Below are 62,455 nucleotides of genomic sequence, written 5' to 3'. Positions count from 1 at the left end.
AGTGTCAGTTAGTAGCATGTAGTGCTTGTTGCCATTTTAATCATATTGTCTTCTATAAGTAAAAGGGTTGTTCTGCTTCCTCCCAAGTATGTTGTTCTGCCTCCTCCCAAGTATGGAGGGTTCAGTGGATATTAAAATCTGACTAGCCTCTAATGCTACTGTTCCAATGTGAATTTTTGTAAATCGAAGTTATTTATGTATGTTTTTCTTGGCCTTAAGAGCATTGATTTTCTTCGTTCAGACGGTAGTTTTCTGGTATCTTGATTCTTTTTAGGCAAAACCTCCAGGCTTGTTTGGTCCTTGTTTAGAAATTTGTCGTATGAGCTACATTTTTTTTTCTACATATATGTGTCAGTCTAATTTTGTTGTGGAATAGTATGCTGCTATGGGGGGTAGGGACCATTTTATGGTTTGGCTGATCATAGTTTGTTTCATTTCTAAATACCATGATTACTAGCATCCACTTATGATTTCTATGATACGTGTTGTAGATAAAGTTAATGGTTTGGTTGTGTCTTTCCTACTCATTGTCTTGCTGGATGTGATGAAAAAAAACTGATTTATTTCTATATGTAGATGGACAGTCCTCTCGTCCCGTTCTTGCTGGTGGGCTATATTTATTTGTTTGTTTGATTTGGAGCAGCAGGCGCCCTACTCAATGGACGACCACCGGGACCCCATGCCCAAGCTGACAAAGAGGATATCATCTAGTCCGACCTGGACGGCGCGCACAAAGAGTCTCTGTAGAAGGTCGATCCCTACCTTACCAACAAGACCTTACTTTTACTGTTGTTTTGCTGTGGTTCAAAATTCTCCTTCTCTGATCTTCATTCTGCGTCTGATAATTCTTTCAAGTAGGATGGTTGGGTGACATCTCTCTAATTCCTGTTGAGATTCTGTATTAAGCTGGTTGAATTTTGGTTTTGATTCATATCATATTTGGTCCCGCATGATGCATGTGTGGTTGATGGTCACTGAATGGTAGTACTTTAGTTTGCACCTTATCTAGCTCACTATTACTACCATAATCATTTAGATGCAGCGTTCCTGTAGTGCTGAGAAGAAATTCTAAAAGATATCATTTTGGCATTCAACATTATAATTCATCGGAACCTGCTGCTTTCTCTTTGATGTACGCAAATGATGTGACTAATGAATAGCAAGCAGCCATATTAGTACATATTTTCCTGTTAAATTGGTGTATTTATGTTCTTTTTACTGGACATATGTTTTTATTATTTTATTATGAAGTTCATTTTTGAAAGATGGACTATTTATCTGTTAAGATATGCAAGTATTATGCTTGTAGAGCATGCCGTTTACTTAATAGTTTCTACAAGTAGAACATGCCCGGCCTTGTCGGCAGCTCCACCGGACGGCCCAGCCTCGTCATTGCCCCCCTTCTTGTACAACTTGAGCCGCCGATGCTCCTCGGCGACGAGTTCAGTATGCATCCGGCAGGGCTCGGCAATATTTAGAGATGGCTATCTTTTAGACGAACTGTATTCTCAGTTTGCTTGTAAATACATGAAGGTGTTAGTGCTGAACCACCATTTTATGTCATGTCCTATTTGCTGCTTGAACCGTTAAGTTGCGTATAGAGCTGTTGTAGGATACATTGTTGTGCTCCTATACTTTCTCTGTATGCAGCCACTTGACCCTGTGTTGGCAAAAAACTATTTGCTGCAGTAATCAGTGATCAACCATGCCAAGCCGTCCAAGTAAGCAATCCATGGATGGAGTCCAGCAGTTCGTCCATCCATCCATCCATCTCTAAAAGGAATAAACAGAAGTATCAAAGAAGATGGTGATCCTCATGGGTTCGTCGGAGGAGAAGGGAGGACTTCTTTTCATCAATACGAAGAGCAACCACAGACTCACCACTCAAGCACAGGTACCCCCTGATTCATCCCCACCAAATCTTAATATTAATAGTATATGGTAGTGTTACCGTGGGACTGCGAGGGGGAGGGGTGCATACATATATCATTTGTAATTAGGATGACCATGCATCTGATGATACGATCAATGCTCTACCTTGTCATGTCTAGCAGTATGCTGGTCAGATGAAGTGGCAATGAGATATGCAGGTAGCGTCAGAAGTAAATTTGTCCTCCCTCTGGTTTGGTGTCATTCATTTGCTTTGGTTTGTCGATTGGCTTGATACTGTCAATCTCTAGCACTATAGTGACAACATATTAACTTATTTGGTCTTGGTCTCTTTTGTTTGGTTCGTGTGAGCTATCCAGAATCTAATGATGATGATTTTTAGCTTGTTTGAGCAATATTGTACTCCCTCCGTTCCAAAATAAGTGTCTCTAGCTTAATACAACTTTGTACTAGAGCTAGTATAAAGTTGAGACATTTATTTTTGGAACGGATGGAGTATGTTGTTTAGTCAAGGATAATGTGTGTTTTGGTCGAACCTTACCCTGTCTCTCACGTTATGAATTTTGTCTCAATTTCGAAATGCATGTGTGTCTGGTCTCAATTTCCTCAACAAGGTTACAGATTGTCAAATTTGAACATATCGCTAGTTATTCTACTATACCGATCACCATTGTAGATAGTACTAGACACTATACCCTACACACATATTGCATATTGTCTGGATCTGTTGCCTTGGTGTCTTTCTTCATCAACAAGGCAAAGATGCATATTGTTATATTTCAGTATATTCTTTGTTATTCTAAGGGTTTCTATATTACTGAGGCGAAGAAGTTTGTGCCTCTACATGTACTTTTCTTGCAATTCAGGCTGCGGGTGGGACTGTAGGTGGGAGTCCCACCACAATCCACCTGGTCCCCATACGGTTTGATGTTAAAAAAGTGGGCATCCCAACAAAACTAACCTAGATTAAGTCGGAATAAGTGGGATTCCCACTTAACGAAGTAGAGTAGTTAACTGAGCAGCAGTACGCTAGTACCGAGCAACATGGTAACACTAACATCCCAAAACACATTCAGAGCACCATGCGTTCACCTCCAGCGCGACGATCCAGCATCGGCTCTCCGGGCCGCCACCCGCCGTTGTCGATGAAGTAGTCGTGTTGATTTACCCCGAACATAGCTTTTATTTTGTCTGTATTTTATTGTGTTCTTTAGAGAGAGAGAGAGAGAGAGAGAGAGGGAGAGAGAGCTGACGAGGCTGTTTCTTTGAATATGACAGGAGCTAAAGGGGGGAAACAACCCCGGAAGTCTCAGACAGAGGGAGTGAGGTTGATATAAGCCATGTGTAGTCGGTTGTCAAGCTAATCCAGATAATGTGTCGGTTCTGGTGAGTCCCTAGCCTCCCTTCTCTCTCCATGCGCCTTTAGTATGGTATGGCCATTGAGCCAATGATTTAGGGTGGGGGTTATGTGGTCATGCGACATTTGGTGGTGGTCCTCTGGTCACCACAATCTTGTGAACGTGATGATTTTGCTGTTGAAGTTAGGCCATTGCGCTAATGCGAGGATCCTCCCCTGATATGATATTTGTAATGCCATTGTATGCGTAGTGATCTGATAAAAATTCCCTTTCTACCGCAAGACCTGTAAAGCTCGTGTGCCACATTCCATAAATTTCTATTTGCTGGGTTGCCTGTAACTGTAGTATATACTCTGTTTGGAGAATTGACGTATTAATGGAAGAAATTTTGCAATCTTCGTTAGGAACCGAAATATGCTGACATTCTATACTATTTTCCTTAATTGTTTGCATTGATGGATAACTATACTCTGTTAGCTCCTTCCTGCCATGAATCTGTAGTTGATCTGCTACAAATCTTCTGGTGGTAACTAGCAGCAGCACCTTAATACATATACCTTTCTTGGTCTATGGTGGTGATTTTTTTTTTTAGAGAAGGAGGTTAAACCCCCGGCCTCTGCATCAATCGATGCATGCAGCCATCTTATTAATTATTCCACAAAGGTCTAACAAGAGTATACATCAATCCATCCAAAGCCACCACTCACACCTACAAACTCGATAATGTGGAGTGCTCTCACTCCACATATCTAAGACCGATGTTGTTTCCAATCCATCCACATAACGTATCGGGAATAACACTCGGTGCAGCACACCTAAAACGCACACCTCACGCACACGTTTTACCAGCCGCCATCATCCTCGAACCACTGAACCATCTTCAGGAAAGAGATCCGCATCATCCTTGCCAGTCCAATCATCCGTTGACGCCACCACGGCGCCCAACGGCGCCACCGTCCTGCGCTCATCCGTCCAGATGCGAAGACTCCGGGAGATTTGTCGTGCGTAGCACCTGCCAACCAGGCATGACTCAGCGTAGCACCTGTCGGCCAGGCATGACTTGACAGCTCCACCGAAATTCCGTGCCAGACGAAGTCGCTCCACCTCCTGCCTCAGTCTGCCAGCGCTGCTTCACAAACGATGCTCCCAATAGAGAAACGGCACCGCAGTACCGCTATCGTCTGATCTGGAAGACCAGATCCTAGGGTTTCCCCCGAAGCAGTGCCCACCACCAGCAACCGCTCAAGACCCACACAGTGCCCACCACCACTCAGCCCTCAAGGCGACGCCTTCAGGAAGGTCACGACGTCAAGGACGCCGCCGCCGCCCACCGGAGTTAGGGTTTTCACCGGAGTTAGGGTTTATGGCGGTGATACATCGAGTATATCCATCTAATCACTTGATAAGCTGTAAACTTCACTTGTGCAGACTACATGGATACTATATCTGTTGTTTGCACACTACATGGATGGTATGCCTGACTTGTTCATGATCTTGTTGTGCAGCAGGTGGCCGGGGTTTCAGCATGGCTGACCGATGTTGCTGGAGCACCCCATGCTCCTGTTGCTATGCACATGAAGTTGTTTGTGCTTGTACGGCTGCTCCGTTGATGTACAAAATCGTAAAATATGTACAAGGAGACAATGAGCAGCAGGTTAAACTTGTACAAGGAGATGCTCAATTTGTACAAGGAGACAATGAGCAGCAGGTTAAACTTGTTTTTGCTGCACCGTGGATGTCCTACTTGTTGGGAGGAAATGAAAGATGCCCAATGATGTACTGCTTGTTTTTATTTTTGTGCGGAAGAATGATGTCCTACTTGTTGGGAGGAAATGAAAGATGTACGCCGTAGGGCCTGGCTGGGGTGGATGCCTTTCCATTTGCCGTAGATATTTGATGTTCTTGGATAAGTTGCCTTGTGGAGCTGGCTCAGCTGATGAAGAGGAATGGTCCCTATTAATGGCCTTGCATTTGTGAAAGCCCAGAGGATGTATGGATGGATGGATGCTGGGAGGGTTTCAAATTGATTTTCTTCAGAAGATGCTGAGCAAAATGAGAATCTATTTGCAGCAGTGCTCTGTAAACGTGTAGTTAGTTCCCTTGTTGCTCTAAGCATGGCTTGTAATGTGGTGATCTTGTAATCGCAGGCTTTTATTATTTGTGCACTGAACCTTTGGTCTTTTCATAGACCGGGCATCAATCGATGAAAATATGCCATTTATGTAAAGAAGGAAAACTGGTATTGAAGCCGACGATGTTTAGAGGTGTGGAATTTGCAGTCCCAAGTTGGATTTACCATGTAGGAGCATGTCTGTTGAACTAGCGGAAGGATGCTTGCTTCATGTCTTGCTGTTAAAGTGTGCAAAATATAGTCTGGTGAAAAGCTGTTTCACTGGAATCTATTCCTATTCTATTGAAAAATACTGGTATCTGTGAAAGTTTGGTTAGTTTTAATTAGCTGATGATGTGCATGCCACCATCTATTCTAGTCAGAAACAGAATCTTGATTCGTAATCGAGTGAAAGAAGTGGTAAAATAATATGATGGAATGAATTTATTTTAGTCAAAACAAAGTTTGCGTGTTTTTAATTAGCTGCATGCCACCGCCTAGTCAAATCGAATCTGCTGGAGTATGAAAGAAAGGATCAAATCAAAGCTGCTGGAGTATGAAAGAAAGAATCAAATCAGATCTGCTGGAGTATGAAAGAAAGAAGGAAACTTGAGTCGGAACGATCCTAATTAAACGAAACAAACATGTTCATCTACTAACACAAGTATTGTTCAAGAAAAAGTAACCTGATGCAAATCCCTCAAAAAAAAGAAAATGTAAATTGATACGTACAATACAAGCATCAGGTGTTCAACTGGTCCGGGGCATCGATCATGTGTATAACATGATAATACGTACCACCCCCCTTGGAATATGAATCGTCGGCCTGCCATTACTTGAGTCAATCGGACGAGAATTAAGGAAGTAGTGTGTATTTAGTCAACCCAAATCAATCTTGTTCCATCCACAATTCTCTCGTCCCGAAACAACCTATTAGCAGGCTTCCTCCTTGTTTCCAGGCACTCCCAAAACCAATGCACCTTTTAATTGCCCCATCTCATCCACGAGCGATCCATTCGGCTTCGGCCGTCCCTTCTCTCACGCGGATCCCTCTCCCATCCAACGACTTCCCGCATCCCCAGCTCATCACTCTGCCTCTATTTATGGCTTTGCGCACCCACCTTGCTCCTCCTTTCTCCACAACCACCTCAGATCATCTCTAACAAGTACGTCAGCAGCTAGAATTCTGGTGATGGAGTGCATGGCTAGCACGGCACCATGAGATGATCCGACGCCGCACGGATCGGCCAGCCGGGCGCGCATCAAGATGGCTAGTATCCCTTGCCTGTAAGGGCCTTCTTTCTTGATCTAACCTTCTCCTAACCAAATCTTGTGGCATGAGTAGTTTCACTACTTCCAGTTAAATCTCATCTTGCTTCCAACAGAAGAAGATGGCAACAACTTTGGTTCCCGATTTGCGAGCAGCCTTCAGAGGTACGTATTTCAGGTCTGGTTTCATTTCGCCCATGCAAATTCTTCAATTCCAGAAACTTACAAAACCAAATAAGAACAACTACTTACAGCCAAACACGTTGCTTTTCTTATGCCTCTTTTTTCAAGTATTAAGAATTTACTCAGGACTCTGTAAATATGTATGTACAGGAGTTCAGACGACGACACTGTCATAATATCAATTGAGTGTTACTATTCTTTGATGTAGAAAGCTTCGTATAAATAAAAGCAGAGGCGGAGAGATTGCATGGCAGTCAAGCCAGCCTATTTCAGCCAATACATTTAATAATGAGTCGAAAAAACAGAATTTCAATGGATCAATGATAATTCCAGCAAATATATAATCAACTGGGATTGTTGTAGAGTGTAGGCGTATCTGAGCTCGAACTGCTATTCAAAATAAACATCCAATGCTCATATTGCCTTTTTCGTATGCGCATGATGCTGCATAATTAAAGACGTTCTGGGTTGACAGTAGGAAGGTCGCAAAAACTTGTACAACAATATAACATAGCTACAAGCAAAAATCTAATCACTTTGATCCTTCATTATGGTTTATTAAAATACCTTTAGTAATTTTACATGTCTACACTGCACTTGTGTACGCAATGCTTTCACCTTCCAGGATTTCTTCAGATTTATTACAATTGCAGTAGCCTTCTGAAACAAGCTTCTTAATGTGTCTTTCTTTCATTTGTCATCTTTTTTTTTTGCGGTCGTATATGCACAAGAATTAATAAGAGACTAGCTTGTCCTATCTTGACGGTATCAAACTACACTCATTTTTTAAGGATCCATCAATTGCACGAGGTACAATGCCAAAAGAGGTAGCTGCCCTCTATTGCACGAGGGAAGACGTTGAGCTTCTATTTCCTTTATGTGTAAATTGACCTCTTCATATGTGCAGAGCAATTCTTGTAATGGCATGCAATGCTTGCCCTAACTTGCGTTCAACGCGTTGGGGAGATTTACAATCTAGTCAACGGATTAAAAACATGAAATGAATATCAGTCAGTTAATCAATTAAAACAACTCTCAACAATAAACTTGTTAGTATAAATATCCACAAACTTACCATTGTGCTTTCACTAATTTGTAGACCTCATCATAACTGATAGAAGACAAGAGTTCACGTTCGTCAAAAGTAACGACATCATTAAACTTGCTAGCAGGAAGAACCATCCTCTTGCCTGGTCTCAGAAGTGGTGTCTTTGCTGATGATGAATTGGGGGATTGTGTGCTCTCTTCCAGGTCAAGATCAGGGTTGTCCTGTGTTCTCTCTTCCAGTTGATGGGCTTGAGGTGTGTTCTCTTCTTGCTCAAGAACGGGGTTGTTATTCTGCGCGGTCTCTTCCTGGTGAGAAATGTCCTGTGCTCTCTCTTCCAGGTGATGGACTTGAGGTGTGCTCTCTTCCTGCTCAAGAACGGGGTTGTTGTCCTGCCTGGTCTCTTTCTCATGAGGAACAGTGTTGTCCTGGTTACTGACAACATCTACAACATCCATGTTCTCACGAGGTTTGTTCTGAGAGACAACATCCATGATCTCTTCTTGGCAACTGACATGAGGTTTGGGGTCTTCCGCATTTTGGTGGTCATAATGAGGTTCGTTCTGAGAGACATGAGGTTTGGGGTCTTCCACATTTTGGTGGTCATTTTTGGGGTTGTCCTGTGTGATCTCTTCCTGGCAAGAAACGGGTTGGTTACTGCCTGTATCTTGACCACCCCCTGTATCTTGACCATCCCCTGCATTTTGCTCTTCCAGGTGATGGGCATGAGGTGTGATTTCTTCCAAGTGAGGAACGGAGTTGTCCTGGTTACTGCCTAGATGAAAATCCATCCTCTCTTCCTGGCCACTGACTTGAGGTTTGACCTGGTTGTTCTCTGTCTCTTCCATCCTCTCTTCCCGTGCATCTTGGACATAAGATTTGTCATGAGATTTGTCCATGCTCGTTTCCTGGTGACTGAGAAAACCCTCCTCATCATCCTCATCATCTTCATCCTCATCATCCTCCTCCTCCTTGGCTGCTCGGCATTGAAGGTTTCTCGTGTTCAAATTGTGACGGAGGAGACTGATAGAAAGCTCCTTGCGGAACTTCAACACCTTTTCCTGCATTTTTTAAGCATAAATCGTTTGTTTCAGATTTTGAATATAACAAAACTTAAAAAAACAAGGCTCAATGTTTACCTTATCGATGTTATATACCGCCATCTGCTCTAGCCTTGGATATATAATAAAACATGAAATCCACAATCACGACTGCAATAATTTAATTGCAATAATCAGCGCTAGAAAAGGTGGTAAACACAGACTACGGTTTGATTCATCCACTTACTTATTCTTTTGAGGTTCAACCTTTGGAAACTCTACAGGATAATCAGAAATGTTGATGTTATGTTTAACGCTTAAATATGATTACAGCTTAGTCAACATATCATGTGCCACGTCTTGATGGCTGCCGTTTCTATTACGGCAAAAAAGAAATATATCCTGGACTCCTGTCCAGGGACACATCAAGACATGACATATGATGTGTTGACTAAGGTGGAATCATATTTAAGCGCTAAACATAACATCAACATTTTTTATTATCCTGTAGAGTTTCCAAAGGTTGAAACTCAAAAGAATAAGTAAGTGGATGACACAAACCGTAGTCTGTGTTTACCACCTTTTGTAGCGCTGATTATTGCAATTAAATTATTGCAGTCGTGATTGTGGATTTTATGTTTTATTATATATCCAAGGCTAGAGCAGATGGCGGTATATAACATCGATAAGGTAAACATTGAGCCTTGTTTTTTTAAGTTTTGTTATATTCAAAATCTGAAACAAATGATTTATGCCTGAAAAATGCAGGAAAAGGTGTTGAAGTTCCGCAAGGATCTTTCTATCAGTCTCCTCCGTCACAATTTGAACACGAGAAACCTTCAATGCCGAGGAGGAGGAGGAGGAGGATGAGGATAATGAGGAGGGTTTTCTCAGTCACCAGGAAACGAGCATGGACGAATCTCATGACGAACCTCATGTCCAAGATGCACGGGAAGAGAGGATGGAAGAGACAGAGAAGAACCAGGTCGAATCTCAGGTCAGTGGCCAGGAAGAGAGGATGAATTTTGATCCAGGCAGTAACCAGGACAACTCCGTTCCTCGTCTGGAAGAGATCACACCTCATGCCCATCACCTGGAAGAATAAAATACAGGGGGCGATCAAGATACAGGCAGTAACCAGCCCGTTCCTTGCCAGGAAGAGATCACACAGGACAACCCCGAAGATGACCACCAAAATGTGGAAGACCCAAACCTCATGTCTGTCAGAACGAACCTCATGATGACCACCAAAATGCGGAAGACCCCAAACCTCATGTCAGTTGACAGGAAGAGATGATGGGTGTTGTCTCTCAGAACGAACCTCATGAAAGCATGAATGTTGTAGATGTTGTCAGTAACCAGGACAACACTGTTCCTCACCTGGAAGAGACTAGGCAGGACAACAACCCCGTTTTTGAGCAGGAAGAGACCAGGCAGGACAACAACCACGTTCTTGAGCAGGAAGAGAGCACACCTCAAGCCCATCACCTGGAAGAGAGAACACAGGACATTCCTCACCAGGAAGAGACCGCGCAGGACAACAACCTCGTTCTTGAGCAGGAAGAGAGCACACCTCAAGCCCATCACCTAGAAGAGAGAACACAGGACAACCCTGATCTTGACCTAGAAGAGAGCACACAATCCCCCAATTTATCATCAGCAAAGACACCCCTTCTGAGACCAGGCAAGAGGATGGTTCTTCCTGCTAGCAAGTTTAATGATGTCGTTACTTTTGACGAACGTGAACTCTTGTCTTCTATCAGTTGTGATGAGGCCTACAAATTAGTCAAAACACAATGGTAAGTTTGTGGATATTTATACTAACAAGTTTATTGTCGAGAGTTGTTTTAATTGATTAATTGACTGATATTCATTTCATGTTTTTAATCCGTGAAACAATGAGATTAAGCTGTTGAATGTGTGTGGGACTAGCATCAAGGGGGTCGAACTTGTAAAGTTCTTTGAGGAAGGTGACAATGGCCTGGGCATTGTCAATGCATTTGTCAAATGCCTCAAGGATGACGATAAGAGTAACGGCTACATAAAACGCAGAATAATTATCCCTCCACAAGACTTGGTAAGTTTTTATGTTGATAAAGTTATCCATGAACAAGTCCTGAGATCTGTTGATAAAGTTATCCATGGTGCAGTCCAGCGATGGAGTTCTCGAAAGTTTTGCGGAAGTGCTTGCTGATCAGGGAATCAGACGTGATGAGGGAATCAGACCGGGAAAACCAAAGCAAATAGAGCAGATTTTCGTAAGTGGTGCAAAATTCTAACGATAATACAATGAACATTCTAATACATGTTAATTTTTGCAGGTATCTTCTCCTACCATTCACCAGCAAGGATGGTTTGTATATTTTGTCGATGTTAGGATGAAAGACCAGATCTCTGTGGTGCACTGCAGCGGATCGAAACATGCTAAAGTGATTGAAAACCTTGCTAAAATATTCGCGGACCAGCTGGGCAAAGCCTTTGTGCAACAAGGCTGTATCTCGCCATTTTCTAAAATCGCCAAAATAAGGGTGTCATTTACTTCTGTCAGTGCCAAGTTAAAATCCAGTTGTTTAGCATCTATGCTTGTCCTTAAGCGGTACAATGGATCTCATCACGCCACGGAGCTGAAGACGCTGGTTAGTGCATTCCCCTCTTTACATCGATGTTATTTTTTTCTTCAACTGTACATTATCCTTCTGGAGTCATAGTTGTTTCATGTGACAATTTGTAGGAGAGGACTAATCGATACAAGGCAGCAAAACTGGTACACCTTCTTCTCCATGAGAGTAATACCGTGGAGCTGCCTGAAGTGATTGACGGCATAGTGCAAAATGATGAAGATGGGAAAAAGAAAAAAAGGAGAAAAACCAAGAAGTAGTTTGGTTGGCTTGCCATAAACTGATGTGCTGTTATAAACTGTTCAAAGTACTCCTTTGGTGATGTGCTTTGGTGATGTGCCGCCTAATGTGGGCATGTTACTTTTATTTTCTGGTTGCACTCTAGAGTAGATCTGTTACTCCTTTCGGGTTGTTACTTTTAAAAGTTGTTACTGCTTTGGTGATGTTCCGCAAAAAAATGGTCTTGTTTGTAAGAAAACAAAAACTTTATGGGGTTGGCTGCAAATTGTTAGGGATTTGGTTGCAAGATTTGTTGTTTGTGGTAATAAAAATAATAATAATAATAGTAATAATAATGAGAGGACCCGCCATGTGTATGCGTAGGTGAGGTGTAGGAGCAAGCAAACATCCCACCCAGTGCCAATGTGGTGAGCTTCCCCTCTCCCCCACCTACCCCATACATTTGAATATCACCTGCAATGTGTACGTTTTGATGGTTCCTTTTGGATGGCCTGACATTTTGATTCATCATCAAGTCTGAAAAAAAACCCGGAGCAAAATGTGTGTTCTGGTTCAGTTTTGGATGATTGAAACGGAAGCAAACTGCGTGCGTATATATGTAAGGTTTTAAGTGAACCTCCAACGTAAGGTGCAGAAGGTTTGGGGTCGCTAGCGATCCACTACGTAAGGTGCAGGAGGTTTGGGGTATGGTAAGCATTGTCCATTACGTGTTTGTGTACTAACCCATGGTCTTTGTGAGAGTTCTATGTGGGGGTTAGGTGTGTTTCCATGGGCTTGCGTCAAAAGGAAGATCTCATACAACCCATGACAGATGACGTCAAGTGGTGATCGTCATCAAGATTGCGGTGTGTAAGTTTAAGTGGATCAGCACGAATATATCATGCTTGAAGCTTGTCGTCCATTGTGGTGGCAATGGACTTGTGCAGATATGCTGAAGAGTGGCTCACCCATAGTGAGTATGGGGGAGCAATCAACTAGTCTTCATCAAGCCAACGCAATCAAGAAAGGTGGTCCATCTTGAGGAAGCCAAGATCATCATCATCTAGCTCAAGAGGGCGAGGTGCAAGGTATAGGTTTGCCCTTGATAGGTTTTCTGTTTTAGGATAGATTGCCATTCTGTCAAGGGGGCTCTCAAGTGAGTAGCTCGATCGTATCGTTCATTCAGAGCTCAAACCATTTCCATCCTTGCATCATACTTCTTGGTTATTATTTGGTGTTTCTCTTTGTGAGTTTTAGAGCTTATGGTCATCTTCATGACAAGCTCGAGTTCATCGAAAACGGAGTCCATAAGCATCTACTATGATGTTTTTGATGTTGGAGTTTTTGCCGGTTCTTCATTCATAGAGTACTCACATCGCTATATCATTGGCATTTTCATATCTGCATGGTCTTAAGATTTCCAACAAGCTTGGGTTTGCTCGATTCGGAGCTCGTATGCGAAAGTTATGGCTGTTTCAGTGGTAGTACCGCTAGAGCTGGCGTTAGTACCACTAGCCCAATGGTAGTACCGCCCCTGGTCAGCGCTAGTACCGCTCCAGGACTTTAGTAGCGTCATCTTTGCGACTGTACTTCGTCGGACTTTTTGCGAAGAGTTTCTTGGCGGTGGTTGGCCCGGTAGTATCTTTGCGCTACCATGGGCTCAGCGGTAGTACCGCTGCAGCCAGCGGTAGAGGGTCGGCGGTAGTACCGCTGTAGCCAACGGTAGTACCGCTAGAGGGTCGGCGGTAGTACCACTGGGCTCGGGCTGTATGTGGGGGTAACAGTCTGATTCCTTCCCCCCACTATACAAAGAGGGTCTTCTTCCCCCTTGTACTTATCTATCCGTTGAGCTCGTGTTCTTCCCCATTGTTGACCTTCTTAGAGCTTGCTAACTCTCAATCCCTCCAATGATTCTTGCTTGTTCTTGAGGGAAAAGAGAGAGGAGATCTAGATCCACATATCCACCAATCACTTTCTCCTCTATGTGAGGGGAACCCCTTGGATCTAGATCTTGGAGTTCTTTGTGAGCTCTTTGTTCTTCCTCTCATATTTCTCCATAGCTTTTGTTGTTGTGGAGGGTTTTGATTGTGAGGGACTTGACCACTTCGTGTGTTCTTGCCATTGCATTAGTTGCATCGGTTTGAGTTCTCCATGGTGATACGTGGAAGTGAGAAGTTGAGAAGCTTATTACCTTTGGTACTTAGTACCCTACATATTGTTCTTCGTGGATGCTTTGGCGTCCTAGAAGCTTGGTGGTGTCACGGAGCTCAATCATTATGATGTAAAGCTCCGGGCAAGCGTCGGGGTCTCCAATTAGGTTGTGGAGATTGCCCCGAGCATTTTGTACGGGTACCGGTGACCGCCCCCAAGGTTTGCCATTTGTACGAGTTCGGTGACCGTCCTTCAAGGGTCCCTTAGTGGAATCACGACATCTTGCATTGTGCGAGGGCGTGAGGAGATTACGGTGGTCTTAGTGGCATCTTGGGAGCATTGTGCCTCCACACCGCTCCAACGGAGATTAGCATCTGCAAGGGTGTGAACTTCGGGATACATCATCGTCTCCGCGTGCCTCGGTTAGCTCTTACCCGAACCCTTTACTTATGCACTTAACTTTGTGATAGCCATATTGTTTATTGTCATATATCTTGCTATCACTTAGTTGTTTATCTTGCTTAGCATAAGTTGTTGGTGCACATAGGTGAGCCTAGTTGTTTTAGGTTTTGTGCTTGAGAAATTAAACGTTAGTTTTATTCTGCATTTGTTCAAGCCTAAACCGTAATTATTTTAAAGCGCCTATTCACCCCCCCTCTAGGCGACATCCACGTCCTTTGAGGAATGGAGATACAACAAAAATCTGGGAACAAAACTGGATTCCTAGAGATGGTATGCTCAAACCAGTTACCTCCTTAATTGCTAACCCACAACAAATTGTGGTTGAACTGATAGACCTGATAGGAGCTGAATGGAGGGAGGAATTGGTACGCCAGGTTTTCCTACCGATTGATGTGGAATCCATACTGAAAATCCCCATCTGTATGCGCCAAGAGGAGGATTTCTGGGCTTGGTCTAAGGACTCGAGGGGGATCTTCTATGTCAGATCAGCTTATAACCTTATATTTCAAATGAAGATGAGCAGGGAGGATTGGATCGAAGGAGCTAATGAACCATCGAGCTCAGTCAATGAGCGTCGGGGATGGGTGTCGGTCTGGAAACTACAGGTTCCTTCTAAACTGAAGATTTTTGCCTGGAGATTGGCTCAACATTCGCTCCCATCAAATGATGTTCTACACCACCGAAATATGTCCCCCACTCATGTATGTGCGGTGCGTGGAGCTGAGGACAGTTGGAGACATGCGCTTCTTGATTGTACGCTGTCACGAAGTGTTTGGGCGCTATCTACTGCTGAACTTGTCCAACACATGTGCATGAACAAAGACGAGGATGACAAGCGCTGGTTGTTTGCTATGAGCGACTTTCTTCCGCTGTAGGAGTTTGCCCTAATGATCAGGACGTTATGGGCAATCTGGCATGCAAGAAGAAAGATTATTCATGATGGAATTCTGCAAACACCATATGCAACTCACTCTTTTATTGGCAGGTTTATTTCGGACCTCTAAGGTCTAGCTAAACCACCTATGAATGCAACCCCATCCTCTACGTCCCGAACGACCGGGTGGATTCCACCAACGGAGAACCACTACAAGATCAATACTGATGCTGAAGTGATGCGAAGGGGAGGCCGGGGGATAGTTGCACGATATGTCGCGACGAGGCAGGCTATTTCCAAGGTGCATCCTCCGTCCTTTTCAGGAATATAGATGATTCTCAGACCCTAGAAGTGCTAGCAATCAGAGAGGCTATGGCTTTAGCAAATGATCTATACATACATAGAATTTCGGTTGCATCGGATTGCAAGAGGGTTGTTGAGGCAATCAAAAGGGGAACCTCGGCGTCATACGGGGCAGTTGTTCTTGAGATCAAGGAGTCATCTAGGTCTTTTATTTCGTGTAATTTTCTTCATGAGTTTAGAACCTCGAATATCGAGGCCCACAAACTAGCAAAGCATGCATTATCACTAGGGACCGTCCGCCATGTCTGGTTCGGCCACCCTGGAGATCTTTTATTCGTCCCGTAAACTATCTGACGGTTGAATAAATGCTTTGAGAGTTTGCCTAAAAAAAGAACACATTTAATTTCTATTGAGAAAGAAAAGAAAGAGGAAAAAGGAGCATTAAGTGTTCTGCCCAAAAATTCAGAGTTCTTCATATGTTCTTCTTCGAGTGACAAAAAAGAGGGAGAGATCAAGAGGAGATAATTGTGAGTGCTAACAGATATGCGTTTTTCCAAGATCATATCTCTTACCAATAATTTTATTTTTTGGTTAAATTTGTTTTTAGAAGTTACTCAAAGACCCCCCCCCTCCCTAGTTCGTGCATATGCATGCATGATTTTTGTTGTGGTCGAGATTGCCTAGTTCACACAATTTTATGACTTGCAACTAAAGATTGTTAAGCATAATGCTGGAATTATCTTAAGACTCTGAACCCATATTGAATTACATGCACCAAATAGTTCACCCAAGCCTAAGCTTATGGAGAAAAATTGGTATGTATTTCAACAATAGGAGACATGTATTGCAAATGGCCGAATACTACTAGTTTATTCGACTCAATTCATTTTTTTCTAGATTTGTTCATTGTTCTCAAAATTTATTTCATCAGTCGTTACAAATTTATTTCAAGAGTAATGACACATAGAACATATCCTAGCTTTTCAAGGAGATGTATCCATTGTTGATCATCCACTCCATACTCCAGTGGTTGTTCACATTCTTGAGAGTCCAATAGGCCCATCCAAACGTTGCCTTCCCGTACACATCCATTTGTGCATTTGCAAACATCTGGAACTCTTGCTTCGCTGCATTGGGCACCTTCCACTCAGCCACCCATTCTCCTACAGAAAACATGTCATCCATGTCACATGAGATATTTTTACTAAAGTCCTGCAGGAATGGGGATAAAAAAAACCATGTTCCAAAACCAAAAGTGATTAGTTACACATACCTACAAAGGTGAGGGGACCATTTTGCCTCGTGACAGTGCTGAGAGCGCTTGAGTAGTTGGTCTTGATGAAATCAATATTCTGCTGCACGGTGAAAGTATCGAACATGTTGTTGAACAACGCATAGTAATGCACGTCGATGACGGATCCGGGTAACCCGCTGGCGAGCTCAAGGAGCTCTGTTGAGTCCGGGGATGATAGTCGGTTGGACATGATCACATAGGCCTTCGATGAGTGCTTCCTTACAGCGTTGTACCCGTCACGATAATATGTTTTCAGGCTCTCCAGGGATACGCCGGGCGCCAACGGCTCGTTCATTAGCTCAACCCCGAGGAGGCTTGGGCTTTTGGCGTACCTAGATGCAAGAAAATCTATCACTTGCACGGTTTGCGCAATGCTAGTGTCAGTGGTGCCCCAGTCTTGCGAGCCGTCCTTGGAGGAGCTGTGCTCAAAGGGATTTTGCGCCCCAGGTGCTGCGTGTAGGTCAATGATGACGTCCAGATTGTACTTTCTGTTCATGCAGACAAATTGAGCATTTATAAAGCCGAATGTTTCAAAAAAAAGGAGGATTAACCCCAAGCCAAAACTTCATTAGATGACAAAAGCTTTAATTTGCTCAAGATGATGCCAAGGTTAGTCCCTTGCCTGAATATTCCAACACTTGAGCCGATCGTTGATTCCATACATTAGCAAAAATTGATTACAAGTTTTTGAAGGTTGCTTACTCTGCCCATTTGAATGCCTTGTCCAAGGTTTTAAGTGAACCTCCAACGTAAGGTGCAGGAGGTCTGGAGTCGTTAGCGATCCACCATCCCACTGGTATTCTCACTGCGGTCAGCCCGCTTTTGGAGATGAACCTAAAGTCATCTTCCACTATATACGCGCTCCAGTGATTCTGCCAAACAATGCAACATTCGATAAAATTGAGGTGCCAAGAATGATACACATTCCTAACTTCTAGAGGCAGAACAATAGTACCTATTTCTAGCTATGTTATAAACCCTGCCAACTGCAAGTATCTACCTTTTGAAGACAAGAAAAACAAACTGCTAAATGTAGTAGTAATAATAATAATAGTAATAGTAATAATGGTAATAATAATGATAATGATGATGATGATGATAATGCTAATGGTAATAATAATAATAACACACAATCAATTAGATAATATTACTATATTGCGAACAACAAAGACTTAGTGTATCTTTTGCCATATGAATTATCCGCGTCACAATGATCGGCACTACTATTTATTCGTTTTCTTGTGCAAGAGTGGACAAAGATATACTCCTAATACACAAGAAAATAAATTTAGGAGGGAAACCACTGAGGACATTGAGTGATCTTCACACCATACATTGCCTGATAAGCATAGTCTACTAGTGTTGCTCCCTTTATATATGGGAAACGTTTCTGGTCGGTGCGCCGGCCGAACCGTTCGACCGGCCGCACGCGATCCGCGCTGAGCGCTGATTAGGCATGCAATTTTTTTCGTCTAAATTTGTTGCAGCCAGCGTTCATATTTGCTACAAGCGTTTTTTATTTGTTACATTTGTTCAGTAAAAAGCTGCATATACGTTTGGTTGCAACTCCAGTTCGTCGGATTTTTTGTTACAATCGGTGTTTTTTACTTTTGCTACAACCGTGTTAATTTTTGCTACAACCAGCATCATTTTGTGCTGCAACCGTTCAACAAAAAAGTTGAATCCACGTTCACGTAGATATTTGCTACAACCTGCATTTAACTTTTACTACCACGCACCATCAACTTCGTTTTTTTGCTACGATCACGTAGATATTTTTTTGCTACAAATTTTTTTTTTGCAACCGTTGACGAAAATTGCTGCACCGCGTCGAAATTTTGCTGCATCAAGAAAAAAATGTTGTATGGAGATCTAACGGTGCGGACGCGCGACAGTTAGCGGATCATGCGGCCCGCAGAGCACTGGCCTTTATATATGTAGTTCTGAATTAGAACAATAGGATCGACAAGTGGAGTGGGCCAGTAATATTGAATGTATTTACCCTGAGAATTGGTGTAGCCTTTGCCGTCCCATAGCCGTTGCAGATTTGGTACTCCCCTTGGAGCCCCGAAACTCTGGTCACCGCAAACACCGACGGGTCGTCGTCGCCCCAGCTTGTGCTTTTGCCATAGTCCGCCGTCAACGAGCTATCTTTGTTTGCCTGCCATCAACAGAATTTAACAAACTAGTCAACATTGGAGACCAAGGAAAAAAATAACACGTTATTTGAAATAGCGCAACCTTTAAAAAAATGCTATGAACGAAATAGCGTGCTAATAGCACGCTATTTTGCAAAATAGCGTGTCACGAAACATTGTTTAGATTTCAGCATATAGCAACACAAATGACAGATTTCAACAGCTAAAACCAAAGCTAAACCATTGTTCATATAGCAAAGCATGGTCCAGATATAAGCATATAGCATTGTTCAGAGTTCAATAGTTCATACATCAAGATTTGGCGAAGCACCGGCGGCTGCCGCTGCCACCGTCGCGCGGTAAGTTTGGTTAGGGATTTAGGGTTCGGTCGGTAGGTCTGGTCGTTGCTATAGGTTTGGTCGCCACTGGTTAGGGTTACTGGGCCGCAAAGGCCAAAAGAATAGTGGGCTGATGAAAAATTCTTTTGAAAAAAATAACGTCGCGTCGAAAGAATAGCGCCGATACGCGATATAGCACGAAATTGTCGTATTTAGCGCGAATAGCGCCGTAGCGAGTGAAATATGCATAACGTAGCATTTAGTTTTCAAATGCGTTATTAGCACGCTAGCGGCGTTTTAGCGTGCTATTTTTTTCCTTGTTGGAGACTCGTGCTGAATAACGGAGTATCGTTTTTGAACGCACATGCAACTTGCTAGCAGACACTTGTTGCCCAGTTGGCAAATATAGTACAGTAGTACGAGTAGTGCAGAGCTGCCCAACATATGCAGTATTTCGTATGAATAATACGGTATTATCTTTATTACCTGCAAGAAGAGCCCGTTGGGCGCCATGATCCGCATCCTGTACTGGTCGCCGGGGCTGCGGACCAACCGGAACGTCTCCGACCGCCCCGGCGTCGCCGCCGTCGCGACAAGCGAGCCGTCGCTCTGGACGCCCACGAACTGGTTGCCGAACACTTTGAAGTTGAATGTCACCTCGTTGATCCGCCACATCTTGAATGTCTCCCAGCCAGACGCCTGAGGCCGGTTCGCCACCAGCGCCGCGCCGCCGCCATTCTCAGCGGCCATGTAGGCGTTCTGCGTCACCGACTTGAACTGCAGCTGCGTGCCGTCCTGTACGTACGTACATCCGCGTGTGCTGATCGGTCAAGAAACTAGAAACAGAGAGCCATGGCGGCATGCATGTGCAAAGCTGCGACTGCGACGTTAGTTACCAGAAGATCGTTGTTGGGGATGCCGTCGAAGAGGGACGGCAGGATCCAGCCCTCCGTCACCAGCCACCCACCGAGGTTCACCGCCCGGACGGGGAGACGGGGAGCAGCCATAGCCGCCGAGCTTCGGGAGAGGAAGCACAGCACGAGGAGAAAGGAACAGTGGAAGAGGCGGCTCCTCATTTCGCAGCTAGTGCTTCTTCCGATCCACTCGGCTCGGTTGCTTGCAAGTTGCAAGGCAATTGCTCGGTGCTGTGCCCTGCCCTGCCGTGCTCTGCTCGCTTATATAGCTCACGGCTGATGATTAGCCATTAAGATATGATGGGCCTCTTGGATGCACGAACACAAGATTGGAACGGGAGGGTTTCCTTCCACTAACGATAACAATCTGGAACCGGGGGTCAAAACTAATGGCTAACACGAACTACGGTGGTTTCGCACTTGGGTAGTATTGCTCCTCCGTCCACGAGCAAGTCCTGCCATTTACCTGCTACCTCCTCTTCTGCATTCAAGGTGGATGGTGCTTCGACTAGCGAAGTTTTGTGGGAGCAGCTGATCTTTAGGGGTGTCCAGCGTGGGTCGAGACGCGGTGTTGTTGTCTGTTAGGGCACACCCTTGTGCTTTGTAGTATTGTATGATTGTTGGTGGTTGTTTCTGGACTTGTATGTGTGTGATGTTTGTGCTATCTTTGTTGTTCGTAACGAGTGTTAGTCTTGTCGTATTTACAATTTTATCTTTTATAAAATGATAAGTATACTTGTATTTTTGAAAGAAAAAAAATATTGCTATGTCCGCTCTACTATTCGAAGTATTAGGTTTGAATTCAGTCAAAACATGTTCCACTTATTAAGAACAGTAAAACTGGGCATCATCCGAGCCTTCTCAGGCCATTAGGGGTTTTGGGCGTCGGATCTCAGTTTCTGGTCGTTTTTAGCCGTCTGATGTCTTGTGTAAACACGTAATTAATCGCGTGGGCTAGCTGTCCGTGGGAGGCTACTCCGGTGCAAAAATCGGAGATCTCTGGTTGATTGGGCCAGGCGGCCCTTGTTGCAGTGGTTGGGGAAGCACGGCCCATCGAGAAATCACAGAAGATGTGCGACGTCTGCTCTTCCTCGTCATTGTTTCTCCTCCTCCCCCAAGCCACTTCTGCGTGTGGCGGCTAGGGTTAGCGATGTGTATGAGAGACCGTCTGATGCGCAGTGGGGCGGGTCCGACGGATGGATGCGGGACGGAGGCAGCTGATGCGGCAGGGAGATGGGATTGCAAGCGACTATTGAGTGACGACAGAAGATGGCCCGCCGGTGTTGAAGCATTAGTTCGTGGTAGCCATTCATGGCACCAATGTGCGCCACATGCCTCAAGCTCAAGGGCGACATGTTAGTACGAGAGGCCAACCCTCGGCAAGAACGAGGATATGCTCCGCTTTGCTCTACTATCACCGATTTAAGCCTCCGTCCCCGTTTCCCCTACCTCAATCTCTTCCTCCTCGTCTAGCAGGTCATTGCGCTCCATCGACATGGACCTCGAACGGCAGCACACCCCCGACCTCAACCTCGAACAGCGGAGCCCACCATGACTAGTCATATCGTTCGTCGGCGCCACCGCCGAACTCAGTATCTCCATGTGCGCTGCGGTCCAACATTGTTGTCGCCCTGCTGCACTTGCTCGACGCTGGCTACATGTACAACTCGTGTTTCCCCCTTACCCAATATATATACTTCAGGCCAAAACACAAAAATCCCACAAGACATGGCTGCATGACATAATCACTTGTACGTTAGGAACTAGAATATCTCTGCTACGTGAGAGCTTTGAGATATAGAACTCCCCGGCACTGATCATAGATACAATCGACTCAATCATGTGAGTTCCATAGTATGTGTACAATTTTTTTCCTACTTGTCATAGGAATTCCAAATAAACTTGCATGTCTCTTATTTTTTATGTGTGATGGAATTGTATGTTGGTGATAAATTTTTAATCGATTATTTCTCTTTTACAAAATTGAGCAGAAAGTCAATAACAGAAATTTTGGTTTAGTTTAACAGAGAGGTTGGAACATGGAATACATCAATGCGGTCAAAGGAATGGATGCCAAGTGTTCTGTGCGTTTACCTATGTGGGAAACCACATCAAGAAAATTCAAGAATCAGTTGTGTAACAATGTGTTTACAAAACATCTAAGTGTTTCTCGTATTTTTTATGTATTCATTGCCCATTTTTGTTTTCTCTCTTCATCTCTTGAAATTAGTACAAAAACCAAACATATTTCATGATTGTTCTGCAGAAATTACATTCAAAGCTGGCATGGACAACGAAGGATAGTTATATTCTTTAAGAAGTCATGCAATACCATATTAATTCCTCAAGAATAAGTTGTCAAACAATGTTGACTAAACACCGATGCATTTATCTTATTTATTTTATTTATTAATTTCTCATTTTAATTTCTATTTTCATCTCTTGAAATTTGTACCAAAATCAAACATCTTTTCAAACTGTATTGCATAAACTATATTCGAGCTGGCATGCACGGTAATTTACTTCTTTAAGTCATCCAACTCACATTAATTCCTTTCTTGACAGCTTCTGATATAAGACGAATTCACTATTTCAGAAGGATGTGAGCCTCCTTATGTTTACCTAGATTCTTCACCAGGGAATCTACAAAATCATCTGCATTTTTTCTTTCTTTTCCCGCGAGTTATTTGGTCTTAGTTTACATGCGGATTGCACAACTTAATGTTCTTAGTGATTGGGCGGGCAACTAAATATTATTATTTAGTTTGAGATAGAAATTGAATCGTGCTCAGGTTTTGTCTTCCTTGCAGATGCATACCAAAATAAGCTTGCCATTTTAAAGGATGGAGTTCGAGCAATTTTTGACCATCTTGTTCAGAATTTTACTACAAACCTTGCTCTGTTTTTAGAAAAGGCAAGCACACTGACTTGAAATAGGTAAGCGAGGGGGAAGGTTTTACATATCGCAAAACCTGAACATGGTATTGTCTTCTGAAATTGCTATCTTTGCTTGAATTGTTTATCTTGTATGATACAATTCTCTACTTTGCAAAATTGAACAGAAAGAAAGAACATAGCTTTTGGTTCAAGCCTTTTACTTGATTTTCTTCACTCTTCATCCATAGATTATGTTCACACTGCAGTTTAGAATGTACTTTGGACAACATGCTGACATTTTCCTTTTGGCTCTTTGTTTAACCATTGTTATGTTTTGATGAAGTGCTATATAGAGTAACCTTATATCAAGCTTTTCATCGCGTATACCCATGCTATAAGAAGGTATATTCTCGTAAGTTGCAATTGGCTATCAATTATTATGATTTACATTCTACATTTTTTATTATATTTATTCATCCATGTGACTCCTTAAGCAATCTTTGAGTCTGCCAAGCCAATATCTAGAAAATAGTGACAAGATGCATTGTTTAGTAGTTGGGTCATGATATTGTCTTTTTGGTTGCTAACAAAGGAGTACAATATCAGTTTATGAAGATAATACTTTTTATTACGATTTTTTAATGCACAAATGATGATGTGTTGAATTGGTACAGCTGGAAGATAATTCTCCATATGCATCAATGTTCGTGGAGAAAATAACGAAATCTTGGGAGTTGGAGGGAATTATTGTCATATAATTTGACATACTCCAATTGAAGTGGTACGTCTAGAATACACCATATATTTTCTACAATTTTGTGATAGTTGCTTCATCTTGGAAGGCATAATGCCCAACTGCAACATGGTTTAGCGTGTATTGAATCTCAGTGTTGTTTGGCACAAATGTTTGTGAAACAACACCTCGGTCGTAAAAAGCTGAGCTGGTGATCTCAAGCAAGAAATTCAACATTGCTGAATTACAACTTTTTTACAGCCTATTAGCCTTTTCTTCTAGAAGAAGACCTGAATAACCACCACTTATACTCATGTATTATGATATAACAGTCTCCGATGTACTCCTACTTTGTGTTCTTGTATAATTAATTACCATATCATCACGAAAACTATATTATATATGCTCTATATATCTGCAGGGACATATCTCCTCGCAGCTGAATTGTCCAAAGTTATGGCAATGCATGTTTACGCTCGCCCACTTTTATTATGTGTATGCTTTGTGCCTTCAAACATGGAACTTCTTACAATATTAGGGGAAATCGTCTATGATGCTGCCACGATTATGAACAATTACAAAACAAAAAGAATATCCAGCAAAGTTTCAAATTCTTGATTCAAACCGCTCACGTGTGAGACCTAAAGATGAAGCAAATTTAAGTTACGAGTTAAAAAAAGGGGTCTCTCCTACCAGTTCCCTACTTGTTCATTTCTATTGCAGCCATATATATATATATATATATATATATATATATATATATATATATATATATATATATATATATATATATATATATATATCTATATCTATATATATAGGCAGTTTATACAAATCTAATTTCAATGCTTCGCTGGCACTATGTTTCCTACAACATTTTTTATCACTATTTATAAAAATCCAACCATTCAATTACAAAAATAGACGGGTGCGGCAACGCGCGCCATCAAAGTTCTAGTATATTAATGTGGCCCAAACCGTTTCCTGTCTAGCCCTTTTCCTGTTCGAAAACTCACGGGCCACTAATCTGGCCTGCCATCTCATGTTGGTAAATAAAAAAATGGAACTTCCAAGTATTTGGAAGATAGTGTTTGGGAAAAGGTTCAGAGGTGGCTTGAAAAGATGTTCTCAGTAGGAGGTAAAGAGTTGTTGATTAGCTCTGTTGTTCAAGCTATTTCAGTGTACTCAATGACATGCTTTAAACTTTCAAGAGGCCTTTGTGAACATATTAAATCCATCATTCGCATGTTCTGATGGGGGAGCAAGGATGGAAGTCGCAAGGTCGCTTGGGTATCTTGGGATGTTATGTCCCGACCAAGGCACATGGGGGACTTGGTTTTCGTGATATGGAACTATTCGACCTAGCACTGTTAGCAAGACAAGCCTGGAGGGTGCTTCAGGAACCCCTTTTGCTGAGCATCAGAATTTTGAAAAGTGTTTACATCCCTCAAACAACGATTCTGGAATGTTCTTTGGGGAGTCATCCATCACAAATATGGGATCATTACTCGAAGGGGAGATGTGCTCGCCCAAGGCCTTATACCCAGGATTGGCAATGGTGCTAGCACTGAGATTTGACGTCACAATTGGCTACCAAGAGAGACAACTATGAGGCCCATCACTTCACCACCGACCTAGGGACCTATTCTTGTTATTGAACTTATTGATGAGACATCATCACGATGGAGGGAAGAGCTAGTCCAACACCTATTCCTGCGTGTGGATGCTGCAACCATCTTCAAAATACCTCTGTGTACGCGCCAGGTCCCAGTTTTCTGGTCGTGGAGCAAGAAAAAAACGGTACATTCAACGTCAACTCTGCATACAGAATATTTGTTCACACAAAATTTACTAGGGGCAGCTGGCTGGAGGAAACAACAGGTTCCTCAACGAACGGACATATGGCAAAGGATTGGACAACTCTCTCGGGAACTCAAGTGCCGGTCTATGGAGGCTAGCCCTTCACTCGTTGGCAACTAATTAACGGTGTGAGGGCCCGGCGTAATATGGCTGAAAATACAAGATGTAGTTTGTGTGGAATGGAAGACTCTTGGAAGCATGCTCTGATAGAATGTTCGGCGTCACGATGTGTGTGGGCTTTGGCAGACTTGGATATTGATGGGGTTATAGTCCTAGGATAGGGTCATAGGCCTGCCCTGTAGGTCCTACCCAAGGACTATCCCTCACAAAGGACTAGGCCCTTAGTCAGCTCCGACTGGATTAAGGAGTCCCTGTCATCCAGTCGGTAACGTATCCTCGATCATCCAGTCGGAGACTAGCATTCGGAGGATATCAAGCTAACCGACTGGATACCACTCGGTACATCGTAACCCCCTGGAGGAAAACGGTCGTACGTTTCCAGGTGCATTCATTAGCATTTAGGGCGTACGTTACCTGTAACGTACACATTCAATCGCCACTACTCCACCTCTGTACCGGAACCGTTGTGGAGGGCAGCGCACTCTATATAAGCCACCCTCCCCCGCTGGTAAAGGGGTTAGCAACTCATTGTATTCCCTATTCCACTCGACAACAAGCTCCCTGAGCACTGAAACGTAGGGCTATTACCTCCACTGCAGAGGGGCCTGAACTCATACAACCTCATCGTAACTAGGAGTCTGCCCATCCTTTTCGTACCCTACACATCTACTGTCAGGCTTATACCCACGACAGTTGGCGCCCACCGTGGGGCAGGCGTCTAAGCGACTTCCGGCGAGTTTGCGACTACTTCCTTTCGTCATGTCGTCCGGTGGAGGTTCGAGCATGGGTCACCAGATCTTCTTCGGCGCTCTCTCCTTCATCGTCGACGATTCGGCGTGGCTTCGAGATGCTCCTCTCGAAGTCGAGGCGCTTCCCCGTCGTGGGGCTACGCACTTCCGTGCCGGCGCCCACGACGTTCTTCTTCTCCAACAGTCGGCTCCGGTGTCGACCTGCGCCGCCACCACACGCCGCAACAAGCAGTCTCGCCGTCCGCGGCTCCAGCGTTGGGTGCAACACGCCCAGGCGCGCCAGAACGCGTCTTCACAAGTGGCGGTTCTAGAGTCCGTTGTGGTTGCCCCGCTGTCCCAGCACTCGGACTCGGTTCCGACTGAGTTTCCTTCCGAGTATGCGGGTCGCGGGCCCGCAGCAGAAGTACACATGGCCAACTCCCATGAAGATCCCCGTCAGGCTGGCCGAAGCGAGCGCGAGGTCGGCGAAACGTCCGGCGCGCGCCGTCCACCTCGCCGTTCTGCCAGTCGGCACACTCGACGGAGCAACTTAGAGTTGTTCCGCACACCTCTCCTCAACTTGGCTGCGGCGGCCAAGATAGTCGATTCCCTCCAGCCGACTGATTCGGAGGCTGGTAGAGAGATCAAGAGGAGATAATTGTGAGTGCTAACAGATATGCGTTTTTCCAAGATCATATCTCTTACCAATAATTTTATTTTTTGGTTAAATTTGTTTTTAGAAGTTACTCAAAGACCCCCCTCCCTAGTTCGTGCATATGCATGCATGATTTTTGTTGTGGTCGAGATTGCCTAGTTCACACAATTTTATGACTTGCAACTAAAGATTGTTAAGCATAATGCTGGAATTATCTTAAGACTCTGAACCCATATTGAATTACATGCACCAAATAGTTCACCCAAGCCTAAGCTTATGGAGAAAAATTGGTATGTATTTCAACAATAGGAGACATGTATTGCAAATGGCCGAATACTACTAGTTTATTCGACTCAAATCATTTTTTTTCTAGATTTGTTCATTGTTCTCAAAATTTATTTCATCAGTCGTTACAAATTTATTTCAAGAGTAATGACACATAGAACATATCCTAGCTTTTCAAGGAGATGTATCCATTATTGATCATCCACTCCATACTCCAGTGGTTGTTCACATTCTTGAGAGTCCAATAGGCCCATCCAAACGTTGCCTTCCCGTACACATCCATTTGTGCATTTGCAAACATCTGGAACTCTTGCTTCGCTGCATTGGGCACCTTCCACTCAGCCACCCATTCTCCTACAGAAAACATGTCATCCATGTCACATGAGATATTTTTACTAAAGTCCTGCAGGAATGGGGATAAAAAAAACCATGTTCCAAAACCAAAAGTGATTAGTTACACATACCTACAAAGGTGAGGGGACCATTTTGCCTCGTGACAGTGCTGAGAGCGCTTGAGTAGTTGGTCTTGATGAAATCAATATTCTGCTGCACGGTGAAAGTATCGAACATGTTGTTGAACAACGCATAGTAATGCACGTCGATGACGGATCCGGGTAACCCGCTGGCGAGCTCAAGGAGCTCTGTTGAGTCCGGGGATGATAGTCGGTTGGACATGATCACATAGGCCTTCGATGAGTGCTTCCTTACAGCGTTGTACCCGTCACGATAATATGTTTTCAGGCTCTCCAGGGATACGCCGGGCGCCAACGGCTCGTTCATTAGCTCAACCCCGAGGAGGCTTGGGCTTTTGGCGTACCTAGATGCAAGAAAATCTATCACTTGCACGGTTTGCGCAATGCTAGTGTCAGTGGTGCCCCAGTCTTGCGAGCCGTCCTTGGAGGAGCTGTGCTCAAAGGGATTTTGCGCCCCAGGTGCTGCGTGTAGGTCAATGATGACGTCCAGATTGTACTTTCTGTTCATGCAGACAAATTGAGCATTTATAAAGCCGAATGTTTCAAAAAAAAGGAGGATTAACCCCAAGCCAAAACTTCATTAGATGACAAAAGCTTTAATTTGCTCAAGATGATGCCAAGGTTAGTCCCTTGCCTGAATATTCCAACACTTGAGCCGATCGTTGATTCCATACATTAGCAAAAATTGATTACAAGTTTTTGAAGGTTGCTTACTCTGCCCATTTGAATGCCTTGTCCAAGGTTTTAAGTGAACCTCCAACGTAAGGTGCAGGAGGTCTGGAGTCGTTAGCGATCCACCATCCCACTGGTATTCTCACTGCGGTCAGCCCGCTTTTGGAGATGAACCTAAAGTCATCTTCCACTATATACGCGCTCCAGTGATTCTGCCAAACAATGCAACATTCGATAAAATTGAGGTGCCAAGAATGATACACATTCCTAACTTCTAGAGGCAGAACAATAGTACCTATTTCTAGCTATGTTATAAACCCTGCCAACTGCAAGTATCTACCTTTTGAAGACAAGAAAAACAAACTGCTAAATGTAGTAGTAATAATAATAATAGTAATAGTAATAATGGTAATAATAATGATAATGATGATGATGATGATAATGCTAATGGTAATAATAATAATAACACACAATCAATTAGATAATATTACTATATTGCGAACAACAAAGACTTAGTGTATCTTTTGCCATATGAATTATCCGCGTCACAATGATCGGCACTACTATTTATTCGTTTTCTTGTGCAAGAGTGGACAAAGATATACTCCTAATACACAAGAAAATAAATTTAGGAGGGAAACCACTGAGGACATTGAGTGATCTTCACACCATACATTGCCTGATAAGCATAGTCTACTAGTGTTGCTCCCTTTATATATGGGAAACGTTTCTGGTCGGTGCGCCGGCCGAACCGTTCGACCGGCCGCACGCGATCCGCGCTGAGCGCTGATTAGGCATGCAATTTTTTTCGTCTAAATTTGTTGCAGCCAGCGTTCATATTTGCTACAAGCGTTTTTTATTTGTTACATTTGTTCAGTAAAAAGCTGCATATACGTTTGGTTGCAACTCCAGTTCGTCGGATTTTTTGTTACAATCGGTGTTTTTTACTTTTGCTACAACCGTGTTAATTTTTGCTACAACCAGCATCATTTTGTGCTGCAACCGTTCAACAAAAAAGTTGAATCCACGTTCACGTAGATATTTGCTACAACCTGCATTTAACTTTTACTACCACGCACCATCAACTTCGTTTTTTTGCTACGATCACGTAGATATTTTTTTGCTACAAATTTTTTTTTTGCAACCGTTGACGAAAATTGCTGCACCGCGTCGAAATTTTGCTGCATCAAGAAAAAAATGTTGTATGGAGATCTAACGGTGCGGACGCGCGACAGTTAGCGGATCATGCGGCCCGCAGAGCACTGGCCTTTATATATGTAGTTCTGAATTAGAACAATAGGATCGACAAGTGGAGTGGGCCAGTAATATTGAATGTATTTACCCTGAGAATTGGTGTAGCCTTTGCCGTCCCATAGCCGTTGCAGATTTGGTACTCCCCTTGGAGCCCCGAAACTCTGGTCACCGCAAACACCGACGGGTCGTCGTCGCCCCAGCTTGTGCTTTTGCCATAGTCCGCCGTCAACGAGCTATCTTTGTTTGCCTGCCATCAACAGAATTTAACAAACTAGTCAACATTGGAGACCAAGGAAAAAATAACACGTTATTTGAAATAGCGCAACCTTTAAAAAAATGCTATGAACGAAATAGCGTGCTAATAGCACGCTATTTTGCAAAATAGCGTGTCACGAAACATTGTTTAGATTTCAGCATATAGCAACACAAATGACAGATTTCAACAGCTAAAACCAAAGCTAAACCATTGTTCATATAGCAAAGCATGGTCCAGATATAAGCATATAGCATTGTTCAGAGTTCAATAGTTCATACATCAAGATTTGGCGAAGCACCGGCGGCTGCCGCTGCCACCGTCGCGCGGTAAGTTTGGTTAGGGATTTAGGGTTCGGTCGGTAGGTCTGGTCGTTGCTATAGGTTTGGTCGCCACTGGTTAGGGTTACTGGGCCGCAAAGGCCAAAAGAATAGTGGGCTGATGAAAAATTCTTTTGAAAAAAATAACGTCGCGTCGAAAGAATAGCGCCGATACGCGATATAGCACGAAATTGTCGTATTTAGCGCGAATAGCGCCGTAGCGAGTGAAATATGCATAACGTAGCATTTAGTTTTCAAATGCGTTATTAGCACGCTAGCGGCGTTTTAGCGTGCTATTTTTTTCCTTGTTGGAGACTCGTGCTGAATAACGGAGTATCGTTTTTGAACGCACATGCAACTTGCTAGCAGACACTTGTTGCCCAGTTGGCAAATATAGTACAGTAGTACGAGTAGTGCAGAGCTGCCCAACATATGCAGTATTTCGTATGAATAATACGGTATTATCTTTATTACCTGCAAGAAGAGCCCGTTGGGCGCCATGATCCGCATCCTGTACTGGTCGCCGGGGCTGCGGACCAACCGGAACGTCTCCGACCGCCCCGGCGTCGCCGCCGTCGCGACAAGCGAGCCGTCGCTCTGGACGCCCACGAACTGGTTGCCGAACACTTTGAAGTTGAATGTCACCTCGTTGATCCGCCACATCTTGAATGTCTCCCAGCCAGACGCCTGAGGCCGGTTCGCCACCAGCGCCGCGCCGCCGCCATTCTCAGCGGCCATGTAGGCGTTCTGCGTCACCGACTTGAACTGCAGCTGCGTGCCGTCCTGTACGTACGTACATCCGCGTGTGCTGATCGGTCAAGAAACTAGAAACAGAGAGCCATGGCGGCATGCATGTGCAAAGCTGCGACTGCGACGTTAGTTACCAGAAGATCGTTGTTGGGGATGCCGTCGAAGAGGGACGGCAGGATCCAGCCCTCCGTCACCAGCCACCCACCGAGGTTCACCGCCCGGACGGGGAGACGGGGAGCAGCCATAGCCGCCGAGCTTCGGGAGAGGAAGCACAGCACGAGGAGAAAGGAACAGTGGAAGAGGCGGCTCCTCATTTCGCAGCTAGTGCTTCTTCCGATCCACTCGGCTCGGTTGCTTGCAAGTTGCAAGGCAATTGCTCGGTGCTGTGCCCTGCCCTGCCGTGCTCTGCTCGCTTATATAGCTCACGGCTGATGATTAGCCATTAAGATATGATGGGCCTCTTGGATGCACGAACACAAGATTGGAACGGGAGGGTTTCCTTCCACTAACGATAACAATCTGGAACCGGGGGTCAAAACTAATGGCTAACACGAACTACGGTGGTTTCGCACTTGGGTAGTATTGCTCCTCCGTCCACGAGCAAGTCCTGCCATTTACCTGCTACCTCCTCTTCTGCATTCAAGGTGGATGGTGCTTCGACTAGCGAAGTTTTGTGGGAGCAGCTGATCTTTAGGGGTGTCCAGCGTGGGTCGAGACGCGGTGTTGTTGTCTGTTAGGGCACACCCTTGTGCTTTGTAGTATTGTATGATTGTTGGTGGTTGTTTCTGGACTTGTATGTGTGTGATGTTTGTGCTATCTTTGTTGTTCGTAACGAGTGTTAGTCTTGTCGTATTTACAATTTTATCTTTTATAAAATGATAAGTATACTTGTATTTTTGAAAGAAAAAAAATATTGCTATGTCCGCTCTACTATTCGAAGTATTAGGTTTGAATTCAGTCAAAACATGTTCCACTTATTAAGAACAGTAAAACTGGGCATCATCCGAGCCTTCTCAGGCCATTAGGGGTTTTGGGCGTCGGATCTCAGTTTCTGGTCGTTTTTAGCCGTCTGATGTCTTGTGTAAACACGTAATTAATCGCGTGGGCTAGCTGTCCGTGGGAGGCTACTCCGGTGCAAAAATCGGAGATCTCTGGTTGATTGGGCCAGGCGGCCCTTGTTGCAGTGGTTGGGGAAGCACGGCCCATCGAGAAATCACAGAAGATGTGCGACGTCTGCTCTTCCTCGTCATTGTTTCTCCTCCTCCCCCAAGCCACTTCTGCGTGTGGCGGCTAGGGTTAGCGATGTGTATGAGAGACCGTCTGATGCGCAGTGGGGCGGGTCCGACGGATGGATGCGGGACGGAGGCAGCTGATGCGGCAGGGAGATGGGATTGCAAGCGACTATTGAGTGACGACAGAAGATGGCCCGCCGGTGTTGAAGCATTAGTTCGTGGTAGCCATTCATGGCACCAATGTGCGCCACATGCCTCAAGCTCAAGGGCGACATGTTAGTACGAGAGGCCAACCCTCGGCAAGAACGAGGATATGCTCCGCTTTGCTCTACTATCACCGATTTAAGCCTCCGTCCCCGTTTCCCCTACCTCAATCTCTTCCTCCTCGTCTAGCAGGTCATTGCGCTCCATCGACATGGACCTCGAACGGCAGCACACCCCCGACCTCAACCTCGAACAGCGGAGCCCACCATGACTAGTCATATCGTTCGTCGGCGCCACCGCCGAACTCAGTATCTCCATGTGCGCTGCGGTCCAACATTGTTGTCGCCCTGCTGCACTTGCTCGACGCTGGCTACATGTACAACTCGTGTTTCCCCCTTACCCAATATATATACTTCAGGCCAAAACACAAAAATCCCACAAGACATGGCTGCATGACATAATCACTTGTACGTTAGGAACTAGAATATCTCTGCTACGTGAGAGCTTTGAGATATAGAACTCCCCGGCACTGATCATAGATACAATCGACTCAATCATGTGAGTTCCATAGTATGTGTACAATTTTTTTCCTACTTGTCATAGGAATTCCAAATAAACTTGCATGTCTCTTATTTTTTATGTGTGATGGAATTGTATGTTGGTGATAAATTTTTAATCGATTATTTCTCTTTTACAAAATTGAGCAGAAAGTCAATAACAGAAATTTTGGTTTAGTTTAACAGAGAGGTTGGAACATGGAATACATCAATGCGGTCAAAGGAATGGATGCCAAGTGTTCTGTGCGTTTACCTATGTGGGAAACCACATCAAGAAAATTCAAGAATCAGTTGTGTAACAATGTGTTTACAAAACATCTAAGTGTTTCTCGTATTTTTTATGTATTCATTGCCCATTTTTGTTTTCTCTCTTCATCTCTTGAAATTAGTACAAAAACCAAACATATTTCATGATTGTTCTGCAGAAATTACATTCAAAGCTGGCATGGACAACGAAGGATAGTTATATTCTTTAAGAAGTCATGCAATACCATATTAATTCCTCAAGAATAAGTTGTCAAACAATGTTGACTAAACACCGATGCATTTATCTTATTTATTTTATTTATTAATTTCTCATTTTAATTTCTATTTTCATCTCTTGAAATTTGTACCAAAATCAAACATCTTTTCAAACTGTATTGCATAAACTATATTCGAGCTGGCATGCACGGTAATTTACTTCTTTAAGTCATCCAACTCACATTAATTCCTTTCTTGACAGCTTCTGATATAAGACGAATTCACTATTTCAGAAGGATGTGAGCCTCCTTATGTTTACCTAGATTCTTCACCAGGGAATCTACAAAATCATCTGCATTTTTTCTTTCTTTTCCCGCGAGTTATTTGGTCTTAGTTTACATGCGGATTGCACAACTTAATGTTCTTAGTGATTGGGCGGGCAACTAAATATTATTATTTAGTTTGAGATAGAAATTGAATCGTGCTCAGGTTTTGTCTTCCTTGCAGATGCATACCAAAATAAGCTTGCCATTTTAAAGGATGGAGTTCGAGCAATTTTTGACCATCTTGTTCAGAATTTTACTACAAACCTTGCTCTGTTTTTAGAAAAGGCAAGCACACTGACTTGAAATAGGTAAGCGAGGGGGAAGGTTTTACATATCGCAAAACCTGAACATGGTATTGTCTTCTGAAATTGCTATCTTTGCTTGAATTGTTTATCTTGTATGATACAATTCTCTACTTTGCAAAATTGAACAGAAAGAAAGAACATAGCTTTTGGTTCAAGCCTTTTACTTGATTTTCTTCACTCTTCATCCATAGATTATGTTCACACTGCAGTTTAGAATGTACTTTGGACAACATGCTGACATTTTCCTTTTGGCTCTTTGTTTAACCATTGTTATGTTTTGATGAAGTGCTATATAGAGTAACCTTATATCAAGCTTTTCATCGCGTATACCCATGCTATAAGAAGGTATATTCTCGTAAGTTGCAATTGGCTATCAATTATTATGATTTACATTCTACATTTTTTATTATATTTATTCATCCATGTGACTCCTTAAGCAATCTTTGAGTCTGCCAAGCCAATATCTAGAAAATAGTGACAAGATGCATTGTTTAGTAGTTGGGTCATGATATTGTCTTTTTGGTTGCTAACAAAGGAGTACAATATCAGTTTATGAAGATAATACTTTTTATTACGATTTTTTAATGCACAAATGATGATGTGTTGAATTGGTACAGCTGGAAGATAATTCTCCATATGCATCAATGTTCGTGGAGAAAATAACGAAATCTTGGGAGTTGGAGGGAATTATTGTCATATAATTTGACATACTCCAATTGAAGTGGTACGTCTAGAATACACCATATATTTTCTACAATTTTGTGATAGTTGCTTCATCTTGGAAGGCATAATGCCCAACTGCAACATGGTTTAGCGTGTATTGAATCTCAGTGTTGTTTGGCACAAATGTTTGTGAAACAACACCTCGGTCGTAAAAAGCTGAGCTGGTGATCTCAAGCAAGAAATTCAACATTGCTGAATTACAACTTTTTTACAGCCTATTAGCCTTTTCTTCTAGAAGAAGACCTGAATAACCACCACTTATACTCATGTATTATGATATAACAGTCTCCGATGTACTCCTACTTTGTGTTCTTGTATAATTAATTACCATATCATCACGAAAACTATATTATATATGCTCTATATATCTGCAGGGACATATCTCCTCGCAGCTGAATTGTCCAAAGTTATGGCAATGCATGTTTACGCTCGCCCACTTTTATTATGTGTATGCTTTGTGCCTTCAAACATGGAACTTCTTACAATATTAGGGGAAATCGTCTATGATGCTGCCACGATTATGAACAATTACAAAACAAAAAGAATATCCAGCAAAGTTTCAAATTCTTGATTCAAACCGCTCACGTGTGAGACCTAAAGATGAAGCAAATTTAAGTTACGAGTTAAAAAAAGGGGTCTCTCCTACCAGTTCCCTACTTGTTCATTTCTATTGCAGCCATATATATATATATATATATATATATATATATATATATATATATATATATATATATATATATATAGGCAGTTTATACAAATCTAATTTCAATGCTTCGCTGGCACTATGTTTCCTACAACATTTTTTATCACTATTTATAAAAATCCAACCATTCAATTACAAAAATAGACGGGTGCGGCAACGCGCGCCATCAAAGTTCTAGTATATTAATGTGGCCCAAACCGTTTCCTGTCTAGCCCTTTTCCTGTTCGAAAACTCACGGGCCACTAATCTGGCCTGCCATCTCATGTTGGTAAATAAAAAAATGGAACTTCCAAGTATTTGGAAGATAGTGTTTGGGAAAAGGTTCAGAGGTGGCTTGAAAAGATGTTCTCAGTAGGAGGTAAAGAGTTGTTGATTAGCTCTGTTGTTCAAGCTATTTCAGTGTACTCAATGACATGCTTTAAACTTTCAAGAGGCCTTTGTGAACATATTAAATCCATCATTCGCATGTTCTGATGGGGGAGCAAGGATGGAAGTCGCAAGGTCGCTTGGGTATCTTGGGATGTTATGTCCCGACCAAGGCACATGGGGGACTTGGTTTTCGTGATATGGAACTATTCGACCTAGCACTGTTAGCAAGACAAGCCTGGAGGGTGCTTCAGGAACCCCTTTTGCTGAGCATCAGAATTTTGAAAAGTGTTTACATCCCTCAAACAACGATTCTGGAATGTTCTTTGGGGAGTCATCCATCACAAATATGGGATCATTACTCGAAGGGGAGATGTGCTCGCCCAAGGCCTTATACCCAGGATTGGCAATGGTGCTAGCACTGAGATTTGACGTCACAATTGGCTACCAAGAGAGACAACTATGAGGCCCATCACTTCACCACCGACCTAGGGACCTATTCTTGTTATTGAACTTATTGATGAGACATCATCACGATGGAGGGAAGAGCTAGTCCAACACCTATTCCTGCGTGTGGATGCTGCAACCATCTTCAAAATACCTCTGTGTACGCGCCAGGTCCCAGTTTTCTGGTCGTGGAGCAAGAAAAAAACGGTACATTCAACGTCAACTCTGCATACAGAATATTTGTTCACACAAAATTTACTAGGGGCAGCTGGCTGGAGGAAACAACAGGTTCCTCAACGAACGGACATATGGCAAAGGATTGGACAACTCTCTCGGGAACTCAAGTGCCGGTCTATGGAGGCTAGCCCTTCACTCGTTGGCAACTAATTAACGGTGTGAGGGCCCGGCGTAATATGGCTGAAAATACAAGATGTAGTTTGTGTGGAATGGAAGACTCTTGGAAGCATGCTCTGATAGAATGTTCGGCGTCACGATGTGTGTGGGCTTTGGCAGACTTGGATATTGATGGGGTTATAGTCCTAGGATAGGGTCATAGGCCTGCCCTGTAGGTCCTACCCAAGGACTATCCCTCACAAAGGACTAGGCCCTTAGTCAGCTCCGACTGGATTAAGGAGTCCCTGTCATCCAGTCGGTAACGTATCCTCGATCATCCAGTCGGAGACTAGCATTCGGAGGATATCAAGCTAACCGACTGGATACCACTCGGTACATCGTAACCCCCTGGAGGAAAACGGTCGTACGTTTCCAGGTGCATTCATTAGCATTTAGGGCGTACGTTACCTGTAACGTACACATTCAATCGCCACTACTCCACCTCTGTACCGGAACCGTTGTGGAGGGCAGCGCACTCTATATAAGCCACCCTCCCCCGCTGGTAAAGGGGTTAGCAACTCATTGTATTCCCTATTCCACTCGACAACAAGCTCCCTGAGCACTGAAACGTAGGGCTATTACCTCCACTGCAGAGGGGCCTGAACTCATACAACCTCATCGTAACTAGGAGTCTGCCCATCCTTTTCGTACCCTACACATCTACTGTCAGGCTTATACCCACGACAGTTGGCGCCCACCGTGGGGCAGGCGTCTAAGCGACTTCCGGCGAGTTTGCGACTACTTCCTTTCGTCATGTCGTCCGGTGGAGGTTCGAGCATGGGTCACCAGATCTTCTTCGGCGCTCTCTCCTTCATCGTCGACGATTCGGCGTGGCTTCGAGATGCTCCTCTCGAAGTCGAGGCGCTTCCCCGTCGTGGGGCTACGCACTTCCGTGCCGGCGCCCACGACGTTCTTCTTCTCCAACAGTCGGCTCCGGTGTCGACCTGCGCCGCCACCACACGCCGCAACAAGCAGTCTCGCCGTCCGCGGCTCCAGCGTTGGGTGCAACACGCCCAGGCGCGCCAGAACGCGTCTTCACAAGTGGCGGTTCTAGAGTCCGTTGTGGTTGCCCCGCTGTCCCAGCACTCGGACTCGGTTCCGACTGAGTTTCCTTCCGAGTATGCGGGTCGCGGGCCCGCAGCAGAAGTACACATGGCCAACTCCCATGAAGATCCCCGTCAGGCTGGCCGAAGCGAGCGCGAGGTCGGCGAAACGTCCGGCGCGCGCCGTCCACCTCGCCGTTCTGCCAGTCGGCACACTCGACGGAGCAACTTAGAGTTGTTCCGCACACCTCTCCTCAACTTGGCTGCGGCGGCCAAGATAGTCGATTCCCTCCAGCCGACTGATTCGGAGGCTGGTAGAGAGATCAAGAGGAGATAATTGTGAGTGCTAACAGATATGCGTTTTTCCAAGATCATATCTCTTACCAATAATTTTATTTTTTGGTTAAATTTGTTTTTAGAAGTTACTCAAAGACCCCCCTCCCTAGTTCGTGCATATGCATGCATGATTTTTGTTGTGGTCGAGATTGCCTAGTTCACACAATTTTATGACTTGCAACTAAAGATTGTTAAGCATAATGCTGGAATTATCTTAAGACTCTGAACCCATATTGAATTACATGCACCAAATAGTTCACCCAAGCCTAAGCTTATGGAGAAAAATTGGTATGTATTTCAACAATAGGAGACATGTATTGCAAATGGCCGAATACTACTAGTTTATTCGACTCAAATCATTTTTTTTCTAGATTTGTTCATTGTTCTCAAAATTTATTTCATCAGTCGTTACAAATTTATTTCAAGAGTAATGACACATAGAACATATCCTAGCTTTTCAAGGAGATGTATCCATTATTGATCATCCACTCCATACTCCAGTGGTTGTTCACATTCTTGAGAGTCCAATAGGCCCATCCAAACGTTGCCTTCCCGTACACATCCATTTGTGCATTTGCAAACATCTGGAACTCTTGCTTCGCTGCATTGGGCACCTTCCACTCAGCCACCCATTCTCCTACAGAAAACATGTCATCCATGTCACATGAGATATTTTTACTAAAGTCCTGCAGGAATGGGGATAAAAAAAACCATGTTCCAAAACCAAAAGTGATTAGTTACACATACCTACAAAGGTGAGGGGACCATTTTGCCTCGTGACAGTGCTGAGAGCGCTTGAGTAGTTGGTCTTGATGAAATCAATATTCTGCTGCACGGTGAAAGTATCGAACATGTTGTTGAACAACGCATAGTAATGCACGTCGATGACGGATCCGGGTAACCCGCTGGCGAGCTCAAGGAGCTCTGTTGAGTCCGGGGATGATAGTCGGTTGGACATGATCACATAGGCCTTCGATGAGTGCTTCCTTACAGCGTTGTACCCGTCACGATAATATGTTTTCAGGCTCTCCAGGGATACGCCGGGCGCCAACGGCTCGTTCATTAGCTCAACCCCGAGGAGGCTTGGGCTTTTGGCGTACCTAGATGCAAGAAAATCTATCACTTGCACGGTTTGCGCAATGCTAGTGTCAGTGGTGCCCCAGTCTTGCGAGCCGTCCTTGGAGGAGCTGTGCTCAAAGGGATTTTGCGCCCCAGGTGCTGCGTGTAGGTCAATGATGACGTCCAGATTGTACTTTCTGTTCATGCAGACAAATTGAGCATTTATAAAGCCGAATGTTTCAAAAAAAAGGAGGATTAACCCCAAGCCAAAACTTCATTAGATGACAAAAGCTTTAATTTGCTCAAGATGATGCCAAGGTTAGTCCCTTGCCTGAATATTCCAACACTTGAGCCGATCGTTGATTCCATACATTAGCAAAAATTGATTACAAGTTTTTGAAGGTTGCTTACTCTGCCCATTTGAATGCCTTGTCCAAGGTTTTAAGTGAACCTCCAACGTAAGGTGCAGGAGGTCTGGAGTCGTTAGCGATCCACCATCCCACTGGTATTCTCACTGCGGTCAGCCCGCTTTTGGAGATGAACCTAAAGTCATCTTCCACTATATACGCGCTCCAGTGATTCTGCCAAACAATGCAACATTCGATAAAATTGAGGTGCCAAGAATGATACACATTCCTAACTTCTAGAGGCAGAACAATAGTACCTATTTCTAGCTATGTTATAAACCCTGCCAACTGCAAGTATCTACCTTTTGAAGACAAGAAAAACAAACTGCTAAATGTAGTAGTAATAATAATAATAGTAATAGTAATAATGGTAATAATAATGATAATGATGATGATGATGATAATGCTAATGGTAATAATAATAATAACACACAATCAATTAGATAATATTACTATATTGCGAACAACAAAGACTTAGTGTATCTTTTGCCATATGAATTATCCGCGTCACAATGATCGGCACTACTATTTATTCGTTTTCTTGTGCAAGAGTGGACAAAGATATACTCCTAATACACAAGAAAATAAATTTAGGAGGGAAACCACTGAGGACATTGAGTGATCTTCACACCATACATTGCCTGATAAGCATAGTCTACTAGTGTTGCTCCCTTTATATATGGGAAACGTTTCTGGTCGGTGCGCCGGCCGAACCGTTCGACCGGCCGCACGCGATCCGCGCTGAGCGCTGATTAGGCATGCAATTTTTTTCGTCTAAATTTGTTGCAGCCAGCGTTCATATTTGCTACAAGCGTTTTTTATTTGTTACATTTGTTCAGTAAAAAGCTGCATATACGTTTGGTTGCAACTCCAGTTCGTCGGATTTTTTGTTACAATCGGTGTTTTTTACTTTTGCTACAACCGTGTTAATTTTTGCTACAACCAGCATCATTTTGTGCTGCAACCGTTCAACAAAAAAGTTGAATCCACGTTCACGTAGATATTTGCTACAACCTGCATTTAACTTTTACTACCACGCACCATCAACTTCGTTTTTTTGCTACGATCACGTAGATATTTTTTTGCTACAAATTTTTTTTTTGCAACCGTTGACGAAAATTGCTGCACCGCGTCGAAATTTTGCTGCATCAAGAAAAAAATGTTGTATGGAGATCTAACGGTGCGGACGCGCGACAGTTAGCGGATCATGCGGCCCGCAGAGCACTGGCCTTTATATATGTAGTTCTGAATTAGAACAATAGGATCGACAAGTGGAGTGGGCCAGTAATATTGAATGTATTTACCCTGAGAATTGGTGTAGCCTTTGCCGTCCCATAGCCGTTGCAGATTTGGTACTCCCCTTGGAGCCCCGAAACTCTGGTCACCGCAAACACCGACGGGTCGTCGTCGCCCCAGCTTGTGCTTTTGCCATAGTCCGCCGTCAACGAGCTATCTTTGTTTGCCTGCCATCAACAGAATTTAACAAACTAGTCAACATTGGAGACCAAGGAAAAAATAACACGTTATTTGAAATAGCGCAACCTTTAAAAAAATGCTATGAACGAAATAGCGTGCTAATAGCACGCTATTTTGCAAAATAGCGTGTCACGAAACATTGTTTAGATTTCAGCATATAGCAACACAAATGACAGATTTCAACAGCTAAAACCAAAGCTAAACCATTGTTCATATAGCAAAGCATGGTCCAGATATAAGCATATAGCATTGTTCAGAGTTCAATAGTTCATACATCAAGATTTGGCGAAGCACCGGCGGCTGCCGCTGCCACCGTCGCGCGGTAAGTTTGGTTAGGGATTTAGGGTTCGGTCGGTAGGTCTGGTCGTTGCTATAGGTTTGGTCGCCACTGGTTAGGGTTACTGGGCCGCAAAGGCCAAAAGAATAGTGGGCTGATGAAAAATTCTTTTGAAAAAAATAACGTCGCGTCGAAAGAATAGCGCCGATACGCGATATAGCACGAAATTGTCGTATTTAGCGCGAATAGCGCCGTAGCGAGTGAAATATGCATAACGTAGCATTTAGTTTTCAAATGCGTTATTAGCACGCTAGCGGCGTTTTAGCGTGCTATTTTTTTCCTTGTTGGAGACTCGTGCTGAATAACGGAGTATCGTTTTTGAACGCACATGCAACTTGCTAGCAGACACTTGTTGCCCAGTTGGCAAATATAGTACAGTAGTACGAGTAGTGCAGAGCTGCCCAACATATGCAGTATTTCGTATGAATAATACGGTATTATCTTTATTACCTGCAAGAAGAGCCCGTTGGGCGCCATGATCCGCATCCTGTACTGGTCGCCGGGGCTGCGGACCAACCGGAACGTCTCCGACCGCCCCGGCGTCGCCGCCGTCGCGACAAGCGAGCCGTCGCTCTGGACGCCCACGAACTGGTTGCCGAACACTTTGAAGTTGAATGTCACCTCGTTGATCCGCCACATCTTGAATGTCTCCCAGCCAGACGCCTGAGGCCGGTTCGCCACCAGCGCCGCGCCGCCGCCATTCTCAGCGGCCATGTAGGCGTTCTGCGTCACCGACTTGAACTGCAGCTGCGTGCCGTCCTGTACGTACGTACATCCGCGTGTGCTGATCGGTCAAGAAACTAGAAACAGAGAGCCATGGCGGCATGCATGTGCAAAGCTGCGACTGCGACGTTAGTTACCAGAAGATCGTTGTTGGGGATGCCGTCGAAGAGGGACGGCAGGATCCAGCCCTCCGTCACCAGCCACCCACCGAGGTTCACCGCCCGGACGGGGAGACGGGGAGCAGCCATAGCCGCCGAGCTTCGGGAGAGGAAGCACAGCACGAGGAGAAAGGAACAGTGGAAGAGGCGGCTCCTCATTTCGCAGCTAGTGCTTCTTCCGATCCACTCGGCTCGGTTGCTTGCAAGTTGCAAGGCAATTGCTCGGTGCTGTGCCCTGCCCTGCCGTGCTCTGCTCGCTTATATAGCTCACGGCTGATGATTAGCCATTAAGATATGATGGGCCTCTTGGATGCACGAACACAAGATTGGAACGGGAGGGTTTCCTTCCACTAACGATAACAATCTGGAACCGGGGGTCAAAACTAATGGCTAACACGAACTACGGTGGTTTCGCACTTGGGTAGTATTGCTCCTCCGTCCACGAGCAAGTCCTGCCATTTACCTGCTACCTCCTCTTCTGCATTCAAGGTGGATGGTGCTTCGACTAGCGAAGTTTTGTGGGAGCAGCTGATCTTTAGGGGTGTCCAGCGTGGGTCGAGACGCGGTGTTGTTGTCTGTTAGGGCACACCCTTGTGCTTTGTAGTATTGTATGATTGTTGGTGGTTGTTTCTGGACTTGTATGTGTGTGATGTTTGTGCTATCTTTGTTGTTCGTAACGAGTGTTAGTCTTGTCGTATTTACAATTTTATCTTTTATAAAATGATAAGTATACTTGTATTTTTGAAAGAAAAAAAATATTGCTATGTCCGCTCTACTATTCGAAGTATTAGGTTTGAATTCAGTCAAAACATGTTCCACTTATTAAGAACAGTAAAACTGGGCATCATCCGAGCCTTCTCAGGCCATTAGGGGTTTTGGGCGTCGGATCTCAGTTTCTGGTCGTTTTTAGCCGTCTGATGTCTTGTGTAAACACGTAATTAATCGCGTGGGCTAGCTGTCCGTGGGAGGCTACTCCGGTGCAAAAATCGGAGATCTCTGGTTGATTGGGCCAGGCGGCCCTTGTTGCAGTGGTTGGGGAAGCACGGCCCATCGAGAAATCACAGAAGATGTGCGACGTCTGCTCTTCCTCGTCATTGTTTCTCCTCCTCCCCCAAGCCACTTCTGCGTGTGGCGGCTAGGGTTAGCGATGTGTATGAGAGACCGTCTGATGCGCAGTGGGGCGGGTCCGACGGATGGATGCGGGACGGAGGCAGCTGATGCGGCAGGGAGATGGGATTGCAAGCGACTATTGAGTGACGACAGAAGATGGCCCGCCGGTGTTGAAGCATTAGTTCGTGGTAGCCATTCATGGCACCAATGTGCGCCACATGCCTCAAGCTCAAGGGCGACATGTTAGTACGAGAGGCCAACCCTCGGCAAGAACGAGGATATGCTCCGCTTTGCTCTACTATCACCGATTTAAGCCTCCGTCCCCGTTTCCCCTACCTCAATCTCTTCCTCCTCGTCTAGCAGGTCATTGCGCTCCATCGACATGGACCTCGAACGGCAGCACACCCCCGACCTCAACCTCGAACAGCGGAGCCCACCATGACTAGTCATATCGTTCGTCGGCGCCACCGCCGAACTCAGTATCTCCATGTGCGCTGCGGTCCAACATTGTTGTCGCCCTGCTGCACTTGCTCGACGCTGGCTACATGTACAACTCGTGTTTCCCCCTTACCCAATATATATACTTCAGGCCAAAACACAAAAATCCCACAAGACATGGCTGCATGACATAATCACTTGTACGTTAGGAACTAGAATATCTCTGCTACGTGAGAGCTTTGAGATATAGAACTCCCCGGCACTGATCATAGATACAATCGACTCAATCATGTGAGTTCCATAGTATGTGTACAATTTTTTTCCTACTTGTCATAGGAATTCCAAATAAACTTGCATGTCTCTTATTTTTTATGTGTGATGGAATTGTATGTTGGTGATAAATTTTTAATCGATTATTTCTCTTTTACAAAATTGAGCAGAAAGTCAATAACAGAAATTTTGGTTTAGTTTAACAGAGAGGTTGGAACATGGAATACATCAATGCGGTCAAAGGAATGGATGCCAAGTGTTCTGTGCGTTTACCTATGTGGGAAACCACATCAAGAAAATTCAAGAATCAGTTGTGTAACAATGTGTTTACAAAACATCTAAGTGTTTCTCGTATTTTTTATGTATTCATTGCCCATTTTTGTTTTCTCTCTTCATCTCTTGAAATTAGTACAAAAACCAAACATATTTCATGATTGTTCTGCAGAAATTACATTCAAAGCTGGCATGGACAACGAAGGATAGTTATATTCTTTAAGAAGTCATGCAATACCATATTAATTCCTCAAGAATAAGTTGTCAAACAATGTTGACTAAACACCGATGCATTTATCTTATTTATTTTATTTATTAATTTCTCATTTTAATTTCTATTTTCATCTCTTGAAATTTGTACCAAAATCAAACATCTTTTCAAACTGTATTGCATAAACTATATTCGAGCTGGCATGCACGGTAATTTACTTCTTTAAGTCATCCAACTCACATTAATTCCTTTCTTGACAGCTTCTGATATAAGACGAATTCACTATTTCAGAAGGATGTGAGCCTCCTTATGTTTACCTAGATTCTTCACCAGGGAATCTACAAAATCATCTGCATTTTTTCTTTCTTTTCCCGCGAGTTATTTGGTCTTAGTTTACATGCGGATTGCACAACTTAATGTTCTTAGTGATTGGGCGGGCAACTAAATATTATTATTTAGTTTGAGATAGAAATTGAATCGTGCTCAGGTTTTGTCTTCCTTGCAGATGCATACCAAAATAAGCTTGCCATTTTAAAGGATGGAGTTCGAGCAATTTTTGACCATCTTGTTCAGAATTTTACTACAAACCTTGCTCTGTTTTTAGAAAAGGCAAGCACACTGACTTGAAATAGGTAAGCGAGGGGGAAGGTTTTACATATCGCAAAACCTGAACATGGTATTGTCTTCTGAAATTGCTATCTTTGCTTGAATTGTTTATCTTGTATGATACAATTCTCTACTTTGCAAAATTGAACAGAAAGAAAGAACATAGCTTTTGGTTCAAGCCTTTTACTTGATTTTCTTCACTCTTCATCCATAGATTATGTTCACACTGCAGTTTAGAATGTACTTTGGACAACATGCTGACATTTTCCTTTTGGCTCTTTGTTTAACCATTGTTATGTTTTGATGAAGTGCTATATAGAGTAACCTTATATCAAGCTTTTCATCGCGTATACCCATGCTATAAGAAGGTATATTCTCGTAAGTTGCAATTGGCTATCAATTATTATGATTTACATTCTACATTTTTTATTATATTTATTCATCCATGTGACTCCTTAAGCAATCTTTGAGTCTGCCAAGCCAATATCTAGAAAATAGTGACAAGATGCATTGTTTAGTAGTTGGGTCATGATATTGTCTTTTTGGTTGCTAACAAAGGAGTACAATATCAGTTTATGAAGATAATACTTTTTATTACGATTTTTTAATGCACAAATGATGATGTGTTGAATTGGTACAGCTGGAAGATAATTCTCCATATGCATCAATGTTCGTGGAGAAAATAACGAAATCTTGGGAGTTGGAGGGAATTATTGTCATATAATTTGACATACTCCAATTGAAGTGGTACGTCTAGAATACACCATATATTTTCTACAATTTTGTGATAGTTGCTTCATCTTGGAAGGCATAATGCCCAACTGCAACATGGTTTAGCGTGTATTGAATCTCAGTGTTGTTTGGCACAAATGTTTGTGAAACAACACCTCGGTCGTAAAAAGCTGAGCTGGTGATCTCAAGCAAGAAATTCAACATTGCTGAATTACAACTTTTTTACAGCCTATTAGCCTTTTCTTCTAGAAGAAGACCTGAATAACCACCACTTATACTCATGTATTATGATATAACAGTCTCCGATGTACTCCTACTTTGTGTTCTTGTATAATTAATTACCATATCATCACGAAAACTATATTATATATGCTCTATATATCTGCAGGGACATATCTCCTCGCAGCTGAATTGTCCAAAGTTATGGCAATGCATGTTTACGCTCGCCCACTTTTATTATGTGTATGCTTTGTGCCTTCAAACATGGAACTTCTTACAATATTAGGGGAAATCGTCTATGATGCTGCCACGATTATGAACAATTACAAAACAAAAAGAATATCCAGCAAAGTTTCAAATTCTTGATTCAAACCGCTCACGTGTGAGACCTAAAGATGAAGCAAATTTAAGTTACGAGTTAAAAAAAGGGGTCTCTCCTACCAGTTCCCTACTTGTTCATTTCTATTGCAGCCATATATATATATATATATATATATATATATATATATATATATATATATATAGGCAGTTTATACAAATCTAATTTCAATGCTTCGCTGGCACTATGTTTCCTACAACATTTTTTATCACTATTTATAAAAATCCAACCATTCAATTACAAAAATAGACGGGTGCGGCAACGCGCGCCATCAAAGTTCTAGTATATTAATGTGGCCCAAACCGTTTCCTGTCTAGCCCTTTTCCTGTTCGAAAACTCACGGGCCACTAATCTGGCCTGCCATCTCATGTTGGTAAATAAAAAAATGGAACTTCCAAGTATTTGGAAGATAGTGTTTGGGAAAAGGTTCAGAGGTGGCTTGAAAAGATGTTCTCAGTAGGAGGTAAAGAGTTGTTGATTAGCTCTGTTGTTCAAGCTATTTCAGTGTACTCAATGACATGCTTTAAACTTTCAAGAGGCCTTTGTGAACATATTAAATCCATCATTCGCATGTTCTGATGGGGGAGCAAGGATGGAAGTCGCAAGGTCGCTTGGGTATCTTGGGATGTTATGTCCCGACCAAGGCACATGGGGGACTTGGTTTTCGTGATATGGAACTATTCGACCTAGCACTGTTAGCAAGACAAGCCTGGAGGGTGCTTCAGGAACCCCTTTTGCTGAGCATCAGAATTTTGAAAAGTGTTTACATCCCTCAAACAACGATTCTGGAATGTTCTTTGGGGAGTCATCCATCACAAATATGGGATCATTACTCGAAGGGGAGATGTGCTCGCCCAAGGCCTTATACCCAGGATTGGCAATGGTGCTAGCACTGAGATTTGACGTCACAATTGGCTACCAAGAGAGACAACTATGAGGCCCATCACTTCACCACCGACCTAGGGACCTATTCTTGTTATTGAACTTATTGATGAGACATCATCACGATGGAGGGAAGAGCTAGTCCAACACCTATTCCTGCGTGTGGATGCTGCAACCATCTTCAAAATACCTCTGTGTACGCGCCAGGTCCCAGTTTTCTGGTCGTGGAGCAAGAAAAAAACGGTACATTCAACGTCAACTCTGCATACAGAATATTTGTTCACACAAAATTTACTAGGGGCAGCTGGCTGGAGGAAACAACAGGTTCCTCAACGAACGGACATATGGCAAAGGATTGGACAACTCTCTCGGGAACTCAAGTGCCGGTCTATGGAGGCTAGCCCTTCACTCGTTGGCAACTAATTAACGGTGTGAGGGCCCGGCGTAATATGGCTGAAAATACAAGATGTAGTTTGTGTGGAATGGAAGACTCTTGGAAGCATGCTCTGATAGAATGTTCGGCGTCACGATGTGTGTGGGCTTTGGCAGACTTGGATATTGATGGGGTTATAGTCCTAGGATAGGGTCATAGGCCTGCCCTGTAGGTCCTACCCAAGGACTATCCCTCACAAAGGACTAGGCCCTTAGTCAGCTCCGACTGGATTAAGGAGTCCCTGTCATCCAGTCGGTAACGTATCCTCGATCATCCAGTCGGAGACTAGCATTCGGAGGATATCAAGCTAACCGACTGGATACCACTCGGTACATCGTAACCCCCTGGAGGAAAACGGTCGTACGTTTCCAGGTGCATTCATTAGCATTTAGGGCGTACGTTACCTGTAACGTACACATTCAATCGCCACTACTCCACCTCTGTACCGGAACCGTTGTGGAGGGCAGCGCACTCTATATAAGCCACCCTCCCCCGCTGGTAAAGGGGTTAGCAACTCATTGTATTCCCTATTCCACTCGACAACAAGCTCCCTGAGCACTGAAACGTAGGGCTATTACCTCCACCGCAGAGGGGCCTGAACTCATACAACCTCATCGTAACTAGGAGTCTGCCCATCCTTTTCGTACCCTACACATCTACTGTCAGGCTTATACCCACGACAGTTGGCGCCCACCGTGGGGCAGGCGTCTAAGCGACTTCCGGCGAGTTTGCGACTACTTCCTTTCGTCATGTCGTCCGGTGGAGGTTCGAGCATGGGTCACCAGATCTTCTTCGGCGCTCTCTCCTTCATCGTCGACGATTCGGCGTGGCTTCGGGATGCTCCTCTCGAAGTCGAGGCGCTTCCCCGTCGTGGGGCTACGCACTTCCGGGCCGGCGCCCACGACGTTCTTCTTCTCCAACAGTCGGCTCCGGTGTCGACCTGCGCCGCCACCACACGCCGCAACAAGCAGTCTCGCCGTCCGCGGCTCCAGCGTTGGGTGCAACACGCCCAGGCGCTCCAGAACGCGTCTTCACAAGTGGCGGTTCTAGAGTCCGTTGTGGTTGCCCCGCTGTCCCAGCACTCGGACTCGGTTCCGACTGAGTTTCCTTCCGAGTATGCGGGTCGCGGGCCCGCAACAGAAGTACACATGGCCAACTCCCATGAAGATCCCCGTCAGGCTGGCCGAAGCGAGCGCGAGGTCGGCGAAACGTCCGGCGCGCGCCGTCCACCTCGCCGTTCTGCCAGTCGGCACACTCGACGGAGCAACTTAGAGTTGTTCCGCACACCTCTCCTCAACTTGGCTGCGGCGGCCAAGATAGTCGATTCCCTCCAGCCGACTGATTCGGAGGCTGGTAGAGGGATCGAGCAGATCCGAGCCCTGTTGCACACGGCGCAGCAGCAGAATTCGGCGGTCTCCCAGTCGCACAACATGATCCATAATAGTTCTGTTCATGCGAATACGCACCGGTCGGTTCACAGCCCTGGTTCCCATCAGCGGCACAGGGAAGGCAGCCGTTCCATGAATCACGAAGATCGCCGCCGTTCACGCACCCCTCCGCGGGGTGGGCCCTATGGGTCCCGACATCTTGATGATCGGCATTCAGTCGGTGACACTTACGACCCAAGACCCGACGCGAGAGGGCGTATCGCCCAGCGAAGGGTCGACAGGGGCCGAGCCCACCGCGATGGTCACGATATGGACCGTCCAAGTGGAAGCAGGACCATCGTGTCTGGTCCCGAGTGTTTTAGTCGGGCCATCCGCTCGGCTGACATCCCGCCCAACTTCCGATTGGCGGCGGGAATCAGTAAGTTTACACGAGAGTCCAAGCCGAAAACATGGCTAGACGACTACCGAGTGGCGGTCCAGATCGGAGGAGGGGACGACCATGTCGCCATGAAGCACCTCCATCTGATGCTCGACGGCTCGACGCGAGCGTGGCTGAATCAGTTAGCCCCCTCGAGCATCTACAGTTGGGCAGATCTGGCCCGAGTGTTCATCAAGACCTTCGAAGGGACGTGCAAGCGCCCTGCGGGCCTCGTGGAGCTCCAGCATTGCGTCCAGAAGCCAAATGAGCCCCTGCGTGACTTCATCCAGCGTTGGACAACTCTCTACCACACGGTGGAGAACGTCACCGAGCATCAAGCAGTCTGCGCCTTCAAGGCAGGCGTGCGGTACAGGGAGCTGTACCTGAAGTTCGGCCGAACGGGTGACATCTCCATGAGCAAGATGATGGAGATAGCAGCTCGCTACGCAAATGGCGAAGAAGAGGACCGCATCCGAAGCGGCAAGCACAAGACAGTCGGCGACGGAGATGGAAGCAACACTCGGAAGCAAAAGCAAAAAGCTCCATCCACTCCGCAGGCAGAAGCTGCAGTCGTGACCAATGCCAAGTTCAAGGGCAAAGGGAAGACGCAGTTTACCCCCAAGAAGAAACAGTTCAACAACCCCATCTTGGACCAGCCATGCCCGGTTCATACGAAGATGGACGAAGAGGGCAACCCCATATATCCAAAGCATACCACTCGATAGTGCCGCCTCCTGATCCAAGGGTTCGGCGAAGGACAACCGAGTGAGAAAGTCAATGAACAAGATGAGGAGGATAAGGAGGATCCGTTCCCCCAAGTCCATGCAACACTCATGATTTTTGCTGACGTCGAGAGCAAGAGTCGAGTGAAGCTGGTGAACAGGGAGGTGAACATGGCCACTCCTACCAGCCCCAAGTTCCTCAAATGGTCTCAGACTGCGATCACCTTTGACCAGTCGGATCATCCAGCACATGTACCCACCCCAGGGAGACAAGCTCTGGTCGTCGACCCGGTGGTAGAAGGAGTCCGACTGCGCAAAGTCCTCATGGACGGCGGCAGTGGTTTGAACATCATGTACGCCGACACTCTCAAGGGTATGGGCATTCCGATGTCCAAACTCAGCGAGAGCAGCATGCAGTTTCATGGAGTCATCCCTGGACGGAAGGCCAAGTCACTCGGCCAGATCGCGTTGGATGTCGTTTTCGGCTCCGACAAGAACTTTCGCAAGGAAAAGCCCACGTTTGAGGTGGTGGATTTCCAGAGCGCTTACCACGCAATTCTGGGCCGCCCAACATATGTGAGTTTCATGGCCCGTCCATGTTACGTATACTTGAAGCTGAAGATGCCGGGCCCAAAAGGCGTGATCACCATCACGGGCAATCGACAACGAGCCGAAGAGTGCCTGCAGCAGGGATCAAGAATCGCCGACAAGCAGATGGCCGTCCTCGAGCTCGACGAGTACAAGAAAACAGTCGACCCCGCCGACCTGATGCGCTCAAAGAAGCCAGCTTCAGAATCCGCATTCCAGTCGGCGGGAGAGACGAAGAAGGTCAGCATTCACCCGACGGACGACACTGCTGCCCCGTCGAACATCTCCACCACCCTCGATCCTAAATAGGAAGCCGAGCTCACCCAATTCCTCTGTGAGAACTGGGACATCTTTGCATGGAAACCTTCTGACATGCCAGGTGTACCCAGGGAGTTGGCTGAGCACCGACTGCATGTGGACCCCGTCGCTCGGCCCGTCCGAGAGCGCTTGCACCGGTCCGCCGCGCACAAGAGGAAAGCAATTGGAGAGGAGGTGGCCAAGCTGCTGGCAGCCAACTTCATTCGCGAGGTTCACCACTCCGAGTGGCTCGCCAATGTCGTCATGGTGCCTAAGAAGGACAAGTCACTCTGAATGTGCATCGACTTCAAGCACCTCAATAAGGTCTGCCCGAAGGACCACTTTCCGCTCCCCCGCATAGATCAAATTGTCGATTCGACTGCGGGATGTGAGCGTTTGTCATTTCTTGATGCCTACTCGGGCTATCATCAGATCCGTCTGTATGGCCCCGATGAATTAAAGACAGCCTTTATCACCCCATTCAGGTGCTTCTCCTACATCACTATGCCATTTGATTTGAAGAATGCAGGAGCTATCTTTATGCGCATGATCCAAAAATGCCTTCTCGACCAGATCGGTCGGAATGTGGAGGCATATATGGATGATATCGTAGTCAAGTCACGCAAAGGTTCCGACCTGCTGACTGACTTGGCAGAAACATTCGCCAACCTTCGTAGGTACGATATCAAACTCAACCCCGCCAAATGTTCATTCGGCGTTCCCAGCGGAAAGTTACTCGGTTTCTTCGTTTCCGAACGAGGGATCGATGTCAACCCCAAAAAAATCGGGACCATCGTTCGAATGGAGAGGCCGGTCAGAATACACGATGTTCAGCGGCTCACAGGTTGCCTAGCAGCTTTGAGCAGGTTCATCAGTCGACTCAGCGAGAAAGCACTTCCTCTGTACCGACTCATGAAGAAATCAGATACTTTCGAGTGGACAGACGAAGCCCAAGTCGCATTCGACGACCTCAAAGTCCTACTTTCCACCCAGCCGGTTCTTACTTCTCCAGTCAGAAAAGAGCCCCTTCTTCTGTATATCGCGGCTACAAATCAAGTCGTCAGTACTGTTCTTACAGTCGAACGAGAAGAAGAAGGCAAAGCATACAAAATTCAGCGGCCAGTGTACTACGTCTCCGAGGTCCTGACTCCTTCCAAGCAGAGGTATCCCCACTATCAAAAACTTATCTACGGGATTTACATGACTGCGAAGAAGGTGGCTCATTATTTCCAAGACCACTCGGTGTCTGTCGTTTCTGATGCTCCGTTGTCGGAAATTCTCCACAATCGAGACGCGTCAGGCCGAGTGGCGAAGTGGGCAATGGAGATGCTGTACTGCGATATCAAGTTCGAGGCCAAGAAAGCTATTAAGTCTCAAGCCCTGGCTGACTTCATAGCAGAATGGGTAGAACAACAGCAACCGACCCACATCTACTCGGCCCATTGGACAATGTTTTTTGATGGGTCCAAGATGTTGAATGGCTTCGGCGCTGGCGTAGTGATCATATCGGCAAAGGGCGACAAACTCAAGTACGTGCTGCAGATACACTTCGATTCCTCCAACTACGAGGCAGAGTATGAAGCTCTCCTCTACGGATTGCGCATGGCCATCTCACTCGGCGTCCGTCGCCTGATGGTCTACGGCGATTGGGATTTGGTGGTCAATCAAGTGATGAAAGAGTGGGATGTAAGGAACCCCACCATGACCACATACTGCAATGCAGTGAGGAAGCTCGAAAAAAAGTTTGAAGGTCTGGAACTCCACCATGTTCCACGACTGAAAAACCAAGCAGCAGATGAATTGGCGAAACTCGGATCCACTCGGAGACCAGTCCCGTGTGACGTCTGCCTCGAGCACCTTCACCTCACTTCAGTCAAAGAAGATCCTTTTACAGAAGAACTAGTACAACCAACGAGTTCAACAGATCCGACTAAAGTCGACGTACCTGCTGTGGTTGATCTGGTCATGGAGATTCTTACTATCATCCCCGATTGGACTGTGCCGATCATTGCATATATCCTGAGATAGGAACTACCAGAAGACGAAGTCTAGGCCAGGCAGATAGTCCGCAGATCGAAATCGTTCACTGTCATTGATGGCCAATTGTACAAGGAGAGCGTTTCGGGTGTTCTCCAACGTTGCATCTCCCCAGAGGAGGGGCAGCTGATCCTGGAAGATATTCACTCGGGGGCCTGCGGTCATCACGCCTCTTCGAGAGCAATCGTCGCCAAGGCATTCAGAGCTGGTTTTTTCTGGCTGCAGGCAAACGAGATGGCTAAGGATATGGTCGACCGATGTGAGGGCTGTCAGTTCTACTCCAACAAGTCCCACAAGCCGACATCTGTGTTGAAGACAATCCCGCTTGTGTGGCCTTTTGCAGTTTGGGGATTAGATACAGTCGGACCATTCAAGACAGGCCAAGGAGGTCACACACATCTGTTGGTGGCAGTCCACAAGTTCCCGAAATGGATAGAAGCCAAGCCCATCAAGAAACTCGACGCCTCAACAGCCGTCAAGTTTGTCAGGGACATCATCTCCAGATTCGGTGTACCTCACAGCATAATCACGGACAACGGAACAAACTTTGACTCGGACAGATTCAAAGGTTTCTGTGCAAGCCAAGGTATCCGAATAGATTTCGCTTCCGTAGCACATCCTCAATCCAATGGACAAGCAGAGCGGGCGAATGGGCTTATTCTTCAAGGTTTGAAGCCCCGACTCCTGCGAGAGGTGGGACACGCCGCTGGCGCATGGGTCACCGAGTTACCTTCAGTACTTTGGGGTCTTCGCACAACCCCGAACAGATCTACAGGGCGGTCACTGTTCTTCCTCGTTTATGGAGCAGAAGCGGTCCTTCCGAGTGACTTGCTTCATAATGTGCCACGAGTCGAACTCTTCTCCGAAGCTGAAGCAGAACAAGCAAGGCAAGATGGAGTGGACCTTCTGGAGGAGGAGCGCGAGATGGCACTGACTCGCTCAACCATTTATCAACAAGATCTTCGGCTTTTCACGCATGCCACGTCAGGAGTCGCACGTTCCAAGCTGGCGACCTGGTGCTCCGAGTAGATCAGCAAAGACCTCACAAGTTGGCTCCGCCCTGGGAAGGACCTTTCATCATCTCCAAGGTGCTGAACAACGGAGCATACAGACTCTACAACATCGAGAGAGAGACAGACGAGCCGCGTGCATGGAACGGAGACCTCCTGAAGCGCTTCTACACGTGATCGTCGACTGAAGCAGTGTAAAGAACAAATATTGATGAAATAATATAAAGAAGATTCAGTTTTTGCAGATTCAGAATTCTTCCGCGGTCGCAGACTCCGGTCACACACACACAAAAAAAACTTAGTTGCGGTCCAAAATCGCCTAAGTTCTAACTTCCTCCGAGTGTGCACTAGACGTCGCACTCGGGGACTTAGCTATGATCAAGAATCACCTAAGTAACAAACCTCTTCGAGTGTGCACTAAACGTCGCACTCGGGGACTTAGCTGTGATCAAGAATCACGTAAGTAATAAATCTCTTCGAGTGTGCACTAAACGTCGCACTCGGGGACTTAGCTGTGATCAAGAATCACCTAAGTAACAAATTTCTTCAAGTGTGCACTAAACGTCGCACTCGGGGACTTAGCTGTGATCAAGAATCACCTAAGTAAGTCACTTAGTTGCGACTTCTCTCGTCCCTCGAGAGCATCCTTCATGCCAGCCATTGCAAGCATGGCCGCATCAAGTTCACCAGCGAACTGATTCCTCTCCGCCCTGAGAGCCTCATAGGTTGTCCCCATTTCACAGGTTTTCTGCCAACAAACACCAAGGGACAATCAGAAAATTCAACAATAAAAGTCTAAGTTCTTCAGACCCCTGCCGACGCAAGCAGTCGACAGCGGTCTCGGGGACTACACCCAGTGGGTTCACTGAGAGTGACCCCACTGGCATGCAACTCAAGCAGGGCCCGCCCTATTGAGATGCATGTTACCACCTACGCCTACGAGGCCAATACTACCCGACCTGAGTACAACTTACTCTCGGAGACTCTTACAGTAAGTGCACTCCGAGTGCCACCACTGCTCGGAGTCGGTCATATTATTTACAGACACGACCAAAGCAAAGGCAATATGTATAAAGACAACTGTCGGTGCAAGCACTCGACAGAAGTCTCGGGGACTACACCCACTGGGTTCACTCAGAGTGAACCCATTGCAAACAACAGATGCTATCCAAGAACACCCAGTGGGTTACAAGAGAAAAGTAAATACTTACTAGCCCACTTACTCGGATATCATCCCGCAGCTCCAAGCTCCGCTGGTACAAGGATGCAACAGAGTCGTAGGCCCTCTTGGCTTCTCCAGCCATCAACTCCGCCTGCACCATGGCTCCCTTAGCCACTCCCACCTACTCCTCCGGGAGACGCTGGATGTTGAATTCAGCATTCGACGAGCCTGACATCGTCGGAAGTTCCTGAGGCATCCCAAGGTCCGCTCCAGTCGGATCTTCAACCACCAGCGCCGCTTCAGTCGGCGGCAGCACCTCAGTCGGCAGCACGTCGGCGGCGAGAGCAGCAACAGGCGGAACAGCCTCAAGAACAGGCTCCGCAGCTTGTTCAGCTCTCCCCTGATTGCCTTCATCCACGCAAATAGCCCGTGATAGACCGAACGGCGAAAGATCTCAGAAAAAGAAAGAGGCAGGACCTGTGGTAGAATTCGAGACGCGATAGTATAAAACACCCGGAGTCACTACAACGCACCTGGCTGGGACGAGACGACGTTGTCCGTGTCCATGGGGTCATCCTCTTGGCGCGCCGGAGAGGTGGCAGAAGTAGCGACTCTGTCGATTGAAATCCATTTGACCAATGAACAGGAGTTCACTCGGATATCAGAAGAAATTAGAAGATCGATACACTTACGTGGAGGTGACGGGGACAGCAACCCTCATCCGCGGCAGAGCCTTCCGAGGCTTGGACCCACTCGGTTTGGCCACCTTGGAAGACTGACCCGCAGGCTCAGCGGCAGCCTCTCTGGCCCTCTTGGTGCTCCGAGCACTCGGGGGCACTGGGCAGTGGGCGGAGCACTCGAAGATGCCGGAGGGACAGAAGGAACGGCAGGCTCGTGTCGGCGCTTGGTCCGATGCTCTAACTACGGAGGTGGCGAGTCCTGCTCTTCATCTTCCTCCTCTTCCTCGCTGGTCTCTTCTTCCGATTCCCCGCTGTCGGAGACATACTCAGCGCTCTCCACGCTGCCTTCCTCCTCCTCCTCGGCCGGGTTCCCGTTCGAGACGGGAGAAAACCAGTTGGTCCACTTCTGCATAAAATTCAGTCGGCAACATCAGACGTCGCGCAGAGATTCAAACAAACGATAAGGCTGAGATAGTTAAGCGCACTCGACAAGTGTTACTCACCTGATTCGGAGGAGGATGATCCGCACAGAAAGGCTTCACTCGCCGAGATCCTTTGGGATTCTCGCAGGGACCTGTGATCTGGAGCACCCACGAGGTCACCTTCTCCTCAGTCACGCCCACAACGTTGGTCCGAGTGGAATCCTCGGGCCCCGTATAATGCCACATAGCGTGGTCGCGAGCCTGCAGAGATTGGATGTGCCGACCGAGGAAGACCTCCAGCAAGTCTATGCCGGTGACCCCCCTCCTGACAACATCTACGAGTGCCTCAACCAGAGGCTGGATGCCGTTCTTCTCCGCCTTTGTGAGCGCGAGCTGCTTAGGCGGGGCGGGCCGATCTAAACTAAAGGGAGGCAGTCCTGTCGACGCATTCGGACAGGCGATATCCTGGCAGTAGAACCACGTCGACTGCCAGTTCCTGACCGACTCACTTAACTGAAGAGCAGGATAACTACTCCGACTCTTTTTCTGGAAACCTAAGCCCCCGCAGAGCTGGAGAAGATGTGTCTTATCATCCGACTGGCTGAGTGTTTGATGGTTTGGGATCTAGCAGAAAATATGTGCTTGAACAGCCCCCAATGGGGAGGGCAGCCGATGAAACACTCGCACAGAACTATAAAAGCAGAGACATGGGCAATGGCATTCGGGGGAAAGTGGTGAAGTTGTGCCCCGAAGTGATTCATGATGCCCTTGAAGAAAGGATGCGGGGGCAAGGAGAAACCTCGATAGACGTGGCTGAGCAGCAAGACGCGCTCCCCCTCCCGGGGCGCCGGCTCGACCTCGTTCTCCGCCGGCAGCCTCCAGGACTTGTGCACGATCATCCCGTGCTCCACCAGTTGCAGCAGATCCCCCTCCGTCACCGTGGAGGGGAGGAAGTCGCCCTGAATCCACCCCGCCGGCAGCGGCCATTGCCGTCGCTGAGCAGGAGCCGCCGCCTTCCCCTTCTTCTTCCTCGCCTCCATCTTGCTGGTCTGACCCTTGGTCATGGAGGCAACTGCGAACCCTCGGGAGGAAGGAGGATGAAGGAGTGTAGAAGCGCTGGAGGTGGCGAGAAGGACGGAGCAGGCAAGAGCGAGGGATTCGGCGAGCGTAACGAAGAAGCCTCGCCGCCGATATTTAAGTAGGGTTTCGACTGGGTCAATGGCTGGTGGCCCCGAAACCTTATCCCCCCCGACCCACCGCGGCGATATTAGTGGAGAGGTTGAAGGCGCGAGAATCGAGGCGTCATGCGCTACTCGAGCGCGATGGCGTCATCCCCGCTGAGCGCGCGGAAACCGAAATTTGAGGATCCCGGAAAATCCGCCGCTGTCAGTTGACCGGTCGTGTCAGAAGATGTCGCAGAAGCACTCGGCTCCCGACAGTCTGTTTCGCAAGTACTTCCACTCGGATCGTCGATCGGAAAAGACAAAATGGACCGAGGCAAGCAACGCCCAAGCCAAGTCTGTTCCAGTCGGATCCAAACTTCAAACATCGCTTCGTCGTTCCAACCCCAATCCATTCGGGGACTAATGATGGGGTTATAGTCCTAGGGTAGGGTCATAGGCCTGCCTTGTAGGTCCTACCCAAGGACTACCCCTCACAAAGGACTAGGCCCTTAGTCAGCTCCGACTGGATTAAGGAGTCCCTGTCATCCAGTCGGTAACGTACCCTCGATCATCCAGTCGGAGACTAGCATTCGGAGGATATCAAGCTAACTGACTGGATACCACTCGGTACATCGTAACCCCCCTGGAGGGAAACGGTCGTACGTTTCCAGGTGCATTCATTAGCATTTAGGGCGTACGTTACCTGTAACGTACACATTCAATCGCCACTACTCCACCCCTGTACCAGAACCGTTGTGGAGGGCAGCGCACTCTATATAAGCCACCCTCCCCCACTGGTAAAGGGGTTAGCAACTCATTGTATTCCCTATTCCACTCGACAACAAGCTCCCTGAGTACTGAGACGTAGGGCTATTACCTCCACCGCAGAGGGGCCTGGACTCATACAACCTCGCCGTAGCTAGGACTCTGCCCATCCTTTTCGTACCCTACACATCTACTGTCAGGCTTATACCCACGACAGATATGGTCGAGCATATGATGCATACAAATGAGAATCACCCCCGAAATTGGTTATTTACCCTGAAAGCAACGCTATCATAGCTGGAATTTGTGCCGCTAATAGTAACTCCATGGGCGATCTGGTGTGCACGCCGCAAAGCAATCCATGAGACGGAATTCCAATCTCCAATGACAACTCATATGTTTGTTAAGAGGTTCATTGAGGATTTGGCCTTGACTGCGAAGCCCCGGCGACACATTCAAGCAAATCAGTTACCTACTTGCAATGCTCACGAACCATGGGTTCCTCCACCTGTGGGATTTTCAAAGTTCAATGTCGATGTTGTTGTATCTTCACATAATGACAGGGGTTCGGTTGCCGTTGTTTGCAGGGATGAGAGGGGCATGTACTTGGGCACAACTATGGTCTATGCGATCACACACCTACCGACACTTGAAACATTGGCTTGCAGGGAGGACATGTCTTTGGCACTCGACCTAAACGAGCATTATCTGATCATTGCTTCCGACTACCGCAATCGACAATTAAAGACATTGCAGGAGGTATTGGAGGCAGAAACGAAGCCATAGTGAAGGAGATCATAGCCGGTAGAGCTAATTTTGAGGCATGCACGTTCCGTTTTGAAAATAGGAGTAATAATGAAGCACATGCTTTATCCCCATGAACATCATCGGCTAATAGGTTTTTTTGAAGGGGTCATAAGCTAATAGATGAGGGTTCTTACCTAAAAAAAACTAATCTGGCATTCAGCCTTGTGATCGCGCTACTAATTCAAATGCAGTTCCGCGCTAAAAAAATCCCGATTGGAACTAAACTCTATTTGCCGCATTCCGCGCCAAGTTGTCGACTTATCACACAGGTTCGATGATAGAAGGGCCAGCCTCGTTAGGTACTTTTCATGCGGACATTTTCCGACTTTGCGAACCTTTCCGAAGGTTCTTAAAAATATCTTTCTAGTTTTCTCTTTTTTTTCCATACTTTTCTTTTTAGTTTTTGCTGCTTCTGTTTTTTCTTCTTGTTTTCTTGTGTCTCCGTTTCGTTTTTTCTTTATCTTTCATTTTTTCATTTACTTAATGTTTTTGATTTAAAAATATATTCAAATATTCAAAATTTGATTCCCATTGCAAATAATATTTGGTTTTTCAAAAAATGTTTTCAAACAAAAGTTGTTTGAAGATTTTAAAATTTTCCAATTTTCGAAAAATCACCTATTAAAAAATGATCATGTTTCCAAATTTGTCAGGGTTTTCAAATTCTTCTCTGTTTCTAAATTTGTTCTCAATATTCAAAAAATGTTTGCGCCTTAAAAATTGTTCATGTTTTTAAATTTTGTTCACAAATACAAAAAAGTGTCCATGTTTTCATAAAAAAACGGGAATTTCAAGTATTGTTCTCGATTTCAGAACATTGTTCGGGTTTGTAAAAACTTGTTCATAATTCAAAATAAATCATTTAATTTGGATAATTCTTCGGGAATTTATCAAGTAGTGTTAAGTCTCATACCTTCATTAATTCTTCAAGTGTTGCCGTGTATATTTGTCGCAAGATAGATTCGGTCATATATTGGCTAGTAGTGAGCGTGTTTCACCTTTTTATTCGCGGTGCACCACAGTGGGCCGACCTAGCCGGGCGCATCCTGTGTGACGGGGCATGTATTTTCCACATGATGTGGCAAAATAGAAGCTCCCATTGATTTATCCTTGTCCAATACACGAGAATAACTGCAAATCAATAATCTGACTACTCAAACTCATTGAGGACTCTAGGTTCCTCTCCGATTAGGAGATCAAACTCCTAAAAAACAGTTATCCTCGTGCTTCAATGTATGGCCTGGAGAGAGTCCAATCTATACCTAATCTTTACCTAATAATAAAAAGGCTATCGCTTCTGTCGGAAAACCCACCGAGTTGACTTTACAAAAAAAACTTTACTGTTTATGACATTAAACTCGTAGTATATATTAAATATTTTTTAAAATACTCATATCTTTTAAACCATAACTTCAAATTTAACATATTATACATGGAATTTGGTTAGAAAAATATGTAGAATTTAAATATGATATTATTTTATCTGTTAAACATTTAATAAAAATACTATCTAGGGTGCAATCTTAATAAATAAGTCATTATTCGTCTTTCTTTCATACCGGTACTAATCCGGGTTGGGCATGAACACGTCAACAAAATCAGGATTAGAGATGAAACTGAAGGTCACTTGACTGATTCTTTGTACGTATTAAATCTACATGCAAACCGTGTTAAAATAGGAGACCTGTGAAATTTTAAACTGCATTTTTGTAGGATAAGACCATCTTTATTTGTATCGTAACTATAAATTTTCAAATTATAGACATTTTTTATAAATTAAGAGCGTGTGTCGTGTGGTATTTCTTTCTCCCGTTGCAACGCATGTGCCCTTTTGCTAGTAATAATAAAGCGGCTATTGCTTCCGTCGGAAAACCCACCACACCATTTTTATAAAAAAGCCCCTGTAATTTTTGTTATTCAACCCGCGCTTCAATTTCTCATTATGGTGGAATTAACAATGAACGAGTTGATTTTTCAACAAAATAGGATAGGACTAACTACATTAGTTAGTTAGCTTATTATTTTAATAAATCAAAATAATTATAAAAAGATTAAAAGTGTGTGGTATTTTTTTCTTCTGTTGCAACACACGGACTATTTTGCTAGTACTATAAAAAAAGACTTTCGTTCCGTTCTTATATACTCCCTCCGTTCCTAAATATAAGACCTTTTAGAGATTGTACTGTAAACTACATACGGATATATATAGACATATTTTAAAGTATAGATTCATTCATTTTGTTCCGTATGTAGTCTTCTAGTGAAATACCTAAAAGGTCTTATATTTTAAAACGGAGGGAGTATAAAGCACCACACCAAAATCAACATCCACAAGAAGTAAGAAAGAGGGTACCACAAGTCCAAGGAGTCAAATAGGGTTATTCTAAGGACACCAGCTCAACAAGCCCTAAGAGAAGAAAAAAGAAGGAAAAGAAGCCACCGAATAAACTAGTCAGGATTAGGAGAAGAAGGAGGTAGCGGTAGAGCCAAGCAGAGACCCAAAGATCTGCGTCATGAATTAAGAACATCAACGGCAACATGCTCCTGGCCGTGACGAAGTGACTTCCACAGCTGCAAAAAACCACACATTTCATACATGGCATCAGAGAAACGCGGCAAAGGGGGATTGTTGATAACTAGGTTGTCACGAATCGTCCATAACATCCAAGCAAGAACACCGATGCCCAACCATCTAATATGGCCGGTGGAAACAGATCCCGCGAGTAATTGCCTGAACAAGGAAGAGAAGTTCGTGTGACATCACCCACTGTCGTCATATATTATCTTCTCTCTGTCCAATTTGTTTTCTTCTCTTTGCCTGACTTTGTTAATTTACAATGTCCAATTTATTTTTTCTCCTCTAGCCTATTCCAATTGGTTAGGGACTAAAAAGCTTTGTTGTTGTCGATTATCATAAATCCATGATTAGAAGTCGATGGTAGGCATATTTCTTCTATAGAATGCATGATTTCCAGATGGTCAACAAGATGAACAAAGAAA

General features: G+C 45.1%; 3 protein-coding genes across 3 annotated transcripts; all 3 read right to left on the bottom strand.

Annotated features, from left to right (window-relative positions):
* Positions 1–16,416: 16,416 nt before the first annotated feature.
* LOC123399836 (probable glucan 1,3-beta-glucosidase A) lies at positions 16,417–20,426 on the bottom strand. The gene is made up of 6 exons (XM_045094217.1): positions 20,189–20,426; positions 19,779–20,087; positions 18,819–18,977; positions 17,519–17,688; positions 16,796–17,304; positions 16,417–16,685 (listed from the first exon to the last, which is right to left on the bottom strand). Exons 1-6 carry the CDS (start codon positions 20,366–20,368, stop codon positions 16,498–16,500), a joined length of 1,515 nt encoding a protein of 504 aa, XP_044950152.1. The 5' UTR covers positions 20,369–20,426; the 3' UTR covers positions 16,417–16,497.
* A 7,149-nt stretch (positions 20,427–27,575) lies between these two features.
* On the bottom strand, positions 27,576–31,558 carry LOC123399833 (probable glucan 1,3-beta-glucosidase A). Its single transcript, XM_045094215.1, has 6 exons — positions 31,321–31,558; positions 30,911–31,219; positions 29,952–30,110; positions 28,652–28,821; positions 27,929–28,437; positions 27,576–27,818 (listed from the first exon to the last, which is right to left on the bottom strand). The coding sequence occupies exons 1-6, from the start codon at positions 31,498–31,500 to the stop codon at positions 27,631–27,633; spliced, it is 1,515 nt and encodes a 504-aa protein (XP_044950150.1). The 5' UTR covers positions 31,501–31,558; the 3' UTR covers positions 27,576–27,630.
* Positions 31,559–38,677: 7,119 nt separating this feature from the next.
* LOC123399835 (probable glucan 1,3-beta-glucosidase A) lies at positions 38,678–42,660 on the bottom strand. Its single transcript, XM_045094216.1, has 6 exons — positions 42,423–42,660; positions 42,013–42,321; positions 41,054–41,212; positions 39,754–39,923; positions 39,031–39,539; positions 38,678–38,920 (listed from the first exon to the last, which is right to left on the bottom strand). The coding sequence occupies exons 1-6, from the start codon at positions 42,600–42,602 to the stop codon at positions 38,733–38,735; spliced, it is 1,515 nt and encodes a 504-aa protein (XP_044950151.1). The 5' UTR covers positions 42,603–42,660; the 3' UTR covers positions 38,678–38,732.
* Positions 42,661–62,455: the final 19,795 nt, after the last annotated feature.

This window comes from Hordeum vulgare, chromosome 5H (assembly GCF_904849725.1).
Source record: "Hordeum vulgare subsp. vulgare chromosome 5H, MorexV3_pseudomolecules_assembly, whole genome shotgun sequence".
NCBI classification, from domain to species: Eukaryota; Viridiplantae; Streptophyta; class Magnoliopsida; order Poales; family Poaceae; genus Hordeum; species Hordeum vulgare.
The sequence above is the reverse complement of the archived record's forward strand: the minus strand, read 5'-3'. Positions and strand labels throughout refer to the sequence as shown.

Coding starts and splice junctions, on each gene's coding strand:
- LOC123399836 (XM_045094217.1), bottom strand. CDS start 20,368: ATGAGGAGCCGCCTCTTCCACTGTTCCTTTCTCCTCGTGCTGTGCTTC. Junction 20,088..20,188: donor TCCCCAACAACGATCTTCTG/GTAACTAACGTC, acceptor ACGTACGTACAG/GACGGCACGCAGCTGCAGTT. Junction 17,689..18,818: donor AGGCTACACCAATTCTCAGG/GTAAATACATTC, acceptor ATTGTTTGGCAG/AATCACTGGAGCGCGTATAT.
- LOC123399833 (XM_045094215.1), bottom strand. CDS start 31,500: ATGAGGAGCCGCCTCTTCCACTGTTCCTTTCTCCTCGTGCTGTGCTTC. Junction 30,111..30,910: donor CCAACGGGCTCTTCTTGCAG/GTAATAAAGATA, acceptor TGTTGATGGCAG/GCAAACAAAGATAGCTCGTT. Junction 27,819..27,928: donor TGGTCCCCTCACCTTTGTAG/GTATGTGTAACT, acceptor TGTTTTCTGTAG/GAGAATGGGTGGCTGAGTGG.
- LOC123399835 (XM_045094216.1), bottom strand. CDS start 42,602: ATGAGGAGCCGCCTCTTCCACTGTTCCTTTCTCCTCGTGCTGTGCTTC. Junction 39,924..41,053: donor AGGCTACACCAATTCTCAGG/GTAAATACATTC, acceptor ATTGTTTGGCAG/AATCACTGGAGCGCGTATAT. Junction 38,921..39,030: donor TGGTCCCCTCACCTTTGTAG/GTATGTGTAACT, acceptor TGTTTTCTGTAG/GAGAATGGGTGGCTGAGTGG.